The sequence below is a fragment of the Hylobates moloch genome, unplaced genomic scaffold (genome assembly GCF_009828535.3).
Source record: "Hylobates moloch isolate HMO894 unplaced genomic scaffold, HMol_V3 SCAFFOLD_4, whole genome shotgun sequence".
Classification (NCBI taxonomy): domain Eukaryota; kingdom Metazoa; phylum Chordata; class Mammalia; order Primates; family Hylobatidae; genus Hylobates; species Hylobates moloch.
This window is the reverse complement of record NW_026652279.1, coordinates 20,222,568-20,294,656: the sequence shown is the minus strand read 5'-3', so window position 1 is coordinate 20,294,656 and position 72,089 is coordinate 20,222,568. Positions and strand designations below refer to the sequence as shown.

General features: G+C 39.1%; 2 protein-coding genes across 9 annotated transcripts; one reads left to right on the top strand and one right to left on the bottom strand.

Annotated features, from left to right (window-relative positions):
• The first annotated feature begins 19,463 nt into the window (after positions 1-19,463).
• Positions 19,464-49,943, top strand: CRBN (cereblon). Of its 2 annotated transcripts, none has more exons than XM_032149534.2 (11): positions 19,464-19,560; positions 23,907-24,010; positions 25,550-25,752; positions 26,876-27,025; positions 31,998-32,157; positions 43,403-43,465; positions 44,864-44,948; positions 45,910-46,025; positions 46,486-46,550; positions 47,379-47,510; positions 48,909-49,943. In XM_032149534.2, exons 1-11 carry the CDS (start codon positions 19,494-19,496, stop codon positions 49,087-49,089), a joined length of 1,326 nt encoding a protein of 441 aa, XP_032005425.1. In that variant the 5' UTR covers positions 19,464-19,493; the 3' UTR covers positions 49,090-49,943. The 2 variants fall into 2 exon arrangements, with proteins under 2 accessions (XP_032005425.1, XP_032005424.1); XM_032149533.2 differs by having other exon boundaries at positions 19,481-19,560; positions 23,904-24,010.
• Positions 46,546-71,713, bottom strand: TRNT1 (tRNA nucleotidyl transferase 1). Of its 7 annotated transcripts, XR_004247625.2 has the most exons (10): positions 71,668-71,713; positions 69,473-69,647; positions 62,410-62,603; positions 59,367-59,505; positions 55,242-55,368; positions 53,335-53,528; positions 52,247-52,500; positions 51,761-52,042; positions 50,778-50,917; positions 46,546-47,553 (listed from the first exon to the last, which is right to left on the bottom strand). XR_004247625.2 is itself a non-coding variant. In XM_032149536.2 (9 exons), exons 2-8 carry the CDS (start codon positions 69,618-69,620, stop codon positions 51,794-51,796), a joined length of 1,305 nt encoding a protein of 434 aa, XP_032005427.1. In that variant the 5' UTR covers positions 69,621-69,647; positions 71,668-71,713; the 3' UTR covers positions 50,776-50,917; positions 51,761-51,793. The 7 variants fall into 7 exon arrangements, 4 of the variants coding, with proteins under 4 accessions (XP_058293161.1, XP_032005427.1, XP_032005426.1 ...); XM_032149536.2 differs by lacking the exon at positions 46,546-47,553 and having other exon boundaries at positions 50,776-50,917; XR_009213049.1 differs by lacking the exon at positions 71,668-71,713 and having other exon boundaries at positions 46,546-48,582; positions 50,778-52,042; positions 69,473-69,964.
• Between the last annotated feature and the right edge of the window lie 376 nt (positions 71,714-72,089).

The window sequence follows — 72,089 nt, the reverse complement described above, 5'->3', positions numbered from 1 at the left end:
GCAGATGTGATTAGGTTAAGAACCTTGAAATGGGGAGAGTAGCCTAGATCATACAGGTGGGCCCAATCTAGTCACAAGTGCTTAAAACGTGGATTATACAGATGGGCCCAATCTAAGCACAGCACCTTAAAATCAGAGAACCTTTACCAGCTGGGACCAGAGAGAGAAAGGGAGCTGTGAGGATGGAGGAAGGGTCACAGAGATGTGATATTGCTGCTTTGAAGACTGAGAAGAAGGCCATGAACCAAGGAATGTGGGCAGCCTCTAGACACTGGAAGGGCAAGGTAAGGGTTTCTTCCCTGGAATTTCCAGAAAGGAATGCAGACCTGCCGACACCTTGGTTATAGCCCAGTGAGACATGAGCTGGACTTCTGTCTTACAGAACCATGAGACTTTTGCATTGTTTAAACTTCCAAGTTTGTGGTCACTTATGATAACAGCAATAGAAAACTTATAAATACATTCTAAGGATACAGGAAATATTCAGGAGTCTAGCACTTTGTACAAGCCGACCCACCGTGCAAACCAGGGCTTCCTCTACAGTGGTCCACAAGGGTCATTTAACCTGGACCTTATCACGGTCCTCAAATTTAGATTTTGACACTTATCTCCAAACAATTCCTTTGAAAACTATGTGTGTGTATAAAATGCATGTGTGCATACATAGATATGTGTGTGCATATATAAGCATACATACACATATATTCAGTCAGATATAGTCAGTGAGATTATTTCTTCAGCATCCCTGGAAACCCATAAAATGATCTGAAAACACAATTGATAACTTGTAACAAATGCCACTCAAGTGAAGCCAGTTGCGGTGGGTAAGCCCAGTATAAATAGTAAAAGGACACTCCGAGGCAAGTAGTCTTTATCATGCAGCTCTGGATCAGAAAGCTAATTAGCCTGGGTTTAATGAACTCAGAGGCTGAAAGGAGCACCTGGATACATGTCAAATTATAATGCAGAAGGGAACCGTGGAAATTTCCCAGGCCTCCTCCTCCATGCCACAGACTGAGACGCAGAGGGTCAAAAACTATTCCAAAATCACACCCGAAGTATTCTTTTGGCTACAGTGGAAGTTCCTATAATCAAAAGGAAAATAGAATTGGAAAATGAACTGATATAACTATATCCTAGAACCTGTACTGCATGAGCCTATCTCAAAAGCCAACTGATGTGTCATGTTTTGATGGCTTGCTAAAGAAACTGGGAAGATGAGCGTGGTTTAAGGAGGCAGCAGGTGGAAGAGGGGCAGCTAGGATACAAGAACTGATTCTCATCTAAGCAATCAACGCACCCCGGCTAGCAATAGGCACACACAGCTCAAAGTCGTAAGCATAACCTCTACTTTAAAGTGGTATACAATCCACATTGGCCTAAATTATCTGGATAATTTCCACATCATCAAACATTAATTGAGCACCATCTAGAATATTAGAGCTGGAAGAAACCTTAGGAGCATCTAGTTTATCCCAGTTATACAAATGCAAACAGGCCCAATAGGTTAAGGGTTCCTCCTAGTGGCAGAGCCAGGATTTCAGCCCCATTGATTAATTTCCAGACACTTGCTCTTTGTCCTCTGCTCACTAGAACTTGGATGCTCCCTTTTTATGAAGATCCTCAAAGCATCATGAAATGAGTTTTCAGTCTCAGTTCCATGTACTAGCATTGCCTAAATGTTAGTCTAAAAGTGTGCCCCCTGGAGTCAGAGTTCATGTCCTCTGGTAGAAGGGAAAATGGACTCATAATGTAATCCCAACTCTTTGGTGAATAAATAAAAAACATTCCACTTCTAGGCTGAGGACACAACTTCTTTAAGGAGATTTGAATGAAAAGCACTAATTATTTGCCAGCAGTCTGATATTTGAATCACCCACAGTGTTTGCAATGCTACAGACTTCTCACTTTTCTTTCATCCGTCAAGAAATGCTACCTTAAAAGGCTGTCAGTGATCAGCACAATATATTTTAACATTAGATTAAAAAGTCCATCCAGAGCCATTAGAATAAACTCAAATTTGCTGTTAAACCTAATATGAAGATATTATTCAAATACTTCCAACCTCAGACCTTTGCTGAGGCAATTTCTTAGATTTTTGCTCCTGATTTTTCTAAATTCACTCCCCGAATGAAGAGACCCACTAAATGTCTCCATGTCAAATGCTACAGTTTTAGGAAAATTCATTTTACTGTTAATACTTAAGGGACAGAGGGATTTCAGATTTGAGACATCTGCATTCTGTAGGGATACTTGATGTGTGTCCCTGTGCTAATTTTAAATCTCATCATAGAAATGAAACACATAGATAAGAAAAGTTGTGTTAAATGAGCACCGTACATGGATTATCCATTTGCAAAGACTGATAATGCAATAGAGTACTCTTAACATTGAAAATGTGAGTAATGAAATGTAATCTTTCTTTGATTCTGAATGCACTTTAAGATTGTGCAGTGTCTTGGACTTATCACAGGGAATATTACTTTTTATGGATCATAGGACCATAGAACTTTGGAATTGAAAGGAACATTTTGGATCATCCAGTTAGGGGTTGACAACTAGATTTTGCCTAGTTATGAACAACAATTGATTGTTATGGTTCTAGTGTGCTATGCTGAGAATTCTGAGGTTATGTTTGGACTGAGTGGAAAAGTATAATGAGATTGATTAGCAATGTCTGCGTAGGGTGGGAGGAAGAAATAGTGGCTGGTTTGGCACTTATTTGGTGTCCTTAACGAGTCCAACTTCTTCATTTAACAATGAGTAGCCTAATGTCAAACATAGTAAAAGGATTTGCCAGAGTCAACCAGCTGGCGAAGTTGTGGTCAAGTAGAACTAACCACCACTATTGCTACCACAGGATGTTAGCTGTACAATTTCAACTGGCAACTTCTAGAAAATAGAAAATAAAATAATAATTTCTTGGATGTCTAAAAACTTTGGCAGAAAAAAAACCAACTAAGCAGAAAATATATTTGGATGGTGATATAGTTTACCTAGGAAATCGATGACAATTCATTGAATAGTTTAAAAGAATTTGAAGTCAAATTTTTTGTGAGGCACTGTGTAGTTTAAACTATAATTATGCTTTTAGAATTCATTTTTATACTCTGGAATATGTTTGTTTTCTCCATGCAAGTTACTGTATTAGAGTTGTGAGAATAGCAATGAAATATTTTAGGCAAAAATCCCCTAGCATTTAACAGATACTTATTGAGCACTTGCTGGATTCAGACAATGTACTCAGTCCTGGAAATTCAATACCAAATGGAACCCCACGTTAAAGGAGTTGTCAGCCTGGTTGGCAATATCTGGCACCATAACCAATGGTTAAAGCAACTTTGTTTTGTTTTGTGTTTTAAATCTGTAGAGAAATCCAAGAAATGAGATAGAAGTCATGTCCTGAAGAAAGTTAAAAAATAGTAAATGTGGCTGGGCACTGTGGCTCACACCTGTAATCCCAGCACTCTGGGAGGCTGACATGGGAGGATTGCTTGAGGTCAGGAGTTCAAGACCAGCGTGGCCAACACGGTGAAACCCCGTCTCTACTAAAAATACAAAAATTAGCCAGGCATGGTGACAGGCACCCATAGTCCCAGCTACTCAGGAGGCTGAAGCAGGAGAGTCACTTGAACCCAAGAGGCAGAGGTTGCAGTGAGCTGAGATCACATCACTGCACTCCAGCCTGGGCACTAGAGCAAGACTCCATCTCAAAAAAAAAAAGGAATAGTAAGGGAGAAGCTGACAAGCTGACCATTTTTTTCAAATAAATGCTCAATGATGATTTGAAACATCAAGATTTTAAGTATTTTAAGTATTTTTAGTAAAATACAGCACATGTACAATAAATCAAAATACATAGCTCAGTGAATTATCACACAATGAACAGAGTGATCACAACCATGAAACCATCATTCAGAGCAAGAAATAGAACATCACCAACTCAGAAACCCCTTTCATCCTCCTCCCAGTCTTTACCCCTTACATTAGCCCAAGCGTAATTGCCATCCTGACTTCTAACACCAGATTCGTTTCTCCAATTTTTTACCTTCATGTTGATGAATCGCATTATATTTATTATTTTATATCTGGCTTCTTTTGCTTAACAGTATTTTGTCACAGTTATCCATGTTCTGAGGAGCTATAATTTATTTTTATTACTATATAATATCACACTGTATAAATATATTTTAGTTTGTTTATCCATTCTGTTGTTGGAGGATATATATCTACGTTACTTCCAAACTGGAATTACTACAGATGATGTTTGTTTTTCTCTCTCTTTTTTTTTTTTTTTTTTTGTGAAAGCAAGTTCATTAGGAAAGTAAAGGAATAAAGAATGGCTACTCCACAGGTAGAGCAGCTTACAAATGATGTTTCTGCAAACACCCTTGTACATGCATTGAAATGCATGCATTTCAACTAGGGATATACTTAGGATTATAATTGCTGGGTCATTGGTATAGATATGACAAACAAAAATATTTCCAAGCAGTTTTCCAAAGTGGATGTAACCAATTTATACTCATATTTGTAGCATAGGAGAGTTTGCATTGTTGTACATCCTTGTTAACTTTGGTTATTTTCAATATTTTTAATATTAGTTGGTCTAGTAGGTATTTCATTAGAGTTTAAATTTGCATTTTCCTAATTACGAAGAAAGTTGAACATATTCTCATGTTTGGGCATTTGGAGACCCTTTTATGAAATACATGTTAAAGCCTCTTGCTCAATTTTCTTTCAGATTGTCCGTTTTTTTAATTTATAGATTTTTTTAAGACATTGGACAATATTCAAAGTAAGAACTACAGTTCATCGAAAAACACTACAAGAATGTGCATCGGTCAGGGATAAGTCAGGTTTCATAAACCACCCCAGTTATATGAAAAGACAGCTTAATACAAAGAATTGCTAACTAGATACAGAATAGTAACCAGGTAACTGAAAAGGCAGAAAGAGAACATTAAGGTAACACGGAGGTAACAATTGCAGGTCTAGAGTACAAAGGGAAAGGTTGGCATTATTAAACTCAGAAGCTGGAAGCAGGGGCCTACTGAGCTGAAATTCAGTCCTCTGAGAAGGTGCTGGTCAGCTACAGCCAGGGTCTCTCGACAGGTTGAAAGGCTGGTTCTGCAAATGTTGGAAAAACTGCATACTGGATGTGATTGCTGCTACGGGATCACACTGACATTGGAGAAGTGGGACGAGCATGATGCCCACAGGAGCAAGAAGCAGACAGGAAGGAGTAAGTCCCTTCTTTCTCCAGCCTTGTGGTTTCCCTCTAGTAGCTCCTAGGGGAGCACAAAGCCAAATAGCTCCCAGATAGGTTGGAGCTAAGAGACAGTAGGTTAATTACTGGCAAGAGAACAAAAAGGCAAACCAATGAGTGGGAGAAGATACACAACAAACAATGGACTTGGCTCTAGATTTGAGTGACATATAACAGGTAACAATAGTGTAACCAAAATGTGGGTTAGTTGTTCATCACTAGCAGGGTTCAATTAACAAGAGTGAGGTCTGGTATAAAGAAAGTGATTTATTTCCAAAGCTATCTTAGAGGACGAAGCATAGGCATCCCACCTTTAAATGTACCGCTTCCCTTTTGGAGCAGAAAGTGAGCACTTTTAAAAGACAGGGGAGAAAGTGAGCAAGGGCAAAGGTCCTCATACTAGCTTATCTACCACGCAGTAGAGCTGGTGACTGCTGACGTTTTCCTGGGCAAGCTATTATCTCTCTAGGCAACTTCCTGGAGGGTGAGAGTTCCCTAGCAAACATGCTGTGGTTTGTAAATTAACTGTTAAGAGTTCTGTCTTAGAGCACACAGTTACATGAACTTACCCAGTAAGAAATGTCTGAAGGGAAGGTAAAAGTCTATATAGTTCCATTTCTGAAGGGCTAAATAGGATATTGGGAACCAGGAGAACAATAAGAGAGAAAAACCACCTCTTAGGAAAATGGGGGTACTGGGTTACAACTGCTAGGCTTTGAGATGGTGCTTACCAGGTGCCAGCTCTGTTCTAAAGCTTCACCATGTTATTATAATTCATCTCACAAAGGCCCTTTAAGACGTAAATTATCATCATTCCCACTTGAAAGATGAGGAAACAGAGGCAAGAGAGTTTAAGTAACCTGCCCAAGATCATACAGCCAGGAAGTGCCAGAGAGAATAAAATTCAGATAGATTTAATTCATTTTTATCTTCATACTCAAATTCAAAAATAGGATTTACTGTTAAAACAGCTATAAAAAATTATAGTAAATGAGACATGAAAAGTAATAGCAGGTCTCCTGACTTAAGGGAACTCTTACAGTAATCAATAATTTCTAGTCATAAAGATATGGCTCATAAAACTGTGGCCTATGGCATCAATATCTTTTATCTTTTACCTTCTAGAAAATTCTTACCTGCTTTTAGTTGGTCTTTCAAGAATTCTTGTCACTATAGTGAAAAAACACAGATTTTATTGATGTGGGTTGTTTAAAATTTTGTTTACTGACTGTTGATCTGCTTTCTGCACTTTGTTCTTGCAGATGATAATTGTCTGGGTGAGAATAGTTCCTCTTTGCCTTCTCTGGATTCAAAACTTAGGCTCAAACTGCTCCCAAAGCAGTAACTCATAGGAAAACTCTAGATTATTCATTGCCTGTGCATGATTGTATGAATGTCAACTGAACTGCCTATAGGCCCAGCAATTTCACTTTTCTCACCTGTGGATGCAGCCTACACATGCTGATCAGTCAGAGATTTGGAGAAAATAGAATTCATTGATTTATGCTTGCTCTGAAGTGTAGGGTAAGCTGAAAACCTGACTTTCTTTAAAAGACAAGTCAGTGTTGGCAGTCTTCTAGAATTAGAGTGGGGAACTAAGGCTTATTGGGCCCCCTCTGTGTCTCAAGCACTGTGTGGCAAGTAATGCCACTGCCTCCTTATTGGTATCTCCCAGTCCACACTTGTCCCGATTCTTCCGTTCCTCCACCTTGCAGCCAAATGCTGATTTCCAAATGCAAACCTAATCATAAGATTCTGCTTTGGGGAGGGTGAAAATTCTTAATATGGTCAACAGGAGCTAATTTTCTTGTAATCTGCAACCTCAACCTCCTGGGCTCAAGCAATCCTCCTGCCTCAGCCTCCCAAGTAGCTGGTACTACGGGTGCATGCCACCATACCTGACTAATTTTTTTTAACAGAGACAAGGTCTCACTGTGTTGCCTAAGCTGGACTCAAACCCCCAAACTCGAGTGATTTTCCTGCCTCAGTCTCCCAAAGTGGAGGGATTGCAGATGTGAGCCTCAGCCACTTTTACCTTTTCTCCCTGAGCTCTGGCCTCAATGAGTGTCTCCAGCCTTAGGGTTCTTGCATATGCTGTTCCTGCTATGCTCTCCCTCCAGGACCCACACCCACTTCCCTACTTACCTCTTGTTAATGTTTCAGACATTACTTCCCAAGGGAAGGTCCTGTGCCTTTCTTCCCCAGACAGGTCAGGTCCTCCAATTAGAAGCTCACAGAACCATGGATTTTCTCTTTATAACATTTATGTTATATACTGGCACGTTTATGTAATCAGTGTCTGCTTTCCCCATTAGAACTGTAGGCTCTGGGAGAGGGTGGGGCACATCTGTTTTGTTCACCATTCTCTGTCCTCCACACCTAATGCTGCACTTCAATATGGCAACATTTGAAAAAGATGCGATGAAGGGTAAATTAACCTACATTACATCTCCATGATCACAGCTGGTAGGGAGAAGTGAGCAGCCTATCTGTTCAAGGTCTGGTCTAAATTTTTCCATCAACAAGGGCCAGTGCAAATCAATATTCTGATGTCAGCTTTTGATTTCTTCGTCTATCTGGAGAGGCTACAACTTCATCACTGTCCTCACAGCAGTGCACACACAGTCATGAGGGTCACTGTAGGAGCAGTCTGATTGGAAAGTTCTAAGGTAGGGCCCAGGGGTCTATCTGCATTTAAACAGGCACTCAGATGTCCTGGGCCCACTTTGAAGAACAATGCCCTAGTGCTCACCCTATTCCATCCTCACCCCAAAACAAATTCTGGCTGCAAAAACATTTTCTGCCCTTCAAGATCTCTGTATAGTCACATTCTGCCCTGCATTCATTTTCTTGTGCCACCATAACAACCATAAGCTTGGTGGCTTAACACAAAACAAGTTTGTCTTTATAGTTCTGGAGATCAGAAGTCTAAATTTAGTCTCAGCAAAAATCAAGGTGTTGGCAAGGCTGCAACTCTTCTGGAGGCTCTTGAGAGAATCCTTTCCTTGCCTTTCTCAGCTTCTGGAGGCTGGTGCATTCCTTGGCTCATGGTGGTCGCACATGACTGGACCTCTGCTCCTGCTGGCACATCTCTGTCTCTGACCCTCCTGCATCCTTTTTTTTTTTTTTTTTTCTGAAACGGAGTCTCACTCTGTCACCGAGGCTGGAGTGCAGTGGTGCAATCATGGCTCACTGCAACCTCAACCTCCTGGGCTCAAGCAATCCTCCTGCCTCAGCCTCCCAAGTAGCTGGTACTATGGGTGCGTGCCACCATATCTGGCTAATTTTTTTTAATAGAGATAAAGTCTCACTGTGTTGCCTAAGCTGGTCCCAAACCCCCAAACTAAAGCGATTTTCCTGCCTCGGTCTCCCGAAGTGCTGGGATTGCAGATGTGAGCCACTGTGCCCAGCCCTGCATCCTTCTAATAGGGACCCCTGAGATTAGATTGAACCCACCTAGATATTTCAGGAAAAATTCTCCATCTCAAAATCCTCAACTTAACACATCTGCAAAGCCTCTTTTGCCATGTAAGGTGATGTATTCACAGGGACGTAGATTTCTTCGGGGGACCATTATTCAGGTTGCCCAAACCCTACCCGTCATTCATTCTTCCCTTTTATTTCTAGGGAAGAAATGCCTCTTAAATTTGCCAAGGCTTACATCACAACTTTCCCATGTTCTGTCCTTCACCTCCTCCCACACGGTGTGCTCCTCCTCTCAGCAACTAATTCCCCTCATTGTCTTCAAATGGAGTTACCAAGTTCTCTGAGTTTGCATTCCCACCTCTGCTATTTTGATGCTGTTAAGTAGTCACAGAGCTTTGACTCTCTAGTTCCCTTTAAGTTGCCTTACAGATAACAACCTTTGGGACTATCTGGAGGATTAACTCAAATAATGAATGAAAATCTCTCTCCCAGAGCGTGGCTTGTGGAAAGCATTCCACACGTGTAGGTGGTTGTATTCATTACCTTCGATATCTCCCTCTTTCTTCTGTCCTATCCTGGGGACTGGAGGTCTATACTACTTTTAATGATGACTGGTTTCTCACTCTAAGCCATCATTTGAACAGCACGTATCATGACTGTGTAGACATAAGCTGGACTTTCTCCTGAGTTAAATTCAGTCCAAAAATTGTTTATCAACATTTCACTCTGTGCTATCCCTGGCGTCTAAAGATGAGTGAGGCATGGTTTCTAACCTCAACCAACATTCTGCAGAGCTGTGGAACTGGATGTGGAAAAATAAAACTTCAAAATAAAGTGGTAAGTGCCTGGAAGAAAAGAAATTTGAGCTGAGTGAGACAGGAAATACTTTTGCCGGAAAAATTAAATTATAAGCATTATTGCTGGTTGTATTCATTGATTTATACCTCTGCCCGAGGCATTGGGCCAATCTCTGTCATCAGAAAGATTGATGCTCAAGTGTTTCAGAATAATGAGAGCTTCACCACTCTCATTTCCTGCCCAAACCTGGTAAAGAGAGCTTGTTGGAGGGGCCTGGATAATCCCCAGATTCCCTACTTTTTCAGCAACAGGCATGATATAAATTTAAAGCAGCAGAGTCAATTTGCTTTATCAGAATATGGTGGCTGCCCAAGGGTCATCAGCCAGCACAGATACTCCTGCCAACAGGAAAATGGCCATGTGATGAAGCTCAAAAGACATCCAGCTGGGCTGTAAATCAGCACTGCTCTGACTTTCTAGATGCTGACTCATTACAGCAGAGCAGAAGACCTAATCCTCCCCATCCTGTACATTCCTGCTTTGCAGAGCAAAAGACTTCTGTGAAGACCAAGAATTGGAGTAGGCACAGTAACAATAAAATCTCTAAAAATGCATCAGTCAACCAACATAATGAACAACAAAAGCAAGTTCCAATACTTTTCTCAACTCAATTAATGCAATAAGAGCAACAACCCAAACCCAAACCAACTTAAGACAGTGCTGACACTGTGTAAGTAATACAGTACCCTTCCAGAAAGTTGTGGGAACTCCTTGATCTATGCCTGTACAGTCTCAGTAGAAGCTTTGCAATATTGTCAAACCATTGGTTGGCTGCCAGACTTCTTGATAGAATATAAAATGAAAGTGTATAGCAAACTCTAATAATACCCTAATTTTTGTTTATGAAAACCAAGTTTTAGTTATTCATATTTTAAATTTGTATTAATAAAAAAATCTTTAGTTGCACATCAAAATGAAAGTCCACAGGCTTGTCTTCAGTCCCCAAAGAAAAGACTTCATGTTCAGGGGTACATTTTTATCTATCAAGGAGGACCCCTTGTAGAGTACAGTGGCCTCATAGCCCTACCCTGAGAAACACTGAGACCAACTTCCACTCCCTATCTCCCAGACCCCTTGATGTCTCGTCCCTGGCGTCTGTCTTGGGGGAAGCTGAGCAGTGTCACATAGGACTGAAAGAAGCAAGAATCGGACCACAAATCTAAAGCAAGAGGAAGAATCTGGAGGTTGACCCAGGCAATGGTGGAAGAAGGACCAAGTGAATAGGACAAAAGTTAAGGAACACACAGTGAGTTAAGATATGAAGAGGGTGGAATTCACAAAGCTGTAGAAAAAATGAAAGCTGATTGAGACCTAGAAAATCATTTATCCTGAATCTGTGTTTTTCAAATGGAGAAAGTGACTTGTGATCACAAAACAATAGGGATAATAGCACCAACCTCTCAAGATGGCTGTAAAGTTCAATGAAGGAACACATGCAAAACACAGATGTTGATTTTGGATCAGATTAAGTGTTTAACAAGTATTTGTTCATTCGTGAGTGACAGAATCTGAACTAAGTCTTGTAATTTAGAAGCAAGTACTCTGTCAGGCTACCAGAAATCCCAAGTATGTAGGAGATTCACAATAAAGCAATGGTAACCTTTAGAGCCTGATACTGGGCCCAAGCTATGGTCTATTCACAGGATCCTGTTCAGACAGGAATGGATCTCAGGTCCAGGATGCGACTCCATCCAGTAAAGTTAAAGTCATTTGCTATGAGGTAAAGTCTTACAAAGTTCTTATAGACAGCACTTGCCACATGGGGGTATATACTATTATTTGCATATGTGTGTCTTAGCTACTAGTGTGACCCCTTTGGAAGAAAACATACCTCCTTTTTTTATAATGAAAGTAATTACTTATAATTATGTTTATGTATAATTTCTTATAATTATGACGTCTTAGAAAAATAGAAAGCTTTTAGAAGCCAGTACAGAAAAAACTCCCAGTATCCAGAAGTACCCACTGTTTCAAAGTATTTATTTTGGTGTGCATTATTTTGTCTGTGCATTTCTTTTTACTTACACACATGCAAGAAGCATACAACTTGCTGAGAAAAAACAGCTTTTGTCTAAAAAAACAGCTTTTGTCTAAGCATGCACCTCTGTGGACTAAATTGGATCTAAGCCCCAGTAACAAGTGGACGGGGAAGACATGTGGGGTGTGTGTGTGTGTGTGTGTGTGTGTGTGTGTCTGCATGTCAGGGTTTTCAGTAATGAACAACAGAAACTGTGGCTTACCAAAGCAGAGAAATCATTTACTGGAAAGATATCAGATAACTCACAAGTAATGTTATCATTTAGCTCATTTCTGTCTTGCATGTTTCAAATAATGCTGACATGAACATCTTTGTGGATCAATTTTGTCTGCTTTTTGCATTATTTCCATGGGATAGATTTCTAGAAGTAAAGAATAAAGGCTAATCCTTTTAGATCATGAGATTCCCTATTTTGGATCCTTAATTTTGATTAATATCTGAGATGGCTAGTTAAAGTCTACAGGTAATTTTTATGAAGGAAAATGAGTGATAAATCCTTTCAGTGTGTATATATCTAAGATGCATACACTATAAGGCCTACCAACTGCTCATTGCTCCGATTGTAGCTGTTGCTATGGGTACACGCAGAGAATTGATGACATCCCTGAAATTTAGTTGGTAGAGAAGCCTCATGTGCTGCTGCTGCTGCCACCACACTAACTAACCTGGTGTTCATACTGAATCCAGCAGTTGAAACAGTGTGGCTGCAATAAACCTTGTACTTAATCTTTCTTGTCTGAGATGGTCCCTGCACTCCTTCTCCAGCAACCATCATGGTTCATACTGTTTCTTTGGAGAAAAAATATATAATAATGTATCCTACTTAACTAGATACCTGTTATTCTGTTTGTATGTCTGCTTCCCAACCTCTACCCTCAAACCATAATCCAGCCCAGGGCAGAAGTTACATTTTACTCATCTTTCTTCTCTGCTAGCTTATTAGCCTCATTCACCCAGGGTAATGGACTCTTCTATCTGTTTTCTTTTCTGCTGTACCCCTTGTTCCTGTAAAAAATACCTGATGCATAGGAGACATATATAGTGACTATGTTTATTTATTTGAGTTGAAGAATAGACAATTAATTCAGAGTCTAGAGTATTAGCATGGTTTTTGTCTCTGAACACACTGGGGTTCTGTTCTCATCTTGGTCTTGCAGGTCACTTTAGCCTTTTTCTGTCTTATGGCTTTTCAGTTAGCTCCTCTACTGAAACACATTATTAGACTCTTATATCCATGTTTCTATTTTTCATTAATAGTCACATTACTCATGCATCCATTAATAACTTCATATGCAATATCTTCCCCAAATAATACCTAGGATCTCAATTTTTCTGTTTCCTCATATACAAATGGTAAGCTAATGTCAGTTGCAGCAAAGGGTATATTTACTAGGATTTGGGGACCCAAATCCTCTTCATGCTATTGGGAATGATATTTATTCAGACTGTGATTTGACCTGTTTCTTGTCTCTCTTCTCAGTTTCTTTGTGAGTTGGCTAACTTTTTCATCCAGTATAGGTCTTCTCAGTTACATGATTCTACTTACATCTGATTTTAGTAATTGTGCTGGTCTGTTATTTTTAAGTGAGTTTCTTAAGAAGTTATTCTGTTTCTGACCATTGAATAGCATCATAGCATTTTACAACTGTCCAGGGATTGTGAAACGTTGATCTTCCTCAAGTATAGAAGGGTGATGAAAGCCAAGAACATCATCCTCAGTAGTTCTACTTTCATTTGTTATACTTACGTTTCCATGTAAGATTTCCTCTGAGCAAATAATTTTGAAGTTTATATTTGTGAATATATATGTGTGTGCATGTATACATTTGTATGCATATATGCATATATCAACATATGTACACAGATATGAAAATCACAAAGTTAGTACCACCCTGTGGCAGAGATTACAAATGTAACCAAGTTCCACTTCCTCTACACAGAGTATTAGACTACTCTGCTCCCTTGAAGTTAGACTGAGCCCTGTGATTCAGCTTGGCCAGTGAAATGCGAGTGAAGGTGATATGTTTCACTTCCAGGCAGAAACATTTAAGAGACAGTGTTCAATTCTCCAAGCTTTTTCCTTCAGCCATGGGCAATCTGTGATTATAGAAGCACATACTGATGTGAAGTTTCCACAAGACCAAAGCAGCCTTCGCTGGTGATCTGTCAACAGAGAACATGGTGCCCTGGAGAGTCACCAAATCCATAGAACATTTGATTTGAGCAAAAAAATACACTTCTGTTGGTTAAGCTGCTGTAATTTTTGTTACTATAGCAAAACTTCACATATCCTGGCCTTTGTAAACCCTTATGTGAAAGACCAAGAATACAAGCCCAGGGAGGAAGACACTGAAATACCGCAACCAAAGTTACAGGTAGAAACAAGGCAATGACTAGAATTGAGGTCTCCTCTCTCCCTGATTTGTGGTCATCCCTCTGCAATATTCTGTACGCCTTTGCTTCCAGTGGAAACAGCATGTAGTGTCAGGACAAGCTGTTGGGTGAGTCATGAACACAGTTTTGCACACAAGTTGAAAAACCATAAATTGCCCAACATTTCACTATCTTGCAAAAATCTTCCCTACTTTACCTGTCAAATCAGAGATGGATGTAGTGGAAGGAAGTCTCAGTAAATTGCAACATTAATTATCATCACAAATAATCATTTTTGGCAAATAATCCAACATGCCTGGGACTTGTATAGGCTCTGGTGTACCTGAAAATATTACTGTAGCAGGGAAAGTTGCATATAAAGGTATTTTTTTCAAATCCCAAATTATTCACCATATTACTGAAATATGAAACTGAGTCATTAATGAAATTGTCAACATTTTGAAGGGGCTATGAAATACCCTTACTACCTCTGGTTTTCTGCCTGCTAACAGAGCAAGCTTCCCTGTTTTTCTTCTTTCTAGGTCTGCATAAAGCTGACAAGAACCATCTTTCATTCCCTCGTAACTTTGGGTTTTACAGGATAAGATGCTGCCATACACATTCCACAGCCATGGCTTCCAGCCCCTGCACTTGATGGTAAGAAGTAGACTTTTAAAAAAAAAAAAAAATGCATTCCTGGATACGTTACTATTTTTCCTGATATATATGTTGCCGAAAAAGTGTAAAAGATTTTTCCACTGGGACAAGTTTAGGAAACTGTTTGTAGCCTCTATAGACTGGGAACTTGACAATTACCCTGATTTAATTCTAAAGACTTTTTATTTTAAGTTAGTGACAGCACAACTCACATAGTTCAAAGAAAATTGATGAACATGATTCTCTATGACTGAATCAGAGAGCTACAAAGGATTTAAAGACGCATAGTTATGATCCTTCATTGTCAAGGGAGGCTGAATATGACTGGGACTCCCCAGGCAGATAACGATGTCCACATAGCCCCATCACAGTGCTGCAAGCACCTCTGCTGCTCTATGTGTAGGACAATTTATTGTACAAATTGGCACACTTTGAAGAGTGGAATGGGGCAAGGGGTGGGGCTGGTCTGGTGGTTATGCTGATACACCAAACACATACCAGGGCTGTCCTGGGCGATTCCCAATGTGGGGTTGCTCTATCAATTGCTACACACTCATGCAAGTGGTTGCACACACAAATGCAGGCCAGATCAAGGCAGGTAGCATACACACACACACACTGGCTGGTTGGCTTCTGTGACCACCAGGGGCTGCCCCATCTAAACCAGGCATTGTTATTTAGTTGGAGATAATTGTTCCCATGCATGAATCTGACTCATGGTTGCCAAATCTTCCCGGTTTTAAAAAGAAGCAGGAAATCAATATTGGTATACGTATTCTTCAATGGCCAAATGCTGGCTGGCAATCACATAATTCAAATACTCAAAATACCACACAGGGCAAGAAAGCCTCTAGCTTGGGAGGTCACCTCTTTGGGACCCGTGTCTCACAGAGTGGCAGAGGGAACTGTGGCACTGAGAGGAACATGCCCATGGAGCTGCTGACGTCTCACCTGTGCTTTTGCCCCAAGGGAGAAAGCATTGGAAGATTTATGCACTTCTAAAATTAACGAATTCATCTATTCAAAAGATGATAACCAAGTATGCCTACAAGTTAATCTAGCTTTGCTTTTTCTAAAATCCACAATTTCCTTTAAAAACAATTTTGGATCTTTGGACTAGGTTGGCTGGTTTATCCATCAAACAAATATGGGTCTTAATCTTCATCCCAGACGGAAGTGGGGAGAAATGACATCTTTGCCTTTCATCATGGAGGAAAATCTCTTCTAAAAATTGTCTTCCCTCTTCATCATTCTCAGAGGCTACCAAGCTGACTTTCTCTAGGTGTCATTAGCCAGGACCAGGTCAGGTGATACTATCAGCCATAGAGGAGCTTGGGGGAACAGAGTGGGCTCCTTATTATAGGCTTACAGCAAACATGACCCCATAGCAGAGTACAGTATTGCCCCAAACAAAATCAGAGTTCTTGGCAAGGAAGGAAAGAGGAATTGCTGTTGAGTAGGTAGGAAATCAGTGTCTGCCAGAACTGTGCAATTCATCTTTCATTTAATGAACATTTTTTGAGCAGCTTTTAAATGCCAGAACCTGTTCTTGGGAGCAGAAATCCCCCATTCAGACCTTATACCTTTGAGGGGGGAGAAATGAGACTGTTTGTAAAAGTAAGCCTCACAGTATTTTATTATTCTATTATTATTATTTTGGAGACAGGGTCTCATTATGTTATCCAGGCCTCATAGTGTTTTAAAAGTTGAGAAATGCTTTGACGAAGGCAAATGAAGCAGAGAAGAAGGGTAGAAAATGGTGGGAAGTCTGGGAAAAGGGTCACAATCTGACACTGGGTGGTGTGGGAAGGACTCCCCAGGGAAGGGGTATTTGACCCAAGACCTGGAAGGTACAAGGGAAAAAGTCAAGCATCTATGCGGGAGGAGAGCATTCCAGCCATAGGAAAAGGCAATTGCAAAGGCCCTGTGGTGGCCATGGGTCCATGTGGTTGTTGAAGAAGAAGATCGATGTTGATGGAGGGGAGGGAGAGCCCACAGAGCAGTAGTGAAGTGACATCAGGGCAGGATACAGGGGGCCCGCTGTGCATTATAAGGGCCACTGCAAGGGAGATGGGGAGCCAAGGAAGGGTGCTGAGCAGGGGAGTCACGTAATCTGAGTTGCGTCTTAACAGGATTGCTCGACTGCTTTGTTGAGAAAGCACTGTAAGAGCTAAGGGTACAAGCCGAGAAACCAGTGTTGGTGCTATTGCCATACTCCAGGCAAGAGATAATCAACTGCTTAGACCAGAGTAGTAGCATTCTTCAACACATTAAAAAATATGTAGAGGCTGGGCATGGTGGCTCATCCTTAATCCCTTAATCCCAGCACTTTGGGAGGTGGAGGTGGGCAGATTATTTAAGCTCAGCAGTTCAAGATCAGCCTGGGAAACATGACAAAACCCCATCTCTATAAAAAATACAAAAATTAGCTGGCCGTGGTAGCTGGTGCCTACGGTCCCAGCTACTCAGCAGGCTGAGGCGGGAAGATCACTTGAGCCCAGGAGGTGGCAGTTGCAGTGAGCCAAGATTGCACCACTGCACTACAGCCTGGGACAGAGCAAGACCCTGTCTCAAGAAAAAGAAAATTATATATATATATATATATAGAGAGAGAGAGAGAGAGAGAGAAAATACAAAATAAAGGGAGGCAGAAATGTCTTCTCCCAGTATACGTATCCCTTGCTGCTAATAATTGTGTAGAAGCCAGAAATTGAAAGAGCGATGGTCTTTTTCATTTACGTTTTCTCCCATCTTCTACTACCCTTAATTCTGTACTATTAAAGTTAATTATTGAGCTGTAAGACAGTGATCTATGAACATATATATTTCTTTTCCGTGTGGTTTGCAGAGCGTCTTATCCATTGATATTTCATGCAAGCAAGAGGAAATGTGAGGAACAACTCAGTATGATATCTTCTTTCAGGATAAAGTTACCAAATTAAACATAAATGGTAAATGATTATGCTTTCATTTTGGTTTTAATAACCAGTTCTTAATCCAAGAAACCTGCTTGCTTAGATATTTTTGTTCAATGATTATCTGTTATCCCTACTGAAAGGTGTAGCTATGGATAACTAGGTAGACTCTGGAGGGATAAAATGGAGGGAGCAGGTGGTGAATGTGAAGAGAGGGGAGGAGAGGAGGAGAATGGGGGAGTAAAAGATACACAGATGTGAGCTCTGGTGATATGTAGCAATGCACAAAAGAACGAAGAAAGAGCCAGTGCTTCTACAGCCACATCTGTGGACTCCACCAGGCTTGCAGCTGTGCTTTCTTGTCCGGAGAATTCTTGATTGACCCAGGGTTCAGACAATTCTGGTATCACCTCTGGGGAGAACGACTGGAAAGTCAGAGCTTACTTGTTTAGAAGCCAGATGCTTGTGTAAAGAAAATTCTGCTGCAGGTAAGCACAGATTGTTGAAATTCTACAAGCTATAGTGAGACTGATAATGCTACAGCATCAAACACACACACATATTACTTAGTGCATGCTCCCTGCTTGCTTGCGTTCTCTCTCTCTTTCACGTGTGCACACACACACGCACACCAATACATCGGCCATTCCCTCATCGTTCTGTGCTGGCATTCTGGCATAGAATCATCCTTCAATTGACTAGAGTGATCACCTTAACTCCGTTAAATTATTACCTAGTATATGTAATTGTTATTAACCTCATCGTAAAAGGTGATGCTATGATTAATATTGCAGACATTATTAACTGGAACAAATAGGCAACACTATTTGGTTCGTTCTTATTTTGCAAATGGGCGAATTGAGGCCTGCGGCCATAAGTGATTTGACCAAGACCACAGACTGATTCGGAGACAGGAGGCAAAATGACACAGGAATGATTCACAAGCCTCTGTCACAAGGGAGTTTTCCGCTTGTAACTTATCAGGGAGGCAAGTTTTCTGAAATCATTTTTTCAAATCTCAGATCCATGACTTTTCTGTTGAGCAATGCTGCTGCTTCCTCTCAGCCTCCGCCCACCACCACCATTACCATGTTTAGATGTTGTATTTCATTTAAGGATTTTTCAGTTTTCCCTCCTCGCTGAAAAAATGATACTGAAAATACACTACGAAAACTTTTGTCCACCCTCCAAAAATATCTTACCAATCACAACTCCACCATTATAACAGAATTATCTTCATTTTTTACAGTCTTTATTTCTTTTTTGCCACATAGTGACTTGTTTTTACATAGCTGAAGTCATAATGAGTAGGCTAGTTTATATTCAGACAATTTTATTTACCAATTATAAGGAGTTTTCCATTCTGTGCAATCATCATTTCAAGTATGTTTCTGATTAATACTTGTTAATTTTGGAATGTAATGTACATATATGGAAACTAAAGTTATTGAAGTTATATGTACATATATTGAAACTACTAAAGAAAATCAGCAATTCAACCACCCTCGGAATAACTGATGGATTTCCCCAGCCTTCACATATATGCTTCTTATTTTAAGAATTGAAACTAATGCTGCATGAGCAGGTCCCTGCCCCCTTCGTTTAAAAACAAGTTGGAGACTAAAGGCTGTCAGCCTCAGTTTCTCCATATGCAAAATATCAAGATTAAATAAGTCATGCTAAGGGCTGGAACAAGGTGAGGGCTCTGCCGTGTGTACGCCGGGCACTCAGCCGTGGTCGGCAGGGGACGGCGTTCTGTCCCCGGGACGGAGCGCAGGCCTGTAATTGTCGCTCCCGCCTAGGTCATCACTTCCAGGCTTAGGTACGCGCCGCCGTCTGCTCCTCTGGGGTCGCCAGGGGGCGCTGTGGCCCCGGTGCGCGGCAGCGGCGCGACACGGACCCTCCCTCGGAGTCTTCGGCACCGCCCTGTCCCAGCCTCCTTTGCGGGTAAACAGACATGGCCGGCGAAGGAGATCAGCAGGACGCTGCGCACAACATGGGCAACCACCTGCCGCTCCTGCCTGGTAACCGCCTGGAGTAGTTCCGTGTAGTCGGGAGTGGGGCGAGGCCCGGAGCCGCTAGCCGTGCAGCTGGGCTTGGGAGGCGGGCGTGGGGGCGCCGAGACTGGCCAGCCAGCCCAGCAGGGCCGCACCGGAAAGCTGCTTCACGTCGGCCCTCGGCCCGCGATGGAGTCGCGGCGCTTTCTTCGATGCTCTGTTGTCCCGAGCCGTGAGCCAGGGTGTCGGGGGGCATTTGCTCTTAAGAACAGGAAACTCATCCTCTCCAACCTCCCTGTATCCTTAGTTTAGCTCCAAGGAAATGCTCTGAAACTAGAGGACCGGGTCAGATTCACAGCTGTTACTTTTGCTGGTCTCCTTCCTTTTAATAAGAGTGACAGCTAACATGTACTAAGCACTTACCATTTTACGAGCCTTGCAGTTAACGCTTTGCATGCATTTCGCCTTTTAATCCTTCCCACATCAGTTTTCAGTTTCCGATTTGATAAGCGAGTATTGGATTTGCAGATTAGTTCAATGACTTGCCCAAGGTCACACAGCAGAGTCAGGATTCCAACCCGGGTGTGTCTGTCATTATATCTCTAAACCACTTCTCTATTTTGTTTGTCTTACTATTGGTCTTTCTCAGGCATGTACGATTGTGCTTAATCAGAGATACTTAGTTTTTCTTTTTCCTGTATGTTGTGTGAAGTGTTTGGACTTTGGCCTTGTGTTGAAATACTGAACAGAAAAAAAAAGGCATGGAATATTGTATAAACTTTTCATGGAATGCCTTTCAAGAGATGCTTTCCAAAAGGCGTATCATCCAAACTTGAAAGTATTACTTGAGTCCCTTCGTTATATGACAAGTATGTTAGGTGTTGTAGAGATGAAACGAGAGATAATACACAATCTGATAATTGAGGTTTACTGTCTAGACGGGGCTGCTGAGAATATAACTAAACATAAATCAACCGCAGAGGCGGTTGATTTAGGGCCAGATAAATGAATGCTGTTGTGGCTCTTCAGAAGCAGAGGTTGTTTAAGGGTCAGAGGATTTGGGAAAAAGCCTTTCAAGGTACATCAGGAGACATCCAAAAGCACATGTTTAGGACATGGTTGTGGGACACAAGGCCTAGGAGGTAGATTGGGTCTAAGTTGCTGGGAAACTGGCATCTCTTGCCAGTGGGTTTGGGGTTTTTCCTGTGGATTGCCAAGAAACAGTTTTAGGTTTCAGGTAATTGCCTAAGGAAATCTATGCTTGGAAGATTAATTTGTCCACTGGTAGCAGCATGGATTAAAAGAGGAAGAGACTGAGTGCATGCCCACCATATAGGAGAGAACTTTTCTATAAAAATAAACCATAGTTATTGGTTGTTCTTGAAGCCATTCTAGCTGAATTGACACAAGGGTAAGTGTGCCTGCCTTTGATGGAAAGCTGAGCTGTTTTTTCAGAGACATTAGCCCTACTCTCTGTGCCAAATCCGGTGTTTCAGGGAGAATGGTAAATAGAAGGGGGAGGATACTGATGTTCTGTCGGCATTCACATGGTGCCTCTGCATGAGATGAGTCATCAGACTTCACTGATAGCTCTGAACAGTCAGCGTGGTTTTTTTTGTTTTGTTTTTTTGTTTGTTTGTTTTGTTTTTCAGAAAAACGTTGGGAGAGGCAGAGATGATGTAGATATAGCAATAATGCCCTTCCAAATTACGCAAATTTTATTTGTAGAGAAACATTGGACTTTCCATAATTCCATGTAGTACGAGTTGTTCTGAAGAGTAAATCCTCTAAGTTCCAATAAAAAGCTTTATATTTGAGATGTGAAGAATTTATCTTACGCAAATGAAACATTAATAAACATAACTGAGTAGGGGAAAGTGGTTTTTAGCCCTATTTATGAAAAAAAGTTACTAATTAAGAGACTAGGAGTCAGAACAGTTAAAATGTAAATTTTTAACAATATTAATTCCAGCCTTTGAGCCAATAGTTTATCTCTTAAACTTTCTGTAGTAGAGCAATAAAGTGGGTCCTGCTGCATGCCGAGTGATAGTCATGCTGCCAGAGTTGGAAATGCAAAGAATTTGATGCAGAATATTTTTCTCATCCATTTAGATAGCTCTTTTTTATCTCTTGGTGAAATTTACATGTTCCAAGGAAAATTTGTATGAAGTGTTAGACCGTTGACTATTTACATATAAGTTGAAGTAATACTGTTTTTGACAAAGTTTTATATCTAGGAAATTGTAACAATAAATACAAAGTCCAAGGCAGTTACCATATTGGAAAACATTTTTATTTTCTGTCAGGGGCCTGGCTAGAGGTGGTTTGACTTAAATAATGATATGCAAAGGAATAAAATGATTATTTTGTAATGACATTTTATCGATTTAGAAGTTTATTTGGGGCATTTAAAAATACATGAACTGGGAGGTGAGAAATGAGATTCAGTAATTCTTTGTTGTTAGTCTAGGCCAGGGTTTCCCAGCCTCAGCACTTGACTTTTGGGCTGGAGAATTCTTTGGGTGGGATTGTCTTGTGCCTTGTAGGATATTTAGCTGCATCTCTGGCCTCTACCCACTAGATGTCAGTCGGACTCCCTTAGTTATTACAACCAATATCCCCTGAGGGGCAAAATCACCTGTGGTTGAGAGTCACTGGTCTAGGATAGGAAATTTACTCATAGTTTGTATGAAAAGGACAGACTCACAGTTAGTAGAATAGCATCTGTATTGTGTAGTGTTTTCTAATTTCCTTTGCTGTCATTGGTAACATCTGGTTTTCTAAGACATTCTTTTAAAATGTTTTATGCTTCATGCCAACTTTATTTTTAAATTTAAAATTAAGCAAAATGGTATGAAAATGATTGCAAAATTTTCTTTGTTTCTTTCTTTTGAGATGGAGTCTTGCTCTGTCGCCCAGGCTGGAGTGCAGTAGCACGATCTCAGCTCACTGCAACCTCCGCCTCCCGGGTTCAAGTGATTCTCCTGCCTCAGCCTTCCCAGTAGCTGGGATTACAGGCACCTGTGACCACACCCGGCTAATTTTTGTGTTTTTAGTAGAGATGGGGTTTCAACATGTTGGCCAGGCTGGTCTTGACCTCCTGACCTCAAGTGATCTACCTGCCTCATCCTCCCAAAGTGCTGGGATTACAGTTGTGAGCCACCACACCTGGCCTTCTTTTTAAAATAATATAGCGACAGCCAGGGAAATGTCACTAGAAAAATGCTGTGAAATTCTTCCTGCCAGGTTATCTTTCTCTCAGTTTTAATTAACAGATCTTGCCTGCTTTGTTTCTTTTCGTACTTATGTAGGAACTCTTTGAAGTTGAGAGTTTGAGAGAACGTTAGAGGTTGACTTGTTCAAGCCTATCATTTTGCAGATGAGGAAACTAAAATTTAATTGGGCAGAATGAGTTGTCTAAGGTGTTAAAATTAGTTACTGGTGAGGGAGAAGAGAAAAATCTCCCATATAGAAGGATTTTAAATAACTTATATAGATATTTCCCCTTCAAGGGAGTGGAGCATAACTCATCACCCCTGAAGTGGAGGCTACACCTAGTGATTTGCTTCCAAAGAGTACAATGTGAAAAGGAGGGGGAAAGGAACTTTACAGTGGAAAAACCTGACACACACTGCTTTAGCCAGGTGATCAAGGTTAACAGCAGGAATAGTTCATAATATGTAGGCTTGATATGTAATAAAAACAGCACATTGGCAACAGACCCCATTTCTAAAAAGGAAAAGAATAACAACACTTCACTTCTGTGGTCTTCCTCCCTAAAACACGTATCCTCAGTCTAATCATGGGAATTACATCAAACAAAACCCAGTTGAGGGATACTCTACAAAATACCTGGCCAGTACTCCTCAAAACTCAGAAACAAGCAAAGTCTGAAAACCACTGTAGCCCAGAGGAGGGTAGGGAGACATGATAACTAAATGTAATGTGGGATCCTGGAACACAAAAAGATTAGATAAAAACTAAGGGGATCCAAATAAAATATGAAGTTTAGTTAGAGTAATGTACCAAGACTGATTCCTTCGTTGTGGCAGATGTACCATACTAATATAAATTAACTATAGGGGAAAAGGATGTGTGACATACGGGAGCATTCTGTACTATCTCTGCACTTCTCTGTAAATGTTAAACTCTTCTAAAATTCACAATTGACTTAAAAAGAAAAAAAAAAAAACATAGCTACTGACAGAGCCCAGCATAGACCCCAGCCCTCTGGCTGCCTCTTCACAGTACTGTAGAGCTTACCAAATGCATGTGGTTTTAGAAGTACCCCTTTTTTGAAGAAGGAATTATGTGTTTGAAAGGTTTTCATTCATCTTTTTTTTTTTTCTTACAATATTCTACTCTTACAGCAGAGAGTGAGGAAGAAGATGAAATGGAAGTTGAAGACCAGGATAGTAAAGAAGCCAAAAAACCAAACATCATAAATTTTGACACCAGTCTGCCGACATCACATACAGTATGTAATTTAGTGACAGATCTAATATGATATACATTTAAATGTAGATAAAAGTTCATAAAAACAAGTGACTGATATTTGTATTACTAGATATCAGAAATTATGGATGAGAACATGGGCTATTTGCCAGTAGATAAACATTTAACTGTAATTTTTTTTTTTTTTTTTTTGAGACGGAGTCTCGCTCTGTCACCCAGGCACCCAGACTGGAGTGCAGTGGCGTGATCTCGGCTCACTGCAAGCTCCGCCTCCCGGGTTCACGCCATTCTCCTGCCTCAGCCTCTCCGAGTAGCTGGGACTACAGGCGCCCGCCACCACGCCCGGCTAATTTTTTGTATTTTTAGTAGAGACGGGGTTTCACTGTGGTCTCGATCTCCTGACCTCGTGATCCACCCGCCTCGGCCTCCCAAAGTGCTGGGATTACAAGCGTGAGCCACCGTGCCCGGCCAACTGTAATTTTTAAGAAGCTTAATACTATGTTGTGGTAGAATTGTTTGAGGAATTGTTGCTCTTTATAGTCTTTCTAGTAATTGAGCTATTAAATACTTCTCTGTACTTCTAGGTACTAGAGTGTTATTGAACATACTTACGTTTTATACTTGCTGTTTGTGATATTTGGACATAGAGATATTTCTTATCTTGGTAAAAATAAAATACTTTGTACTAAAAAAATTCTTGAATTTCTGTGTTTGTGAGAATTCTTCATAAAAGATTAGAAATTCTTCTAAGAGTTAAAATTAGATTAAAAATTATATTTTCACGTGGGATGCTTATATACCACATTTATTGTTTGTAACCCCATTTGTATTTCTTTTCTTTTCTTCTTCTTTTTCGAGACAGAGTCTCACTGTTGCCCAGGCTGGAGTGCAGTGGCGCAATCTCGGCTCACTGCAGGCTCCATCCCCAGGGGTTCACACCATTCTCCTGCCTCAGCCTCCTGAGTAGCTGGGACTACAGGCATCCGCCATCTCGCCTGGCTAATTTTTTGTATTTTTAGTAGAGACGGGGTTTCACTGTGTTACCCAGGATGGTCTCAATCTCCTGACTTCGTGATCCACCCGCCTCGGCCTCCCAAAGTGCTGGGATTACAGGCGTGAGCCACCGTGCCTGGCCTGTATTTCTTTTTTTTTTCCCCCCTTTTTTTTTTTTTTTTTTTGAGACAGACTGTTGCTCTGTCACCCAAGCTCTAGTGAGTGCAGTGGCACAATCTCAGCTCACTGCAGCCTCCACCTCCCAGGTTCAAGTGATTCTCCTGCCTCAGCCTCCCGATTAGCTGGGATTACAGGCATCCACCACCACAACCGGCTAATTTTTGTATTTTTAGTAGCAACCGGGTTTCACCATGTTGGTCAGGTTGGTCTTGAACTCCTGACCTCAGATGATCTGCCCACCTCGGCCTCCCAAAGTGCTGGGATTACAGGTGTGAGCCACTGTGCCCGGCCTGTATTTCTTTTAATGTGATTTGCTCTTTAGTCTCTTGAGCTTATATTTTTATTACATATCGATCTTGACACTGTCCCTATATATGTTCTTAAATAGTACCTAGGCGCTGATATGGAAGAATTTCATGGCAGGACTTTGCACGATGATGACAGCTGTCAGGTGATTCCAGTTCTGCCGCAGGTGATGATGATCCTGATTCCCGGACAGACATTACCTCTTCAGCTTTTTCACCCTCAAGAAGTCAGTATGGTGCGGAATTTAATTCAGAAAGATAGAACCTTTGCTGTTCTTGCATACAGGTAAAATATTAGAGTCCATTTGCTTAATACATTTCGTCTCATGGGTAATTGCAGTGGTCAGTGTTGAAGCCAAAGCAGGCTGTTATTTTGCATGTACAGGAGAGGTTGGGTAAGAATGTGAGGTTAGGAATTTGGTTAAGTAGAAGTTTGATAGTGCAAGTTGGGAGTATTTTTGTTCATTACCATCTAACTCAGCTGTTCACCTTCATACACAATTTAACTTTCTGGTGTTTGAAAATTTTTTAATCATTTATATTTGATGAAAAACATTTCTGGAATCTTAGTTTCAATAACTGTCTGTATTAAAGAGAAATAGTGCTTTTTTATTTTAACGTAAAGGATTACTTTTCCAAAAGAGTGGTCTTTTTTTTCCCTCTCTTTCAAAATTCATAGGTTGTACCACTTTAAATTGAAGCTGAATTTTAAGTATCCCGTGGCAAATAAAGGAAATCTGCGGTAGAGGCAGGAAACACATACAGGAAGCTCCCACCCCAGTACAGTGCTGTCAGTAAGCAGCAGAAATGATAAGTCATTTGTCTGACAGAGTGAAAGAATGTTTGGTTTGGGAAATGAGTTTAAACCCCTGTAAGTTCTAAGTTATTTTCAGTGACTAGAAATCTATTCTTTTCCTAAAGTTCTCTAATTGTACTTCCTGAATCCTCCTTCTATATCCCCTATGTGATTTAAAAATAAATAAAATTGGCCAGGCACGGTAGCTCACGCCTATACGCCCAGCACTTTGGGAGGCCGAGGCGGGTGGATCACCTGAGGTCGGGAGTTTGAGACCAGCCTGACCAACATGGTGAAACCCCGTCTCTGCTAAAAACACAAAAATTAGCCAGGGTGGTGGTATGTGCCTGTAATCCTAGCTACTCAGGCAGCAGGGGCAGGAGAATCACTTGAACCTGGGAAGCAGAGGCTGCAGCAAGCCGGGATCATGCCACTGCACTCTAGTCTGGGCAACTCAGCGAGACTCATCTCAAACAATAAATAAAATTATACTAGCTTTGTAGTAAGGGTTGATTCTATAAATTGTTTACCCGTATGTATTGCTTTTGCCAACTTTGCGTATATTTAAAACTCAAATGTTCAAAATTATTTCCTTTTAAAATTTTCTTGGAAGCAATATACAGGAAAGGGAAGCACAGTTTGGAACAACAGCAGAGATATATGCCTATCGAGAAGAACAGGATTTTGGAATTGAGATCGTGAAAGTGAAAGCAATTGGAAGACAAAGGTTCAAAGTCCTTGAGCTAAGAACACAGTCAGATGGGTAAGAAATAACATATACCTTAACGCTGTTTGAATGTTTTATAATGAAATAGTTTTCTTGTACTTTTTCTATTCTACTGACCTTTCATATTTTGTAACTTTTAACTAGTTGTTCTCTTTCCCTTCTAAGGTATAGCCCAGTGGTTTCCAACCTTGCTATGCATCAGAATCACCTGGGAAGCTTTTAAAACTGTAGAAGTTTGAGTTCCAACCTCATCTCCCATCTCCAGAGAGTGATGAGGCTGCAGCATCTTTTAAAAATGATTTTCAGGTGATTCTAATGTCTCTCCAGGTTTGAGAACAGTCATGTAAATCCAAAGGGAAGGGCTGTTTGGGACTTGGCTTCTTTAGGATTGAAGGCCTCTCAGAGCGTGAGAGGATAGGGAGACCAGAGGCTTGTGAGCCGTTTGTGTGCTCACCAGGACAGCTGTGGTTTTTGTAGCATTGCTGTGATGTTTGAAAGCCACACTAGTTATATCTGCCAACTGCTCCAGCTGAGCTATAAAAGCCATTTATATTTAGTGTCCATCTCCAGTGTGAATTTTATGTCACCCAGAAATGCTATTTACATAATAAGTGATCAATAAATACTTGTATTCTCTGTGCCTTGTGACATTTAGAAATTCCCTGAGTGTACTGTTTTAGCAGTTATTCATTCTGACATAGCTCTCATGGCTGGGTTTTGCACAAATTCAAGAGATACACATTAAAACAGACACAAAGTCCAGTTTATCTTATTTTATCCTCTTCTAAAAAGGAAACAAAGCATTTGCCTTGATCATTGGATATTATCTTTTAAGGGAGTGCTTCTCAACTGTGGCACATGACCTGTGAGGTCTTACAGATACACAGTCCTGGTACACAATACAAGCACTAGTGAATTGGTTTCCAATTTATACCCGCAGTTGAAAATCTCATCAGACCTCTCTGTTGCCCAGGTAGTATCTTCTGAACACAGGCAAGTTCTGAGTATTTTGGGGTTTTTTTGGGCGGGGTGGGGGATTAAGACTGAAAAAACAATGTGGGCAGCATGAGGGCAGGAACGTTTTGTCTGTTTTATTCACATGGTGGGCATTCCTATATATTTTTGAATTATGAAAATATTGACATGTCAGGCAGCTCCTTGGAGCTAAAGAGAGCATAGAGGAATGTGAGATGGGATTGCCAGAGCTCTTAGGGTGTTTAGTTCTCCCCAGGTACTTCCCCAGAACATTCATTGTGCAAACTTTGATAGCCTGACCACATTGCACTGTCCTGACAGGATTATATGTCCGTCTTCCTCAGTAGATAAGCTGCTTGAGAACAATGACCAAGACTTACTTACGTTTTACATTTAGGACCATAAATTTTATATAAACGAATGAAAGAATGATCTCCCGGGGGATGGGGGTCTGTATTATGATAATTAGCAAATTGTTTTGTTACTGTGGATTTTGCTAACAGTTCCATTTTTAAAGTACTTCTTATCTTCATACAATTTTGATTATTTGTGAATACTATAGAAATCATAAAGGAAAATTGACTTGGGGAAAAGTATATTTCTCAGACCGTCTTGACATTAGTGACTTTTGAATGTGGAAAAACTATTGAACACAAGATGGCAGTATATCATTAACTCTGAAAACAAGACAAGGAATGGATGTTTGACTCTAGTAAAGGTTAACATCAGGCCGCGCACAGTGGCTCATGCCTGTAATCCCAGCATTTTGGCAGGCCAAGAGGCAGGACGATCACCTGAGCTCAGGAGTTCGAGATCAGCCTGACCAACTTGGAGAAACCACATCTCTACGAAAAATGCAAAGTTAGCCGGGCGTGGTGGCGCATGCCTGTAATGCCAGCTACTTGGGAGGCTGAGGCAGGGGAATCGCTTGAACCTGGGAGGCAGAGGTTGCGGTGAGCCAAGATCGCACCACTGCACTCCAGCCTGGGCAACAAGAGGAAAACTCCATCTCAAAGGAAAAAAAAGATTAACATCAAACTGATACAGGTGGACAAGACTTGGAAAGGGCACATTCTCTCTAGTATTCTGTAGACCCATTATTAAGGCCTCTCATAAAGGGTATGTCTGTCTTTATTTAAAAGGCCTCTGTGGAATGAGATTTCTCTTGGCTCCACTAACTCTCTGGCCCTGTAACCACCTTCACTGGAAATGGTGAAATGAAAGAAATTCTGGAGATGATTTAGTTCAGTCTCCTCTTTTTCTATATCGGAATGCCAAGTACTAGAGAGGTTAAGTAATTTGCATAAACAGCAAATAAGCAACAGACCTGATTGGTTCTAGGTCCCCTGACTTCCAAACTGGTACTCCTTCCATTATATCAGAATTTCTGTATAACACATTTGAAACTCAAGCCAGCTTCCCTTTCTCCAGTAAAATATTTAATATTCATTTGTTTTTCTTAGAGAAATAAGCATATAGAAAAATAAAAAAAATTAATAAAAATATCCATTTGTCTTTTACCTAAATAACACTTCATTTATTAAAAGTATACTACAGAGGCCAGGTGTGGTGACTTATTCCTGTAATCTCAGCACTCTAGAAGGCCAAGGTATGTGAATTATTTAAGGCCAGGAGTTCAAGACCAGCCTGGCCAACATGGTGAAGCCCCATCACTACTAAAAATACAAGAAATTAGCTGGGCATGGTGGCATATGCCTGTAATTCCAGCTACTCGGGAGGCTGAGGCATGAGAATCACTTGAACCTGGGAGGCAGAGGTTGCATTGAGCAGAGATTATACTACTGCACTCAAGCCTCGCCAACAGAGATTCCATTTCAAAAAAAAAAAAAAGTATACAACAACCGAAGTCGTGTGTGTGTGGCGGGGTGGGGGGTGGAGCAGAGCTGGGGGGCACCTTCTGAACACATAGAAATTTTTTTTTTAATAAAAAACACAGGTCTCATTGACATAGGACTCTTCAGAAGTTCCTACTTCTTAGCATGTAGAGAGGAGGAGGGGATTGATACCCTATTGGCATCACAAGAGAAGATCTCTTACCTGTCTTGACTGAGACCAGTAATTGTTTGTCAAAAAGTTAGTTGAAGCTGGAAACCACAAAATGTTACACATATATAGCTTAAACATTTTATTTTAACTTTATAAATTCATTAATTTTTCATTTGGAGAGACCAAGGTCTTTCAATTGAAGCAGGTCTGCAGATTGGAGATGACTGTAGACTTTCTGGCACTTTCATTATACATTATCCACAGTTTATACTGCTAGTTTTTCTTTAAAGAGGGATTCTAAAGATAGTCACAAGGCAATTTGAGTGCAGAATTTTTCCAGATTTTTGTGGTTTTTTTCCTACTATTAGAGTTATCTGTACCTAAGTTGAAAGCAGTTTTTTTATGTCTCAACTTAAGGTTCCTTGAAGCAATTTTATTGTTGTACTCATATTTCACTGGTTTTTATAACATTTATATAAATTATGTTGCTATAATCACAAAACAACCGTGATAAACAAGTTGGAAAGAAAAAAAAAACTAGCTTATGTTAAAAACAAAACTCAGCTGCTGGGAGAAGAACCAGCCACTGCATATGCAGTGGACCCTGGCCATGTATAACCAGGTAAAGGAGAGCATTTATTAATCCTTCAAGGCAGTTCAGACAGCTTGCACTGCAGACTAATTATTAACATGATCTATAAGCCAGGGGATCAATAATGTTACTGTTTTTATCATAATCAAATCGTATACAATAGTTGGGTAAAGCATAATTCTTCAGTTACCTATAACCTTGAAGAATCAGATTTCTAAAAATTTCTATAGGATGGTATATGCTTTTACCTTCATAATAAGTTATTTGTGTTCATGAATCAGGTGAAGAAAATTGAGATTTTGTTTCTAATGAGCTCTAATAATAATACAAGAACACTTGATCATAGTTTGACTATAGTAAAAATTTTTAACATTTTCCCAAGTCATGTAGACAAATTTTCTGAGTATTTCTAATGAGTTTGCAGGAAGGAAATAAAGTTAGCAGAGTGAGTCTACTATTATCATTAAATTAAACCTAGATACTTTCTAACGCACTCAGTTATTTTTCCTTTTAATAAATAAAATGTCAGAATTTCATCCATAATATTTTGTGGTCAAACAGTGGTTATTATGAAAGACTACTTTAGAAGTCTTAAGTATAACTAATAAAGCAGAGACTTTTAATATATTTGACTTTGTCAGTCTGACAGTGTTATGTACTAGCATTTGAATACAGTTACATATTCTACATTTCAGAAGCTACACTCTGAGAGAATGCCTCACAGGAAGATAGCTCATAGATACAACCTTCCTGTTTGCACTAGTTCATGATGTTTGCAATTATGATATTCTCAAGTAGCATTTTGGAAATGACTTTATTATGACATTTTAAATAACTTTTAAGAAAAAACCTAATATATAGTTTGATTCTTTGTACAGTTAAACTCTTAAGAACGTGAAAAGGAATGCACGCAGAAAGGTTGCATGTAATTCTCTAGTGTTATTTTAATTCGTCCATGTAAATACATTCTTGATGTTTCTCTTCCTTTCTCTACTTAGATTAGATGGCTTATGAGAAAGGATAGATGTTAAGAGTTAAGCAGCATAAGAAGTGGGATAGAAGAGTTTGGGTATCTTAAGAATGTTTAAGAAATTAGAAGTATCAAGCAGTAGTTGGTTGTATGTTGGTTTTTTAAAAACTTTGTTTCATTTATAGACTCTGTGTTTATCTGAAATGTGTCGATCTCTCTTTCCATTCCACAGTTACATTGAAAATCCATACTTTAGGTTATCTTTGGTTTTAACTTTGGTATGATTTATGAAATAAAATTATTTTCTGAAACTTTCTGTATCTTAACATCAGTATTTGATGAATATGTTTAAAAGATAAAACTTGGAAAATCTTGGTATTTAAAATGATCACTGTTTAGAAACTTACAGTTTTGAGTTAGTCAATCTTAGAAATGAATACCATGCTTGGTTCTCTTTATTTTAGAATCCAGCAAGCTAAAGTGCAAATTCTTCCCGAATGTGTGTTGCCTTCAACCATGTCTGCAGTTCAGTTAGAATCCCTCAATAAGTGCCAGATATTTCCTTCAAAACCTGTCTCAAGGGAAGACCAATGCTCATATAAATGGTGGCAGAAATACCAGAAGGTGAGAAACTAATTTTTTATGCATCTTCAAAAAATGAAGACAGGTTGTTTTTTTTCCTGTTTTAAGAAAGAAACACAACTCTCATGATTCATTACCCAGACACCTTGTGTGGCAATATTCCAGGTACATTTGATCCTCTAAAAATTGCACAGGCAGCTATTTTATGTAAAAGCCGTTTACAAAAGCAATAAAATGTCACACAGCTGTAAGGTATCCTTGTTATTATGCTTATCAGTTATATTAATCACTTATGATTTTTAATTCCATGGGAAATGCTTTATTAAACTATGATCAAGTTAGATGTTTGGCTCTTGGATCATAAACATCCATTATCTTAAAGAAGGGAGGATTCTTTTGGGGTAGAGTAGTAGTAGAGAAGTAGAGTCTGTTTTCCTTCAGATCAGAGAGAAAGGTTTCTTTTGCTACGTGTTTTAATGAAATACAGTTGACATTGCAAAAATTGACTTGAGACTAGGCGCTCTTTAAAAGTGTTGCTTGTTTGGGCACTAATTCCTATGTTATATCCTTTGACTAAATCATAATTGTCATAGGGAAAAAAAATTAAGGGAGCCTGTTTCTACTCATTTGTGAGATGTGCAATTTTAAGTATAGTTAATATTTATAATTGCTACCTAAAGAAAAAGATTACTAGTTTCTAAATTTAGAATAATTGGGCTTTTTGAGTTTTTTTTTTTAATATGGAAAGACAGTTTCCATTGTAACCTTAAAATTTCTGTATTAATCATCCCTTCGTTGAGTGGTGAGGATTTAATATTTTAATGTAAATATAGAATCCTGATTTAACGTAAATTATTATGGATAATTAATGAAGGGGACTTACATACTAGTTATTGTACCAAACTTTTATTGTTCTTGCAGTAGAATTCCTCCAGTTTTCAGCAAAAACTTGTGCAAAATGGGCACTTGATGGGCATCAGGGTTGTAACCAGGTATCTATAAGACTTCCTGGTCTTATCTTTATTTCAGTTAACTGATCTGTTTCATGGTACAGTGTGTTTTGACTAGTGTTTCTAAGGAAGATTCTAATAAGGAAGATATAATTAGACTGCTTTAAGATTCCCAAACAACCTTGAAACTAGTATTTTTTTAATGTTTAATAATATTGATACTGCCTTTAGTTAACAGGCAGCTTTTGTGTAGCTGTGTGTATTAGTCCATTTTCACGCTGCCGATAAAGGCATGACCAAGACTGAGCAAATTATGAAAAAAGAGATTTATTGGACTTAAAGTTCCACATGGCTGGGGAGGCCTCACAACCATGGCAGAAGGTGAAAGTCAAGGAAGAGCAAGTCACGTCTTACATAGATGGCGACAGGGAAAAAGAACTTGTACAGGAAAACTCCCATTTTTAAAACCATCAGATCTCATGAGACTCATTCACTATCACAAGAACAGCACAGGAAAGACCCGCCCCCATAATTCAGTCACCTCCTACTGAGTTCCTCCCATGACATGTGGAAATTGTGGGAGTTACAATTTAAGATGAGATTTGAGTGGGGACACAGCCAGATCATATCACCGAGCAGTGCTTTCTTCCCCAGACCAGATACAGACACTTTAAATACGCGTTTACCCTTGTTTCTTTTAACTGAACGGTGGGAAATTTTGTTCCCATAGTTATTTTAAATGTTACTGTTGAAATAAGTATGTCAGTGATCACTGTCAGTATGTGGCTCCCAAGGAGTAGATTTGGAATATTTTAAGTCATTTAGTGCCTAAAAGTATGTTTGGTACTGGTTTGCTACTGAAATATGTGGCAAGGTAACTGCATCAAGTTGTTCCCTGTATGTCATCTCAGTATTCACATAGTTGTGTATTTCACACTAGATACTTTTTTTCAGGGGGTACAGGCATACCACAAAGATATTGCAGGTTCAGTTTCAAACTGCTGCAATAAAACGAGTATCACAATAAAGTGAGTCTCGTGAGTTTTTTGGTTTCCCAGTGCATATAAAGGTTTTATTCACACAATACTGTAGTTTATCATGTGTACAATAAGATTGTATCTAAAAAACAGTGTACATACCTTAAATAAAAAAATACTTTATTGCTAAAGAATACAATCATCTGAGCCTTCAGTGAATCATAATCTTTTGCTGGTGGATAGTCTCGTTTTGCTGTTGATGGCTGCTGACTAATCATAGTGGTTGCTGAAGGTTGGGGTGACTACAGCAATTTCTTAAGACAGCAATGAAGTCTGCCCCACAGATTGACTCTTTCTTTCACAAAAGATCCCTCTTTAGCATGCAGCGCTTTTTGACAGCATTTAAGCCACAATAGAACTTTCAAAATTGGAGTCAATCCTGTCAGAACTTCTTGCTGCTTTATCAACTAAGTATAAGTAATATTCTGAATTCTTTGTGTCATTTCAACATTCACAACATCTCAGCAGTAGATTTCTTCTCAAGAAACCACTTTATTTGCTCATCCATGAGAAGCAACTCCTAATCCATGTTTGATCATGAAATTACAGCAATTCAGTCCTATCTGCGGGTTCCACTTCTAACTTTAGTTTTCTTTTTATTTCTGTCACATCTGCAGTTGCTTTCTTCACTGAAGGCTTGAAACCCTCAAAATCGTCATCCGTGAGGGTTGGAGTAAACTTCTTCTAAATTCCTGTTAATGTTGATATTTTCACCACCTCCCATGAATCATGATTATTCTTAATGGCACCTAGAATGATGACTCTTTTTCAAAAGGTTTTCAATTTACTTTTTCCAGATCCATCAGAGGAATCACTCTGTGGCAGCTGTAGCCTTACCAAAAATGTATTTCTTAAATAATAAGATTTGAAAGTTTAAAGTACTCCTTGATCCATGGGTCACAGAATGGAAATTTTGTTACCAAGCATGAAAACAGCATTAATCTCCTTGTATGTCTCCATCAAAACTTCTGGGTGACCATGTACGTTGTCAATGAGCAGTAATATTTATGAAGAGTCTTTTTTCTGAGCAGTAGGTCTCAACAGCGGGCTTAAAATATTCAGTAAAGCATGCTCTAAACAGATGTTCTGTCATCCAGACTTTGTTCCATTTACAGAGCACAGGCAGAGTAGATTTAGCATCATTCTTAAGGGCCCTAGGATTTTTGGAATGGCCAGTGAGCATTGGTTTTAACTTAAAGTCACCAGCTATTAGCCCCTGAAAGGAGATTTAGGGACTTTCTCTGGTTTAGACTTTGGCTTAACAGAAATTTGTGGCTGATTTGATCTTCTATCCAGACCCTTAAAACTTTCTCCATATCAGTAATAAGGCTTTTTGGCTTTCACCAGAGTAGCATTTCATATTCACAGCTTTGCTATTTGCCCTAGGAGGCCTAGCCTTCAGCCTCTTTCAGCTTCGACATGCCTTTCTAACTAAGCTTTATCATTTTTAGCTTTTGATGTAAAGTGAGAGATGTGTGACTACTCTTCTTTTCACTTGAACACTTAGAAGCCATTGTAGAGTTATTAATTAGCCTAGTTTCAATATTGTTATGTCTCAAAGAAATAGGGAAGCCTGAGGAGAGGGAGAGAGATGGAGGGGCTGGTCAGTGGAGCAATCAAAACACATTTGTTAAGTTTACTGTCTTAAATGGGTGCAGTTTGTGGTGCCCCAAAACAGTCACAGTAATAACATCAAAGTTCACTAATCACAAATCATCATGACAGATACAACAGTGAAAAAGTGTGAAATATTGTGAAAATTACCAAAATATGGCACAGACAGGTAGTTAGCACATGCTTTTGGAAAAATGGCTTGATAGACTTGCTTGAAACAGGGTTGCCAGAAATCTTCAATTTTGGTTTTTTTTTTTTTAAAGGCAGTATTTGTGAATCTCAGTATGCCTATATTAAGTATTTGGGTATATAGAATAGTTTTTCCATACCAAGATGGGTTAAAAATTCTTAACCATTAAAAATCCTAAATTAACTCTTCTTTGCAAAGTTCTAAGTATAGGGTGAGAGCAGTGGTAGTTAATTCCTGACTCAAGTGTTCTGTACAGCTAGTTCTGTGACCTGCCTGTAGGATCCTGCAGTCTTAAACCTAAACTTGGGCTAAGCAAGTAAGCCTGCTTTTTAAATTTATTTTTTATGTGAGTTACTACTTAAATTCTTCCTGTTCTATGGTTAAAGCATCTTGTTTACATTACATTCCGAATTTGGCCCATGCAACTGGATTGCCACTGGCTTAATAAGACAAGAAAAGATAGAGCTGGGAAGACCAAAGCAGCACGTATTTGTGTGGGTTCAGATCCTCCGAACTTTTCCTCGTCTTAATTAGCCCTTGGTTATTTTCATATTCAGAGTTGCCAAGGGCTAAAGAGAAGATGCTAAGGAATGAGAAGGCCTAAAAGGTTTTAGGTGATACAAATAACTCCATCCCATATATGTCAGGTTATCTACAGGGTTCCCTTGTTTAAACGTTGATAGAGTTTCTTAGGTTCTGAAATTTGGAATCTAGATCACTAGGCCAAGAGAAACCGCTAGCTGATCTGTTTTGGACTCCAAGTGACCTACAAACTCTGTTCTGCTTTAGAGAGACCACTTAGAGCCATTCTGTGCGCATCAAAAAGGAATCTAACAGGGAAAGGGGACGGCAGATATCTTTGGTAGGAACTCCATATGCAGTGGGACCATCTGAGTGGTTTGGCATGCTGCACCTTTAGTGGGATGCTAGCTTACCATGGGGGCTGGATTATGTAACAGTGCTTGTCTTTAGACAGATACAAGGTTCAATTCATTCCTCTCTTCATAGAGGTTGCTTGTATCTGACTTGTCCATCCCACCATAATCTGAAGTACTGCATATGTGTGTTCTGTCTCCGTGTCTGAGTAGTAGTTAAAATGGTCAGAGTTGAGAGATGCTTATATAACTAAGCTAACTCAAGCTAATAAGGTTGCCACACACTTTTCCTGCAGAAAAGGAACTTAAAGTATCCAGGTTGTAGTCTTCCTGAGATGTATTCAGTTAACCTTGCAACTGCACACAGCATTTGCCATGGAAACGTAAACATCCCAAATGACATGAAATAAAATTTAAGCTTCTGGAAGTGTTCTGTGGTATTTACCATTCTGACAAGGAAGCATTAGAGAAGATTCAGCACGTGTCTCTCATGATTAAGGAGTTAGGCCAGTGTAATTAGGGAACACTTTCAAAACCCACTCCATCTAGAGACCTTCCTCCTTCTGGAATTCGAGCTCTGAAACTGTTTAATTCTTTTCCCATCACAGTGCCTTTCTCTATTCACTGGTTTACTGCAGGGGGATTCTCAAATCCCCCTACAGTAAAAATCCTCCTCAAAAAAAAAAAAAAAAAGGAAATTTTGTTTAAACCTGTTGGGAATATGACCTAAATTTTTCTAAGTGTATTCCCTGCTTGCCCAGACCATCTGCTTATCCATATATCAAGGTTTACTATGTTAATCAGAAAAGAGTTGATTATGAAATGTAAAGATAAGCCAAATGGGAAACTAATAGATATTAAGGAAGTAATGAGTGCTCATCTTTCTGGCCTCTGTTGAACTTAGCCATGGTTGTTCCTGTTTATTGCATAGAGCAGAGAGGAACTGAGCATGAATTTGGAAAGGTAGGGGCATCACACATGATCTCCCAGATTAGTGTGTAAGTCTCCTCCTAATTTTATCTAGATACAAATGTTCTTGTTTCTTTCTTATACAGAAGGATACATACCTTTTTCTTAACAGTGTATCTTATAGGAGATTCTTTTGTATTTGTTTATAGAGCATTGCTCATTCTTAAAGCTGCATGGAATTCTTTTGTATGGATACACTGTATAACCAGTCCCATACTGATGATAGATCTGTACTAAATAACATGTACAGATGGCCTTTTATATAGGTAAATATTTATGAGAACTTTTAAAGAGTGAGGTTATTGGCTTACAGGGTAAATGCACTTATAGTTGTCAGTTTTAAAAATAATTTTGAGGCCAGGCGTGGTGGCTTATGCCTGTAATCCCAGCACTTTGGGAGGCCGAGGCGGGTAGATCACAAGGTCAGGAGTTCAACACCAGCCTGGCCAAAATGGTGAAACCCCGTCTCTACTGAATATACAAAAATTAGCTGGGCATGGTGGCGGGCGCCTGTAATCCCAGCTACTTGGGAGGCTCAGGCAGGACAATCACTGGAACCCGGGAGGCGAGTCATTTTCGAAATACGTAAGGTGTTTGTACTTACTTTTATTATTGTTTCATCATGGCCTCACAGGCAATGTAGTATCAAACCTGATGTTTGCTGATCTGATAAGTGAAATATATTACATTAAAGGTTCAATGTGAATTTCTCTGAGAGCAAGGGTAAGCATTTTGTTGTAAGAGCAGTTTGTGCTTCCTTTCTATAAAGTATTTGCCCGTTTTTTACGGCTTGTTGATTTCTTGGAGTTCCTTGTAAGCTTTATAGTCTCTGTAATTAATGAGTTCCAAACATTTTTCCTAGTTTGTCTTTTGCTTTTGGTGTGCTCTGTCATACAGAACTATTTTTTTGTTGTTCTTAGTTTGATTTTTAATGCTTCTGTATTCTAAATCATAGCCAAAAATGACGTTCCCATGCAAAGGAATGTCTCATGTTTTCTTTGTATACTTACTATGGTTTCATTACTTTTCTGTGGAAAGCTGTGATCCTTGTGCAGTTGATCCAGATATAAATTCCACTTTACTTTTTTCCATATGGCTCCCTATTGTCCTACTACCACTTTTTGAATAGTCCATATTTTCCCCCATTGATTTGAGATCCCACCGTTGTCACAGACCAAATTCATATGTTTATTTTACTTTTCTTGTCTTCTGGTCTCCTAGTGTGCCATCATCATATTGTTGTAAATGTTGGCACTTTATAATTTGTGTAAATAAAAATAGGGCTGGTAAGCCCCTCACTGCTCTTTTGTCAAGCTTTTCAGTGACTACCATTGATTAACATTTCTTGTGAACTTGAGAATCTGTTTCACCTTGTTCCAGGATAATAAGAGTAAGAACAGTAACATTTATTGACTATTTTTATATAAAGAAGAAAAGTCTTGAAATCTTAGGCTATGTATAGTCAGGTGCTTCCTCAGAAAGACTGGTCATTTCCCAGGCATACATCTTGTATGTGCACTTGTGTATCTGCCATTAGCGTACAAGCCTCAGGAGTAGGAAAGAGCTTATCATTCCATTCCAGTTCTTATTACCATGTAGGAATTTGGTTCATGAGAGAAGGAAACAAAAACTGGTAACTTTAATTATTTATATAAATTATTTCTGTCATTTACATTGCTGATTGTAATAGGATTTAACACAATAAGTGACCACTTCTAGTCACTATGTAAAGGGAGTCAGTGGTAGTGATTTACTATTTATGTTTAGCTTTTCACATTACTCTTTCCATTTTCATTGCACTTCATTAAGACTCACTTAAATGGAGTTTCACAGGTTTTGAACATTCTGCATTGTTGGGAGGCAAAGATGCAGCCATAGTTTTGAGGCTTAAAAATGGAGGACTGTGATAGATTACCTCCAGGTAACAGATTCATTTTAAGGGCTTTTATGCCTGCTTTTAGTAGTAAATCCTGTTCCCAGAGTGAATACTACTCTGCTGGAGAATCAGTCATTGGTCACTTTTAAGTGCCTAAACTTTTTGGCTAGTATTAAAATTTTCTTGAGGTATAACCATTTTATGACATCAATCATGGTGTTGATATATTTAAAGAATGCCTATAAATTGCTAGAACTTATCACCCATTTTACCCAGATATAAGACAGGAGCCTTTCCTATTGTGCCAGAAAGCTAAATGGGACTCTTAAATTTGAGGATATTGAAATGTATTAAATTTTGGCAGTTGCTCTGTAAAAGCTAGCTAGCTAATCTTTTCTGGTATACGTCTCTTCAGTGTGTCTGACTAACACACATCACAAATATTAAGGATGTATTATGCATATGTGAATCTGTCAGGATGCTCCAGATAAAGAATTTTAGAGGTCTTCTGACTCTGAAAAGAAGCTACCTGAAAGTGTAGCTTGCTCATGGGCATGGTGGCAGAGTGAATGCCTGATCCAGTACATTGCCCTTAATATGCTAATGTGCCACATTTTATTCTCTTTATGCTTGAAATTTATATGTTATTTCAGATTATTTTTCTTGACATGGGTGCCAAATGAAATTACACTTTTGTACTACACTTTTTTACATTTTTTTGTGTTACAAAAGTGACCATTCTGATATGTGAAGTATATTTTAATAACTGAATAAGAAGTGTGTCAGTCAGCAAACCAAAACTTTCAGTTGGGTCTTTGTCATTTTGTAATTCTAAGAATATATAACTTAGTAAGCTTCTTCTCTCTAAAATATAAGCTCCACAGGGCAGTGAATTTTGTTGGTTTTTCTTTCATTCATTGGCATAGCCTAAATGTATAAAAATAGCCTGACAAATGTAGGCACTGTATTAGTCTGGTCTCACGCTGCTAAGACATACCCAAGACTGGGTAATTTATAAAGAAAAGAGTTTTGACTCACAGTTCAGCATGGCTAGGGAAGCCTTAGGAAACTTACCATCATGGCAGAAGAGGAAGCAAACGTTCTTCTTCACATGATGGCAGGAAGAAGTGCCAAGCAAAAGGGGAAAAACCCTCTTAATAAGACCATCAGATATCATGAGAACTCACTATCATGAGAAAAACATGGCAGTAACTGTCCCCATGATTCAAGTACCTCCCACCAGATCCCTCCCAGGACACATGGGGATTATGGGAACTACAATTCAAGATGAGATTTGGGTGGGGACACTGCCAAACCCTGTCAGGCACTCAAAATATTTGTTGAATGAATGATGATTAGAGTCAGACTCCCTATATACAAATCCTAGCTCCTTCCTATTTACTGACTCTGTGACCTTGGGCAAGTCATACCATCCTTGTGTGCCTCGTTTCCTTACTTTAGAATGCAGATAATAAATTACTAACCTTAAGAGTATTCTTATAAGAAATGTGAAATTCTTGGCACAATACTAATGGTTGCCATTGCTGTTCCTGAAGATTCAGAGCTACTTGATGTGCTCTTGGTAATAGTTTCTTAAATTCTGCAACTGGACTGTGACAATAATCTTACCATTAGATGTTTAGTTTTAAAAGTGAGGGACAGCTTATTGGAGAGTACATGAAGGATCTCATGGTCTGACTCCTCAGGCTTTAACCACTACAAGAGCACATAGGAGGCCATCTCAGATCACTTTTGGCAGGGGTCCCCAAATCCTGGCCCACGGACCAGCACTGGTCTGTTGCCTGTTAGGGACCGGGACACACAGCAGGTGGTGAGTGGTGAACGAGCAAGTGAAGCTGAGCTCCACCTCTTATCAGATCAGTGGCAGCATAGATTCTTACAGGAGCGCAAACCCTATTGTGAACTGCACATGTGAGGGATCTAGATTGCGTGCTTACGAGACTCTAATGATAAATGCAATGCACTTGAATCATTCCAAAACCATCCTCCACCCCATCTTTGGAAAAATTGTTTTCCATGAGACTGGTCCCTGGTTGTCAAAAAGGTTGGGGACAGCTGATCTTAGCATAGTCTCAAATATAAGGATTATATTAAGCCAGAAATGTTTCTCATTAAGGAATCCTTTGTTTTGAGCTGTAGGTCGTGTTTTAGAACAAGTCTGTCGTCTTCCATGTTGCAACTCCTAAAACATTTGAAAACAAGTATGTCCACTTGAGAGACAGCTCTAAACTGAACATCCCTGGTAACAAGACATTCCCTTTGATAATAAAAGTTCCCATATTTGAACAGCATGGAATAGAGTAACATTGTCTCTTAGATTCTAGGCTATTAAAACCACAGTTACTTTTGCACCAAACAAACATAGCTAGAATAGGATTGGAGTGGTGGGGAAGTAGCGGGTGGGAGTGGTGTAGCACATCGTACAGCTGCGTAGCACAATTCCAGCTATCAGCTCAGTCCCAAGTCCCTTTTATGTGTGCTGTGTTCCCACGTTTCCTGCAGATCTTACTCCACTTGCAAGATCAAATGACTAGGTATGGAACATACCTAGGGTAAGTATCATTCAGCATAGGAAACATACCTAGTCATTTGATCTTGCAGGTGCAGGAGTAGGGTCTTCCTCTTGTTTTGTTAAATGTTACCTTGTTTTTCTTGTTCTGGTCTGTTAAAAGTGCCTTTTGATCTACCTTATTCCTTTTCTCTCACTTTCATGTGTCATGTCACATGTCAATTAACATTTTATTTACAGCGAAATTACAAAGATTTGTACATACGTAGGTTTTGAGAAAAATGTGATAATTCTTTATATTCTGCTATACCTTGTTCTTTGATCACTTGCAGAGCATTCCTTGATATAAACATATTCTAATGTCGTTCACTCTATTTTTGATTGATGTTTAGGTTGTTTGCAATTTGTTGCTATTAGCACTGCTGCAGTGCATCCCTTCAGTAGTATTTTTGTGTCCTATAGACCATTCGCTTCTCTTTCAAAAATTTTGTGGTTACTTTTGCAGTTATTTTTCCAAACAAACTTTAAATTATACTTATAAATTCCATTCTCACTGGTATTGCACTGAATATGTAATTTGAGGACTGACATCTTAACAGTATTGAGTCTCCCTCAAATACTCAAATTCTACAGGAATTAAGTACATTTCACATTTTTATATGGACTTAGGCATGCTTCTGTTTGGATTTCAGTTACAATTGGAGGTGATATATAATCGGTTTCCCCTTTCCTTGAGTTTTATGAAATGAGGAACTTCATCATAAAGTCTCAAGTAAATGAACATTTTATCCTTCTTGGGATTCTATCACTTCTTAATGTTTGCCCTTATAGTGATTCAGCTGATTCTCATTTAAAGTTTTTACACAAAAACAGTTTGGATTATATTTTGAGGTTTTCACTTCAGATACTGGACAAGTAATTATTTTAAAGGCAACTAACATGGTCGTAATAGAAGTATGGCGTTTACTCTCAACATTTATCTTCCCAAAGTTGTCTTCAGCATTGAAATTTTAATGTTTGACCTTTTTAAATAGGAATAAAGATTCTAGTTACAATATATATTTGAAGGATATAGAAGCATGATTTCACACTTCATAGATAGTCACGTTATGGGATTCTCTACAAAATTTTTTATCTTTTTAAAATTAGATGTTTTCCTAGGCCCAAATCATTTTTCAGCTGTTGCTCATTCCAGCATTAGAATCTTTATTCTGTGGGGTTAAGTGCCTTTTTGTTTTGTTTTCAGAGAAAGTTTCATTGTGCAAATCTAACCTCATGGCCTCGCTGGCTGTATTCCTTATATGATGCTGTAAGTAACTTACCTTAAATTTACTTTATATACGGTAGGCCATGTCATAATTAAGGGTCATTAAAAAACAAAGGTTTAGTTTTTCCAGTTTCTAGTGCCTTATCACTTAAGAACAAGATATTGTAAGAGTGGTGGCTCACACCTGTAATCCTAGCACTTTGGGAGGCCAAGGCAGGTAGATTGCTAGAAGCCAGGCATTCAAGACCAGCCTGGGCAACATGGTGAAACCCCATCTCTACAAATACAAAAATTAGCCAGGTTTGGTGCCATGCAGCCGTAGTCCCAGCTGCTTGGGAGGCTAAGGTGGAAGGATTGATTGAGCCTGGGAGGTCAAGGCTGCAGTGAGCTGAGATTGTGTCACTGTACTCCAGCCTGGACAACAGAGCAAGACTGTCTCAAAAGAAAAAAAGGTATCACAAGACTCTTTAGAGTTTTATTAAGCATGTGAAATTTTGTTGGGTTGGGTGATAGTTACATTTAGAACATTAAAGCATCCATATTTAACAGTTTTGGTTTTTCTCTAAACAAGTATATTAACTTACATCTCTTGATCATTAGTCTATTAATTAATGCATCCATGAGGGTTTTTGCTCCTTAAAGTTTAACACTAGGCATTGCCACATTTTGCAAAACTAAATAAGGGACAGTGCTGAAATGGTTTAAAGAATCTGGATTTCAGATCAGCGACTGACTTCAGTCTGATTTCTGTCACTTACTCTGTGGGCCTGGAGCAAATTACTTCTCCAAGGACCTATAAAATGGATATAATGATAGCTATTGTACTTGGTGTGCATAGCGGGCATTCAATAAATGCTAGCCATTTCCCTTAATGAATCACTGCCCACAAATCTGGAGTCCTGGGAAAACTCAACAACATGCATGACACTAAAGGAAACTGCAGTTGATCTCTGCTCTTTAGGAGCTTTTAAGCAATTACAAAGACACAGTATATGAGTTTTTGCATGTTTTGCATATGCTTGTGAAAATCATGTAGTAAACAGGTGCCAAGTAAGGTATGTAGATAGCAAGTGCTAGTGCAATTTATAGGTGCCATAATCCCTATGGACTCAGTCAGAAATGGCCTAATAGAAGGCAGAAGAGAGGCCAGTTCCAAGCAGGGGCATAGAACAGAGCAATCTGCAAGGGAGTTGGGAGCACAGACCGCTGGGATAAGACAGTGAGTAAGAAAAGGCTGGAAGGCAGACTTAGTGCTGGGCAAAGGAGCTGGAGCTTGATCATTGCTGCATAAGAAAATGGAGGCATTTAAATTGGGACTGAGATGGGACTGAGCGATTACTTAAATTGCTACCAATATGTTAGTTTTAAGAGTTGAAAAGCTTAATAGTAAATTTTAATAAGTCCATGAACTTGATTATGGCTACCTTTATTTTAAACAAGGAAACCTTAATGGACAGAATCAAGAAACAGCTACGTGAATGGGATGAAAATCTAAAAGATGATTCTCTTCCTTCAAATCCAATAGGTATGAAAAGTTAGTTTCCTGCCTGGGGCCTGGGATGTCCTGCCGTAAAAAACAGCTTTCTAATGGATGCAATCATATATTTTAGGTTTTAAGACTGATTAAAACATTTTAATTCTGAAAAGCATAATGTCCCTTGAGCAGTTAAAAAAATGAGTATTTGAAAATTAATTGTAATAAAATCCTTATATTCTGTGAGCACTCCAATTTTAGACAAGTTTTCCAGAAAAAGTTCAAATTGCAGGAAGTGGCTGTCATCCAAAAACACTTCCTGAGTGTAAGGACTCCTTTCCCTGTTCTTTAAGGTGCCTTTAAAAGAAGTGACTCTAGTTCCAGGAATTACCTTAATTATAGATTCTTTATCTGTTTATAAGATATAGTTTAGTTATTTTTCTAGTCTCTTGGCAAATAACTTCTAACATGGATTTGAGTTCATGTTTAACATAAAAGGATTTTACCAAAAAAAGTATAAGAAAAGAAACTAAATTTAGAGCTTCTGAAAAGTGTATCTTTGATAGCTGGTATATTTTTGTATTGTTTATACTTGTATAAAATGTGTAACCTTATAGAGAAGGGTTTATTTCAAAAGGACAGTATCCGGGCCGGGCACGGTGGCTCATGCTTGTAATCCCAGCACTTTGGGAGGCTGAGGCGGGCGGATCACGAGGTCAGGAGATCGAGACCACGGTCTCTACTAAAAATACAAAAAAAAAAAAAAAGCCGGGCGTGGTGGCAGGCGCCTGTAGTCCCAGCTACTCGAAGAGGCTGAGGCAGGAGAATGGCGTGAACCCGGGAGGCGGAGCTTGCAGTGAGCCAAGATTGCGCCACTGCACTCCAGCCTGGGCAACAGAGCGAGACTCCGTCTAAAAAAAAAAAAAAAAAAGGACATTATCCGATTTGTAAGTAAGTTATCTGATGCTTATCTGACTCCTAAGTTTAAAACTTGAAAAACCATGTCTTGAAGATTTTTCTTACAGAGTAGCTGCTTGTCTTCCTATTGATGATGTATTGAGAATTCAGCTCCTTAAAATTGGTAGTGCTATCCAACGACTTCGCTGTGAATTAGACATTATGAATAAAGTGAGTAAAGTGGATATGTTTTTGATGCCTATGTTTTATTCAGGCTGGAGAACTAGGATGCTCTGTTGGGGCCAGTGGAGCTCTGTATCAGTAATGTAGTCACGTAATTCAGATTTCAATTAGGATCTTACAGATAAACTCATTGTTTTGTGTTTGTCAAATATGAATACCTTTATCAACTTAGTGAAAAATACTTGATTTCTGCATGGAAATATCCAAGGTTATATATCACTATTCCTTTACCCTAGAGAAGGTCATTTAGTTTTATGTAAATATGTGGCAGATCTCAGTTTCAGTGATTTTCTTGCTCCACCTTTAAAAGTGTTTTTGAATGCTTGGAAGGAAAATACGATATTCAGAGAGAGCAATATCTTTATAAGTTTCTTGATGATCTATGTGATTACATGATAAAATGACTGCCAGTTTTTCCTACCAATAATTTTTCTCTCAAATTTTTTAGTGTACTTCCCTTTGCTGTAAACAATGTCAAGAAACAGAAATAACAACCAAAAATGAAATATTCAGGTAAGGTCTTTATTACATTTTTAATATACTTGTCTTATCAGAATTATCATCAGGACTATTTCTGTTTTCTATATACTTTCCTCCAATACCTAAAAGTTACAAAGACTCAGCAAATGAAATATAGGGAATTAGCTCACTTTTGCTAAGACCATCTTCCAGATTGGGTACTCGGAGCAACAATGCATGTCAGGGATTATTGACAGGTAATGAGCATGGTAAAGTAAAACAACTGAGAAATTCTTTTCCCCCTAATTCTTGTTGACAATCTATATATTAGACTGTCTTCAATTAGGTCCTAACATAGATGCCTCAGAAATTACATTTCAGTCATCAGTTTTGCCATATAGGGCCAAAGTAGGACATGCTTCTGAACACATACTGATGCTCTGATGTAACAGTGTTTGAAAGTGACAAATTCATCAGACTGACTTACTTAAAAATCAAGAAGGTAAGGAAACTGCTTCCTGCAAAATAATCAACTGCCCCAAAATGACCACACAGGACCTTGTCATTGCACTTACACTCTCAGACTCCTTTAGAAGCATTTGAGTTTTATATTCTTTACAATGTCTGTCTTGAGAAGGGTTTTAAAAACAAGTACTATTTTCTTTGGGTCATCACAGAAAACATTTAGACAAAACAGGCCTGTCTGCCAGCTACACCCCCACCCCATTTTCATACTAAGATCCTGGTATTATGTAAAACTGAAAGATTAAAAACTATATAGCTCATACCTCATTTCTTGGTGAACTTCAATAAAATTCTAAGCATTTAATAGAATTAGACTTCTCATGTTGACTTGTTCTCCATGTTGATTCTTTGTTTTAGTTTATCCTTATGTGGGCCGATGGCAGCTTATGTGAATCCTCATGGATATGTGCATGAGACACTTACTGTGTATAAGGCTTGCAACTTGAATCTGATAGGCCGGCCTTCTACGGAACACAGCTGGTTTCCTGGGTAATATTATGATGGTGGTTGCTTTTTTTTTTTCTTTTTTTACCTTAATTGGGCAGAAAAATCCAGAGTCCTAAGTAGAGTTGCCACAATCTTTATAATAAAAAGTAGACAAATGAGTAATTTGATACAAAAATTAGCCAGGTGTGGGGGCAGGGGCCTGTACTCCCAGCTACTCGGGACGCTGAGGCACAAGAATCTCTTGAACCCGGGAGGCAGAGTGTTGCAGTGAGCCAAGATTGTGTCACTGCGCTCCAGCCTGGGTGACAGAGTGAGAATCTGTCTCGAAAAAACAAAAAAGAAGTAATTTTACTTAAATGTCCTTCATTCCACAAATAGCTAGAAACATCTGTTGCACTTTTTGTATCTTTTATATAGCATCATTGAATGAAAGGAAGGTTGACAACTGCAGTTGTCCTCAGATTACTGTATCCAGTTAAATCCAAAATTGTTTTTTTTCTGTCAGTCACAGAATTCTGAAAATCATCAGCTGTCTTATGACCCAGTAAAACTTTGTATCTGGACTGTATTCTGTAGTAATGTAAAACCAGAGAATGTTTGTTTACAAAGCAATGATAGACTAAGAAGGTGCAGAACCCAGTGAATCCTGCTTTTCTTCTAGTCTTGCTTTCTTTTTGTTTGCTTCAGTTTAATGATTCTCTATGATCTTGGGAACCTGTTCAGTTCCCTCAGCTGTACTATCTTCAGTTTTCAAAGAGGGATGCTAAGAAGGGATTACATGCTACCCTGGAGTTAGGACCATGTCACTTGGATTGCCCTATCTGTCTTACTTGGCACCCTATGTGAGGACTAAAACTAGAATACATTTGTTACTATAAATAAATGTGGCATGGTATACCTAGGCGAAAAAAATAAGGCAGCAGTTGCAATTACATGGTTTATCTTAAGAACAAAATGCCGTGGTTTGTATTTCTGGTTGCATTATCTGACAATCATTCTTATTTTAGAATAGTAGTTTTTAAATATTTTTTGAGATGTGTCCTTCCTGGCCCATCCAGTTTAACTCCGACAGAAGTGCATTATTTCTGCAGGTGATTGCTGTTTTCTAACTTGACTGCAATACAACAAAGGAAAAGCCAGTACAAGTTAGAATTGGTCTTGGCAACCAGCAATTTCTATAAAGAAATTCGTAAGATTACTCTTTATTTCTATGCAGTAGAAGAAAAATGTAAACATGGCTTAAGAGCATAAAAGTCATACATATTACAAAATTAGAAAATGTTTTTAGGTTTCAGGGAACCGTACGGATCAAATCTCAACTTAGAATATGTCCTTAATCCTTAGAATTTGCCTCTAAGGTCTATCTTTGTGATAGGTTTATATGATAGGCTTGGAGTACAGAAGTGTTTCCTTAGCTGATATCTTTCCTTAATTTCTTAGGTATGCCTGGACTGTTGCCCAGTGTAAGATCTGTGCAAGCCATATTGGATGGAAGTTTACAGCCACCAAAAAAGACATGTCACCTCAAAAATTTTGGGGCTTAACGCGATCTGCTCTGTTGCCCACGATCCCAGACACTGAAGATGAAATAAGTCCAGACAAAGTAATACTTTGCTTGTAAACAGATGAGGTAGAGATAAAGTTAGTTATCTAACAAATTGGTTATATTCTAAAATCAGATCTGCTTTGGAACTTATTGCCTCTGATACATACCTAAGTAAACACAACATTACTTGGAGGGTTGCAGTTTCTAAGTGCAACTGTATTTGAAACTTTTAAGTATACTTTTGGAGAGCATGAATGGCAGTCTAGAATACCAGAAACATCTACTTGGGTAGTTTGGTGCCATTATCCTGTGGAATCTGATATGTCTGGTAGCATGTCATTGATGGGACATGAAGACATCTTTGGGAATGATGAGATTACTTCCTGTTTTTTAAAAAAAAAAACTTAAATTCCTACAATGTGAAACTAATCATTTGATCCTGATGTATGGGACAGCATATCTGTACCAGTGCTCTAAAATAACAAAAGCTAGGGTGACAAGTACGTGTTCCTTTTTGAAAGAAGCAAGGCAATGTATATTATTCTAAAAGGGCTTTGTTCCTTTCCATTTTCTTTAGCTTCTCTGAGATACTGATTTGTAAATTTTGAAAATTACTTAAAATATGCAGTTTTAATATGCAGTTTTTTGAGCCCACGAATAGTTGTCATTTCCTTTATGTGCCTGTTTGTTAGTATAAAGTAGTATTGTGTATTTGCTCAGTATTTGAACTTATAAGCCCATTTATACTGTTCCATACAAAAACTATTTTTCAAAAATTAATTTGAACCAAAAACCACTACTATAGGGAAAAGATGCCAAAACATGTCCCCTCACCCAGGCTAAATGTGATACTGTATTTTGTTCAATGTAAATTGAAGAAAATCTGTAAGTAAGTCTGTAAGTAAGTAAACCTTAAGCGTGAAACTAAACATGTTCTTTGTTCAAATACTGTAAAATATCTACTCATAATTTTAAAGTTCTAAAAAGACTGCTTTGCCACCTACCTCTTTGCTTATATTCAAGGGTTTAGTGGGTCCTTCCACATTTGTGTGATAACTTTGGTTTTATTGATATTCCTTTGCTACTTTAAACCTAATCAATCAATGAGGTTAAATGTTTACTCAAACTATAGTAATAGTATGAGGCCAAAATACATGCCTTGAGTGGAGTGAAATCAGTTGAGTATCACATTGCATGTTTATGGATATTTAGGTAAATAGAGCAAATGAAAATTCAAGAATGCTTCTATTCAGGATATGCCCCTGCCTTATTTTTTCTAAGCTCTACTTCACTACTTTAATAATTTTGGGTTTATATGACTTCACTGGTTGTTCATACAGTTCTTTCTTACACTGCACTAAAACTTACTTACTTACTCTATAGTGGATCCCAGGAAGTTCTTTTCAGCAGCATACTACATGTCTGTAGGCTGAAATCTAAACAAGTTACAATGAGTTACCTTTTCCCCTCTGAAATGTTATAATTTCAGTATGTCCCATACTGTGTACTAGCAAATAAAATTTTCTGATCTGTAAAAACGCACACATACTACTACTGAAAATGGTTTTACACATGACAAAACCAGACCTGATAGCTAAATCTGCATACTTTCTATACAGAAATAGTATGTATTATAACCAGACCTGATTGATAGCTAAATCTGCATACTTTCTATACAGAAATAGTATGTATTATACGATGTTGGGTCTAAATCTGTATTTTGGCAGTACGTCAAAGTATTTATAATGCAGCTAATTACTGACCTGTGTGCAGTCATTTCTGAGGCTTTCTTGCATCATAGCCCCTGTGACACTTCCTCTTAGAAATATTACACTCTACAAAATTGTTTTATCAAGGTCCAAAATTACTATTTGCTCATAGAGTACAAAGATGTTATGACTGGCTACATAGAAAGGAAATAAATTATGAAATGTCAGTATAGCAGCTGAAATAAACAGTTTGTGTTATACATTTTATTTACCTAATGAAAGCATTTAGGACTCAAATCTTTAGAGAACAAATATATAATAATGTAAGCCATATCCTCTTAATTAATAAAATAACATTTACTTTGAAGAGAGGCATATTACCATTGTATATGACACCTGATATACATTGTCAGATACCACATAAACACATTTATCTTCCAATACCAATATCTTATTAAAATAATAGGCTCAAGAGTGACCCTCAAGCTAATCCCATGACTTTCCCAGACTCTGCATGCATAAACAAATCATTGTGACAGAAAAGTATCAACCACATACTAAAGCATAGCTTGCTCTAGAACAAATCCTGTACGTGTGAATGCCAGCAACTGGGGACACATTTAGTATTCATATTTTATGCAAACTTGGTCAATTATTTCCTTTTTAAGCAAAAGTTTATTTTGGAATTCAGATAAGAACTGACACATCATAGATAGTCATTGTTCAAGGTAACCCAGTTACTTCAATTGCAAACTAAACATTTTGTCTTCAAGACAGTTACCACTTCAATTTTTTTTAAAAGCCTGAACAGGTTAAGATAATAGCCAACTATGTTTTCTCAGGTGAAACTATTCCAAAAGAACTGTACATTTCGGTGATATAAATCTGATCAAGAAAGGTAGATCTCAGTTTAGTTCTTGAAATATAATTCACAAAATACGACCCTTCTTGTTGTACAGAGGTCCCCTAAACTGTCTTTTATTCTGGTGTAGTTTCTAAAACCTCATTAAGAGGGAATGGAGAAAATTTAGTCTTACCAGAAATGCTCTGCTTTTTAGTAGCCATCAGTTTTAGGTCTTCTTTATGTAACTCAGAAGTTCATCTTTTTCCATTTGGTAACCACTTTTTTTCCACTGTTCTCGCAACTGTTGTAATAGAGCCCCAATTTCTTTTCCTGAAGAAATGCCCACTTTTCTGATGTCATGGCCACTTACAGGAAATGGAGGAATGGACCACTGCTGCATTTCCTTTAGGAGACAGTGCTCTCCTTGGTACTTCAGTAGTTCACATACACGAGTAGTTGCATCAGGTTCCCTAGACTACGTGTCAAAATCAAACATTTAGTTTCGTCACACATGAAAACATACACTTATACGATCTTATCCTAAAATTTAAATACTCAACATAAATTTTTTCATTTAAAATAAGTAAAATTCACGGAATTGTAGATCTTAGTTTTAATAAATTAATTCTAAATTAGTGACGATACTTCATATTTCTGACCAAGCCTAGTATATACTTACATCTATAATGAAGTCTTGATAGGGTTTCAATGGGTCTGAACTATCTGTTGCTTTAATTAAATCTTTCCTATTTTTAACTATAAATAAGCCAAGGTTTTTCTCTTCTTTTGCGATCTTCAACCTCAAATCCAATTTTGTGACATCATCTTGTACTTTGAATAATGAGGCCAAAAGAGTCATTGGCTTTGGTGAAAAACCTTCAACATTTTTACTGACTTTATCAAATTCTTCTAAACTTGCATTAGCAGGTAAACCTGTAGGGACAAAAGCATTTTTCACCTGTTTTTAGTGGGGATAAAAAACCACTCATATCCTAAACCTTGCCACTGTTTTAGTCTCCAGAAATGCTTTGTCACTAGGATACGTTATATAAGTTCAGTCTGATGTTCCAACTTACAGGCGAACCTATATAATGTATATTGTTATTCTCTCCTGTCACCTTCAAAACCTCTAAAATGTTCTTGTTTCCATTAAAGCTACATCAAGAAGTCCAGGGGTAGTGGTGATCGTGGTGTCAGACTCACAAGGCATATTCTTTCTAATCACAAATTCCTGACTTCCCACTGATACAACATCCACCCCCCATTCAGTAATGTTACTGAAATTTGAAATAATATGCCCAAGCTTCCAGAAGTGTGATAAACCATATAATCCCACTGTTCTTTGTGAAAATGAATTACAATGTTTACTGAACAATTTCTGTGTACAAGTCACTCTTCTAAAAGAGCTTTACATGTATTAACTCACTGAATCCTTTTAGCTTTTCTATTAGATAGAGGCTACATTACTTTTAAACCCCTTTTTTGGGTTAGAAACTAACCCAAGTGGCAAAGACTAGATAAGGGGCTGAGCTTCCTTCAAACGCAGATCTGACTCGAGACTACTCTGCAAGCACCATAGACTGTCTTTGAGCTGTTCCCTACTCACGACAAAGCTTACCCCATAACCCAAACTTTGTCTTATTTTAAAATACTCCATTTCTCCATCAAGAATTCTTCAACCAAATGAGTCAAACATTTTTTCCTTATGAAATTTGAAACCAGATATTTCACTGCCAAAAATTCAAACACTTTATAACTTGCTCTTACCTATATAAGGAGCCACATCAAGATCATAGATAAGGTGAATCAAATGATTTACATGGTTACCAACAAGAATTTTTTTCAGTTCCACCCAAATCCTCTCTCCTGATATTCCAGCCAAGCCTTTTGCATTTTCTGCAATTGCTTCCAAAGTCTCAGGATCATGGTCACCAGGTTTGTCTACAATTCTCCCATAAAACCTACAAGACAAAATCTTCACAGGGTATTACCTCTATATTGGCATGTCACAAGCAAAATGTTTTTCATTTTTATTGGTACTATCCCATACATCTGCTTAATGAAAACATAGAATTAGTTAGGTCTAAAAGGGACCTTAGAAAGCAACTGGTCATTTCTCCACCTCCTCTTTCTTTTCCCAGATAAGAAAACCCAGGGTCGAATAAAATATACGTAGCCTTTTTGAGGTTAGCAACAACTAGAACTTCAAGGTCTCCACCCCACTTCCAAATTACTGACTCAAGACATTCAGAATGGTCATCAAATGCAATTCCTGAATTGGCACTTACAGTAGATGAAAAAAAAAATAGCATTCTTGTAAAGGCAGCAAACCAAAACAAGACTGCAGTGCCTTAACAGAGTAGTCTTAATTCCTCAAAGCTTGCCTGTCTGTACACATTAGTACTTTCAATGAAAACCTTCAAATATGACTAATCTAGTTGCACACCCTGGAGTATATTTCACGGAATCTTAGAACTGGAAGCCCTAATGTACATGTGTTTTCCCTCTCATACCCTTAAAATTCTAATGAATACCCTCTATTCATCAGCGGTCCAAAGTAATGCTAAATAAGTAAATTAATGCTAAATTTGGATTAGTGATCCAAATACAGCTAAGTCTTCATCTATGTTCTATTATTTATATAAAAGACTACAAATATTCAAGTTTAGAGAAACTACATTTATTGACAAAATATCCATGATCTGTTACAGAATATTCTGAGCGCAATCCCAACCAGTGAAAAATGAATATTACTTGACATAAACTAGCCAAATCGGATAGTTTTTTAAAAAGGTTAGTGTGTGACCTTTAAACATCATTGCTACCCACAGAACTAGTCATGCATTTCGTATTTACCAGGTTTATCCTAGTTGTTTTTTTTTTTTTTGAGATGGAGTCTCATTCAGGCTGGACTGCAGTGGCGTGATCTCGGCTCACTGCAAGCTCTGCCTCCCGGGTTCAGGACATTCTCCTGCCTCAGCCTCCCAAGTAGCTGGGACTACAGGTGCCTGCCACCACGCCCGGCTAATTTTTTGTATTTTTAGTGGAGATGGGGTTTCACCATGTTAGCCAGGATGGTCTCAATCTCCTGACCTTGTGATCCACCTGCCTCAGCCTCCCAAAGTGCTAGGATTACAGGCGTGAGCCACCATACCCAGCCCATCCAAGTTTTGAGTATGTCTTTATACTTTGATTTTTAAAATCATATAACAGGTATTTCTTTTCACCGAAATCATTTTGTACTGAACCATCACTGATTTCCACAACCACCTAAAACCGTAAGCTGTATGAAGGCGAACACTTTCACTCATTCATTACCATGTTTAATGCAGCTAACACAGGGATTGACCTGTGGTAAGCATTCAAACGTCTGTGCAATTAATCAATCAATGGAGGAAATATCAATCAAAAAGAAAAATAGGCATTTAAAAAAATGACTTAAATCAAAATTGTAGGAAAGATCACATAAAGTATATGTGCATTCTGGGAATGAAAATACAATATGAAGTAGCTAAGTAATTTTCACTCATAAGTCATAGGGTGCTAGGTCTCCACTGGAGACAGACATTTGGGATGTCACCATTTTGTACACTGACCTGCTGTGGGTTTCATATGACCAGTGTTATGCTCTAGTGATATTAAAACTATCATTTTTTATTTTTAAAAATTCTTACCTGAAGTATCTTAAAATTCTAAGATAATCTTCTTGTATTCTCTGTTTAGCATGTCCAACAAACCTAACTTTCTTATTTTTTAAATCTTCATAACCATTAAAGTAGTCAAATAAAGTGCCATCAAAACCTATTCATTAGAAAAGGAGGGAGAAAAATCACTATTGGCAAATAAGAATTTGAAAACACAAGAAAATCAGCTAAACACTATCACAAACAGTAAAAATTCAGCAGAGTGAAGTTGTTAAAACAAATGGGTATTCACACATATCAGCTATCAAATGGAAGACAATAAAAGACTGTCTTAAAAGCTGTTTAGGTGCATTTACAATTGCAACTAAAAAGATAATCCAAGAATAAACTAAACAAGAAATATGCAAAACTTGTGTGAGGTGGAGTGGAGCCAACAAGACACCATACAAGCTAATTTTCACAATATGGGAAAATAAACAATAGCCAAAATAAAATGAAAAAAATACATAACAGGATTAACAGAAGAAACTAAAATATTTCATAATCTTGGAATCTTTATAATCTCGAAGATCTTTCAAACTCTACTTAGCAAGAAAACAGAAAACAAAACACAAAAAAACAGGATTTTTGAAGAAATAATTGAATGACATAAAAAATCAAATATGCCTGTATGGCAGAAACTACTATCACACAAAAAATCATAAGTGACATTTTTGGAAAAATATATGTAAGTCCATATAAAAAAACATGGCTAGTTTCCATAATACATAAAAGTTCTAATAAAAAGGCCACATAAGTAGAAAAATAGGCTACATATAAACAAAATATAGAAATCTCTTTAATAATGATTTTCAACCTTAGTCCTAAATCCTTTTTTTGTTCTTTGAGGCAGATTCTTACTTTGTCACCCTGGTTGGAGTGCAGTGGTGCAATCTCAGCTCACTGCAGCCTCCCAGGTTCAGGTGATTCTCCTGCTTCAGCCTCCCAAGTAGACCTGCCACTACACACAGCTAATTTTTGTATTTTTAGTAGAGACAGGGTTTCGGCAAGTGGGCCAGGCTGGTCTCGAACCCCTGACATCAAGTGATCTGCCCGCCTCAGCCTCCCAAAGTGCTAGGGTTACAGGTATAAGCCACCATGCCCGGCCAGTAAATACCCATTTTCGAGATAGCGTTTTTCAGATCAGCAACGATGCAAACATTTGGTAACAGTGTTAGCAAGGGTGTGGTTAAATGGGCAGTCCTGTTCATTATAGATCAGGAGACTTCACTATAGAGCCTTTAAAACTTTGTGAATTTTGAACATGTTAATCTATTAGCCATTCACAAAAATGGTAATAAACAAATATTCTCATATGTTGAACCAAAAAAGAAAAAGTGACATAAAACTAATTTTATATATATATATATCTACACACACACACATAAAACCTTAAGTATCAGTAGAGTGACCACTTCATACTGGTTTGCCTGAGACATTCCTAGTTTTTTAAAGTTGAAAATCACACATCCAAGGAAATATTTCAAGCTCAGGCAAACTAAGACGGTTACCATGGAGACTTAAAAAAAAAGAAAAAGGAATTTAGAGCCAAAACACAGACACCATTCAGCTAACCAAATGGGGAGGTCAGTGATCCTATGAGATATTTCACTCTGTAGCATTACAGAAAACAGGCACTGACAACTACTTATCAAAAACACCTCTTGGTTGTGTGTGAACTTGAATGCTCTTTGATTATCCCAAAAGCAACAGTATATTGGTAAGTTCACACTTAATGCTTAACTCTTCCCAAGCTGTTAATAGTTTTATATGCATAGTAACTTTTAAAAGGGAACCATCTTGACGTACGTGGCAAATTTCGAAGGCTCCAGATTCAAAAAGACATAAAAGAAAATGAAAATAAAAAGAAAATACGTAAACAGGCAAAAATATGATCACAAAGTAGCAAATAATATGGCATATTCATCTTGGTGTTATTTCTCCTAATGAAGAGACTTGTAACTGTCCCTGGGGAACCTAAAGGCAAGATCAAAATTTGGAGGAAAAAATCATAGGAATATGGTCAAAGCAAAAATAAAGGTTTGGGAAGCAAAGTAACCAACCATAAATGCCAGAACTATGAATGCTTGATCCAATAAGGCTTGGAAAAAGCCAGGATAGAAAACTACACAAAGCTTAGTAAGCATCATATTGGTGTGTATTTTGTTTTGCTCTGAATATCATCATTTTAAAATACAGTAAATAAAAATATGAAATATAGTTGAGTTGCAGGGAATAAAGTAGTGGTTAAGAATGTGACCTCTGGAGTCAGGCTGCCTGAGTTGGAATTCTGATCCTACACTTTACAAGCTGTGCAACTTTGGGCAAGTTACCATCGGTTAAATAGCAGTATCTGCTTCGCAGGGTTGTCAGGAGATTAAATTTATATAATGTGCTTAAACAGTGCCTGACACGTTATAAGGTTTAGTAAATATCAGAAAATGATAGTACCAATAAGAACAGCTTTTATTTTATAAACTAGGACACTGAAAAAGAGCATTAGTTTCTCTCTTTCAGTATGCTTATGAGAAGCCAGTTAGACAAGACTCTCTATATTGCACTATTTGGAGCAGTTTCCTCTATGAGTAAATATGAGAATAAATAAATACCTGGAGCTCTGACTACATTAACTGAGAGAAAATGCACCAATTGGGCTCTCTATGGTCATATACTGCCTAGGCTTTGGAAACAAGACAAAATCATGGTTCTCTGTGACTTAAACTAAGTTACTTAATATCTCTCAGTCTCAAGTTTCCTCTTCTATCAAGTGGGCTTAACACACTTTATGAAGTTTTTCTGAGAGTTTAATGAAATAAAGTATATGAGGTACCCAATGTTGTATCTAGAACCCAGTAGGTACCCTAGAAATTGTATCTGTCATTATTGTAATCAGCAAGAGATCCCACCATAGCTTATAAACTTCTTGCCCATCTATGCATGAAGCAAATCCTGTTACTTCATCCTTTTACCACTATTGTTGCTACAAACTAGGTTATGAATAGTGGATGTTTCATCCTTTTTTAATCCAAAATCTTAAACATAAAGGGCTTGTCTTTGAAGTACAACATATGATGCATCAGTAATGAATCAAAACACTAACCTAATTCATATCTACCCCCCATATAATTCCCAGTGCTTTCATTAAACAAAAAGTTAAGCTGAAATAAATAGGTTTCATCTTACATACCAACTCTGATTATTGATGATTCCTAGAATACAATGCTAAAAAAGAATCTGAGGTTGTGTGTCAGCTCAGCAGTAAAAAAGGTGCTGAAGTCATTCACCATTGTTTGCCAGGGAAGCAGAAGAGAGCAAAGAGTGAATAAACGTGCATGAAAGATAGCGCAAAGGAAAAAGAATGATCCTGGGTGTATGTGTGGATGTATGTGGAGTGTGTACATGTACTGTGTGTGTGCACTTTTCTTCCCTGAAATGTTAATGTTATTTATATGCAGTTAAGAAGTTAGCACTGACTGAATGTGTACATATGTCAGGCACTGTTCTAAGCATTTACAATTAACTCTCTTAAACCTCACAACAGCTGTACAAAGGAAGCCAATATTAATTAATGTTTTTGTTTCGTGGCTAGTGAGTGACGGAGTCAGAATTTGACCCCAGGGATTTTGGCTCCAGAGTCTATTCTTTTTTTCTGAGACCGAGTCTCGCTCTGTTGCCCAGGCTGGAGTGCAGTGGTGCAATCTCAGCTCACTGCAAGCTCCGCCTCCTGGGTTCATGCTATTCTCCTGCCTCAGCCTCCCAGGTTCATGCTATTCTCCTGCCTCAGCCTCCCAAGTAGCTGGGACTACAGGCACCGACCACCACGCCCAGCTAATTTTTTGTATTTTTAGTAGAGATGGGGTTTCACCGTGTTAGCAAGGATGGTCTCGATATCCTGACCTCATGATCCGCCTGCGTCGGCCTCCCAAAGTGCTGGGATTACAGGTATGAACCACCATGCCCAGCCCAGAGACTATTCTTTTAAGCAATCTGCTAAACCATCTCTTAGAAGAAATTAATGCAACTTCTCAAGTTGAAGAACATTTCCAGAATGTAGGTTTTACTTGAAAAGAAGGCATTCTGATAGACTCAAAACATGGTTTTATCTGCAAATATTACCTAAAAACATAGAATTTATAGTGAGATCTCTGCGTTCCGCATCTTTCTGCCAGTCAGTTGTAAATTCTACCTCAGCATGTCTTCCATCGGTGGTGACATCAATCCGTAGTGTAGTAATCTCAAAATTTTCTTCATGAAGCTGCAATTAAATACATGGGGTTTTTGTTGTCATTTAAATTAGGTTTTCATACTACTGAATTGAAAAAAAATAAGTTTTTGTCTTTATAAAGGGATGGTACTATAAGCCCTGACAGTTATAGACTTTTTAACGTCAACTACCATACCTAAACATCGAAACAGAAAGATATCCACGTTACTCAAAAACAGATCAAGACTGATTTTTTTTTTAAATACCCATCATGGTTAAAAAAGATGAGTTTAACACAAAACATGTCACCTCTGCCAGGTGATGTGGAGAAACCCTCAAAACTGTTCTTCAATTTCAAATCAAGCTATTATCAGAAATATTTTTAATAGCTCCAGTTTGCAAAAAGGTGAATGTCAATTTATGGAACATATGCCATTGAGCAAAAGACTGATAAAGAACAAGTACAGTTAACAGATCTTGCAACTCCCTTACTGGTAATCCCCAGTGAAATTAAAATAAAGACTGGGGGTGGTGGCTCATGCCTGTAATCCCAGCATTTTGGGTGGCCAAGGCAAGCGGATGACTTGAGCTCAGGAGTTCAAGACAAGCCTGGGCAAGATGGTAAAACCCTGTCTCTACCAAACATACAAAAAAACCAGCCAGGTGTGGTGGTGCATGCCTGTGGTCCTAGCTACCTGGGAGGCTGAGGTGGGAGGATCGTTAGACCCCAGGAGGCAGAGGCTGCAGTGAGTCGAGATCACACTGTGCACTCCAGCCTAGGCAACAGAGTGAGACCCTGTCTCAAAAGAGAAAGAAAGAAATTAGAGTTACCTCTATCTTAGGAAGACAGACTACCTCCAGCTGGGGAAGCTGAGTAACTTCGTGATAGGGTGGCATCTGTGCCAAGCCTTGAAAAAGCAGCAGGGTTTGTACATGCAGGTGTGGTAGGAAAACTTCAAATGAAAAGAAGAGATGACCAAAGGCACGGTGGAGAAATAGGAATATATGTAAAAGAGAAAGCCTATCTGACAGACAGCATATTAGCATTTGGGAGTAGAGAATAAAGTGTTTTATGTGCCAACAGTTAGGAATGTCTTTATTTAGGAAGTGAAAGCCATTAATGATCACCAGAAGTCTGTTGTAGGATTTCTCTCAATTTGATACATACTCTTCTCTAGATACAAGCTATATCTATCTCTCACTATGGAATTCCAGAACTCAAGAATTTGAGGCACAAGTATCTCTGAAGGCAAAGAATAAGGTAAGGTTTGAAATAGGAAAACTGTTTGAAACTCATTTTAAGAAATAATCAGACCCACCTAGAATGACTCCCTTAACGAGGCAGAAAACCAGGGATTGATTCTCTAGAAAGGTTGAACCAAAAATAATCAGAACTTGTTGCACCAGGCACAGATGCTCATGCGAATGAAGCATCATAATGAAAACAAGATTAAAGTGAAAATTAACATGACCCTCATCCCTTTCCCTACTTGGTTTCAAGATGCTAACAATCAGGCTCATTCCCTGGCATAATACTGGAGTATTCTTCTCTGATTTCTCCTAATGAAAACTCCTACTGAGACTTAGATTGGGAGTCCCAATTGACTGACACTTCCCATGCAAAACTACAATAAAGCCCTCAAGTATAGAGCATCACCTAAATTTAAGGAAAGCCAACATGAAAGAAAAAACTCAGAGGAAACAAAGACATTGTCAAAATAACTATAGTAGATATCCTAAGAGAAATAAAAGATCTTGCATCTGAAACATGAACAGGAAGCTTTCCAAAGAAATATACTAAGAAAGACCTCTTGAAATTCTACAAGACCACAGAGGTTGTCAGTATTATACAATGATTGAGAGATGAAGTTAAGGCACTCTCATAGAAAGTAAGACAGAAGAATATAAAATAAAGACAAAAGATAAAACTAGGTCACTCCCAGCAATCCAGTATCCAAATAATAAGAGTTTCCAAAGGAAAAAACATTTAACAAAAGGGATGAAATTATGAAAGAAACATAAGAGGGCCCACTAAGTGCCCTGCACAATAAGTAAAAAATCCAAAACAAGTTATATCATCTTGAAATTAAAAACATTAGACATAAAAAGATCAGAAAGACTTCCAAAAGGAAATAATGGCAATCAGGTTTTTACACAAAAGAGAAATCTAAATGGAACTAGACTTATTGGCAGTACTGGAAGCTAGAAAACAATGCCTTTAAATTTCTGAGTAAAAATTATTCCCTGCCTAGAATTCTATAACCATAACTATCAAACCAGTGTGGAGGTAAAATAAAAACATTTTCAGACGTGTAAGGCTTCCTCAGGTTTTGGATTATTAAAATGAGGGCTTAAGCCAAGAGAGAACAGCACATGGGACCCAGGAAACAGGAGGCCTAACAAAAAAGAGAGGCCAAGGAAATTCCTAAAAGTCCATACTGGAGCAGGAAGACAGCACCAGGTAAGATGTTTCCCAAAAACACAACTGAAACTTGATGTAATGTGTTTAAATCTTTTGAGAGGAACTCTATAGCTCTGGCACAGAGTGCAGGAATAAATTGGTGGTACATGGAAAGCTATGTAAAAGAAAAATGCCATTAACTGCAGGAAAATTAAAAAATATGCCAATAGAAGAAATGTCATCACAATATACTCCACAATCTGGCTGTAAACAATACAGAGTCATAAATGTGAATCCTGAATATTGACTTAACCAAAAATTATGACATAAATATACTAGAAGATAGAAGAAGGAGAATTTTATGTGCTTCTTGTTGAGAAGGGTGTGGTAAGAAAGCTAAATCATCTTCCCTTATGGAAAGTCAATACATAACACATCTTAAAACTGGGAGAGTAAAAACCGAAAAGTAAATACCATAGCATACAAAGGATTTTTAGAAATGGAGAGGTAACACCAAAAAAGCAATGTAATTAACTGTCAAACTTTTGACTCACCCTGGCAGTAATTGTTCCGTGCTTTTCTCCTCTGTTGTTTATCATCCGAATCCCAGCCGACTGAAACATCTCCTTCATTTGAGTAGGGGTAGCAGTGGTGGCAAAATCTACATCCTGAGGCTTTACTCCATTTAATAAATCCCTCACTGCTCCTCCTGCTATTCTTAATTCGTGATTCTCTCTGACAAATAATTCTGAGATGAGAGAAAACAAGATTTTTATTCCCAAGTTCTTTATTTCAATGTGTTTATTTTAACCACAAAAGTACAAGGCTTTTCCATCTAGTTGGAACAGCAGAGATTCATTTACTGAGGCTTTTCATATGAAAAATAAGAACAAGGCCCAAAGAAGTAAAAAGACTTGTCTACAGGAGAGTGCCTCTGAGGACCAACGGGAAACAGAGAACTTGCAGAATTTTTCTTTGCTTATTCAGAAGATAATTCAGAATTCCACAATGCCTCAAAGTGATCAATATAAATTTGAAGTATTACTAAAGACTAAAGCAGGTCAAGCGCAGTGGCTCACACCTGTAATCCTGATACTTTGGGAGGCTGAGGCGAAAAAAAATCACTTGAGCCCACGAGTTCAAGACCAGTCTGGGCAAAGAGCAAGACTCTCTATACAAAAAATAAAAATAGCCAGGTTCAATGGCGCACACCTGTCGTCCCAGCTACTTGGGAGGCTGAGGTGGGAGGATGGCTTGAGCCCAGGAGTTCAAGGCTGTGGTGAGCTATGATCGTGCCACTGCACTCCAGCCTGGGTGACAGAGCAAGACCCTATCTCAAAAAAAAAAAAAAAGAAAGAAAGTAAATCAAACAATTCTGCTTTCTTTTCCCCATTTATGTGCATACGTTAGAGATGGTAACATGTTCTTGTATTTCTCTGTGTTGACAGATAGATGTTAAGGCAGGATGTTCATGCATGAAACTATCAGACAACATTAGTCTATACCACTTATTATTAATGTTTATAGCTAAAAATCCTTCAAGAAATGATCTGTATATAATTCTAAAATCAACTCCTATCTGAGCTCTAGGTAGAACCATTTGAACACTGAACAACTATAAGCAACTACACAGCTGACTCCTCTATATGTACAGGATAAGGCAAAATCCACTATAACTATATCCATATGCCCACATGGAACCTAGTGAGAATGGCATCCAGGAGCTAGCCTGCCACTGTATTAGGCCCCGGGGTCTGTGGAACAGAAACAATTTCACAAAACATCAGTATCCGACAAGCCCATTCTGTGACCACGATGGATCGATCAAGACAACTCTGTAATCACCTAAACATACACAAAACATGAACACTGTCCATGATACACCCTACAATAGCTGGTAACAGTGACTGTGCCTTACCAATTAGGTTTAGTCTCACAACTGTACTCAACTTCTAGGAAAGCATTATTAAGACACCCAATCACAGAATTACTTCTGCTTCCTGAGAGCATCTAACCCGCTGCAAAGCTCTACTACCTTAAATGCTCTCCAAAATGACCCAATACAAGCCCAACTCCTATAAGAAGTCATTTCTAAAGCCCTCTTACTGAGTATACCTCCAGGTTCTCCAATGTCAGCATGCTACTCCTCACTCAGCATGTTGCTCTTCACTGCCAGGAGTAACAACCCAACTTGTGCCCCTACTGGTCTTTGGCTAGCGGACAGTGACAGGAGCATTCAACTAAACTCATCATACATCAAAGTTCCAGCACCTGTAATCACAACTCAAAACATAATCCTCTGTCCCTACCTCAACATCTTCTGTTCTCTGTCCTGCCCACACTCCTCTTCCACCTACTCTTCCCACATCTTTTCGGCCCCATTCTCTGTAGTCTCCTTAAAATGATGTACTTAAAAATAACAAATGCTCCCTACCCTTGACTTAATTAAGGATATCTTTTCCACAAGCTCTCCCCAAGGGGAAGTATTCATATTCCCCTAATGCCACATTTCCCATCAAGGCCCACTTCCAGAACCACATCACCTCCCTTAAATCCAGCCTCCACCATCTAGACTTAGGGATTTAAAACACTAGGTTAATTACACTATGCATTAACTCCTCCTCCTAACTACTCACAACACGGTACCCAGAACACCAGGTTAATTACACTACGCATTAACTGCTCCTCCTAACTACTCACAACACAGTACCCAAATTCCTCAGTGCTATATCCAAAGGCTTCCATGACCTATTTGTCTCATCTCTTGCTAAACTCTGCATCACACTTTGTCTGTACCAGCTGTCTGCACCAAACTCTCCCCATAGTTTTCCTCCATAATTTTGCTTGTGTGAGTCACTTCACTGAAACACCTCCCCAACTTACTCCAGCTCAGTGGCTGGCTGTCACACTTCTTGGCCCATAACCCACACTAAGACATTCACATAGCAGTCACCAAAATTTGTATGTCTACATGGCAAACAAAAGTACCATAAAAGAAAACCTGCCCTTCATACCATGCAATCTATTCTATTCTTTTTTTTAAATACTTGTCATGACCACTAAATCTGGTCATGACCACTAAATTGACTTCACGGCCCACTAAGAGGTAACTACCCAGTTGGAAAACACTGATCTAGCTCACTCTTACTTATCTGTTGTGAATTCACTTTAGGAAGCCTCACCTGAAGGTGAGGTTAGGTGCATTTCTTCTAAGCGACTAGTACAGTGTATCTTTATACATACCAATTATATTAAAATTACCTGTTTTATGTCTTTGTCTCCCCATTTCTCAGGGTAGAAAACCTATCTTATTCATCTTTATACCAATTTGGCTCATAATTAAACTGAATTATGATATTCTAGCTATTAAAAAAAAGAATGACTTCACTGGAAACTATTGGGTTTTTTTAAGTTTTCTTAAAACAGTATCAAGCAGCTGTTCTGAAATTCAAGCAAATAAAGGACAAGTTTTACGTTCACTTGAACCTACTATAAACAGTGGGATGAAGAAGGTCAAGGCTTAATTTATATAGATAACTACTGTTTTAAGATTCTCATGCTGGCTTTACTAAAATAAAACGGTAAGTCCAAATTTACTCAGTAAGCTAACTGCATTACAAAGAGATCCAGAACTCAAAGTAATATATTCACCATTTTGATTAGCCCTATGTTATTAAACCATTCCAAAAAACTTGCCATTCAGGATTTTTAAAATAACATTTAAGACAACTGAGAAAGACATATCGAGGCATATTTGTCTATATGAAAGAGCAGTCATAAAAATTATAAGAAAAGCATAATTTCACATTGGCCTAAAACAGCAGGGACTATCAAGCTTAAAGATTTATTTATTCCTGTTACTGATATCTTCAATCTTACAGAAACAGAGATGCAGTCAACATTTCAAGACTTTGCAAGCTACATTCAATGAACTAATTCAGTGAAAATAACACCTAATGCAACTAAATTTAACTGTAAACTTAAGCCTAAAAGTCAAGAAATGCAGAATGTCATCATCCCCAAACTACATTTATTTGCTCCAAATGCCACCTCTGATAGTAAGCAATTGTTAATTATTCTTATTAGCAATTCAAAAGACCACACATTAATGTGTCAGAAAACTTTTATAATTGTCACCTCTTTTTAATGTTAACTTTTAATTAAATTTTCATGAACATCTTCCCTTTACAGCTTTGAATTTTGACGATTGGAGGCTGGGGTGGGGTAAGGGGCAGTGAGTGGGAGCTATGAGTGGGAAGACATGGTGTGAGCATTACTACAGGAAAACAGACCATCTGTTCTAAGAGCTCCGGACTTCAAGAGAGTGATCAGTTGTTCCTATTGTGCTAAATTTTAATATGATGGCCTTCTGACATCACATAACACTGAGCGCTATCACCCCCTATGGACAACAGCCAAGGGACCAAACAAGTCCTTGCTCATCCATTAATGCTGTTAGCTCAGGCAAAAATCATCTGCATTGGGAACTTCAGCCTCATCTCTAGGACAGAAAAATAATCTTTTTTTTTTTTTCTTTTTTTGAGAGAGGGTCTCACTGTTATCCAGGCTGGAGTGCAGTGGCACCATCACAGTTCACTGTGCAGCCTTGACCCCAAGTTCAAGGAACCCCCTGCCTCAGCCGCCTGAGTAGCTGGGACTACAGGTGTGCATCACCATAACTGGCTGAATTTATTATTATTATTTTTGTACAGATGGGATTTCACTATGTTGCTCAGGCTGGTCTCTAACTCCTGGGCTCAAGCAATTCTCCCACCTCGGCCTCCCAAAGTGCTGAGAGATTATAGGCATGAGCTACTGCAGCCAGCTAAGAAATAATCTTATATGCCACTAGCATATGATTGTACTGAAGCAAAAAGATACATAAAATAACCTGACAAATTATAAAACCCTTATGATATGACAATAATACACTATTCTAGTCTCTCATATTCTTGCACACTGAAAACTAATTTTACACATGGCAAAGCAGCTATTAAGATTTGAAAATTGGTACAGGATTTAAACTCCAAGTATCACTATATAGCAGCCATCACAAAGGCTGTGTGTTTTTGTACATTCTGTTTTTATACAGAACATTACATTTTACCAGGGCACCCAAGTCTTTGACTAACTTGTTGATTGTTGCACTAAAAGATTCCATTCTTGCCACTTCTCCAGTAGCCTAGAAAAAGTCAACTTTAGAATATACCCATGTTCTCATTTGCCAGTCCTTCAAGGACAGGACTCTGGAAGCAATCACCGCCTCTACCTTACCATACCATTTAGGCTCTAACTTCCTTAGGACCTCATTTCTCAGGGTGCAGAAAATCCAGTTCTTAATGTCAGGTTTAGAAAGTTAAACACAATTGTTAAAATGATGTTCAAGAAACTACAGTAATCAATATTTAGAACCTCATTTCCAAAAAATGCAGAATGACCTGAGTTAGGCCATCAAGAGTTAATTACTACTCCTTCTTCCAAGAGGCCTCTTGCAACTGAAGTTGAAAAATTGGTGGCTGTGAAGGGCATACACAGAAAAGAAAAAAGCTTCAACTCAACCCAAAATCAGAGCTTCAAAATCTGCACTATTCAAACAGTAGCCACTTGTACTTACTGAGCACTTAAAATGTGGTGAGTCTGAATTCAGATGTGCTGTATTAAATGCATGACAGATTTCAAAGACTTCCAAGTAAGAATATAAAATATCTTTTTTTTTTTTTTTGAGAGACGGTCTGTGTCACCCAGGCTGCAGTGTAGTGGCACAATCTCGGCCTACCGCAACCCACACCTCCCAGGCTTCAGTGATCCTCCCACCTCAGCCTCCCAAGTAGCAGGGACTACAGACACATATCACTATGCTTGCCTATTTTTCGTATTTTTAGTAGAGATGGGGTTTCACCGTGTTGCCCAGGCTGGTCTCAAACTCCTGGGCTCAAGTGATCCACCCACCTCAGCCACTCAAAAGTCCTGGGATTACAGGTATGAGCCACTACGTCCAGCCTCCCAAAGTGCTAGGATTACAGGTGGGAGCCACTGTGCCCGGCCTCATTAACAATTTTTATATAAAATTATACTGATAGTATCTAAGATATATTGGATTAGATGAACTAAAAATAATTATTAAAATTTATTTCACCATTTCTATCTTTTTAATGTGGTTACTAGAAAAGTTTATATTACATATAGGCTCATACATTTCTATTGGACAGCAATTTTTAGCAACTTTCACTCTCTCCAATTAAAAAAGATAGTGAAGCATCGGCATAACCAAACACACATTTAAGCCCTCTACTTAAAGTCTGCCTAAAAGAATCTAAAAGAATCAACATATTCTGGGCCATTTATCTCTGGCACGTACCTAAAAAGCCATCATCTAATTTCAAGAACGGGAAAGTAGCTTTGAGAATGAGCTAATACAAGGTGAGTCATATTAAAGTAATGGTTCATCTATCTTCTGTGCATCAGAATTAACTTGTGGAGCTTTTATTAAAAATATAGATGGTCATCCCGCCCAGAGATTCTAATTCAGTAGACTGCAGGTAGAACCCGTGCATGTGTGTTTTAAAAGCTCCCCAGGTGAATCTAATAGATAGCCAGTGCTGTTTAGGTCACATTTCTAGATATACTACTAAATATATTTATGAGGGTGCTATTAAAATTCCCACAGGCTCTGTAATGCTACGGTGTGGCTGCTTTAGCAACAACAGTAGATGACATTAAGAACCAATACTAATAAAACTGTGGCAACAGCAAGAAGCTACTGGAGTCAGGCACTTAGCTAAAGCCATTTCCTATGCTCCTTCCAGACAGGTTTTGCAACATGCACAACGGAGGCAACTCCTATTTCCTTCTTCCTTCAGTTCTCATGGAAAGCATTTATACCTAGGAAGGAAACAGAGCTTAGTAGTTACAAGCTGGGCTCTCAAATCAGACTGCATAAGTTCAAAACCCAGCTCTCTAGTTAGTAGTTACAGAAACACAGGCAAAGCACTTCACATGCCCAACAATCTGTTTCCTTTTCCACATAACAAGTCAAAATGTACGTACTCATTAAGTTAGTAGGACCAGTCCTGTAATGTAGGGAAAGCACTTAGCACAGCATACAGAAAAGCCATGCTTTTTATTCCAGTCAACTTCTTGCCTTTTCCAGTGATTTAGCTATATTTTTGGATCAGCCATATGTAAGCCTTTTTCTTTTAACACTCCTTTCTTTTTTTTTTTGAGACAGGGTCTCACTCTGTTGCCCAGGCTAGAGTGGCATAATCATAGCTCACTGCAGCCTCAAACTCCTGGGCTCAAACAATCCTCCTACCTTGGCCTCCCCAAGAGATTACAGGCTGGGTACACCCAGCTAAGCCTTTCTTCCAACAATGAAAACGTGCATACTGGGCACCGTGCTCACACCTGTAATCCCAGCATTTTGGGAGGCCAAGGAGTGAGCCCAGGAGTTTGAGACGAGCCCGGGCAACACAAAGAGACCCTCTACTTATTTTTTTTAATAAAAATAATTAAAACAGCAATGAAAATATCCGAATGTTGGCTTAAAAAGTTAAAAAGTTAACCCTCTACTTCTCCATTTATACAGGTTTCCCATCAAGAAAAGGTATCATCTCTCACCTGTCAGACTCTTCAATCCTTCTGTGAAAAGTGACTGGAATTCGGGAGACTGCAACTTCATTGTAAATAGATACTGCTTCAGAAGACACAGCCTACTCCACCTACAGTTCAGTACTGGCCTCTGCCAATGATACAGGCACCTCAGCATCTGGAGAGGCGGTCACCAACTACACATCTACAAGGCAAATACACAGGCATACCAATGAAATTAAAAGTGAAGGTAAGTGAAGGAAAATAAAGGGACACGTTGCAAGTTTATCAACTCAGAAATTCATCCCTTGTTCAGATGAAAAAACTGAAAAAGGTGTCAGTTTGAGGGATTAAGACTAGATCTATGTATCTACCTGGTTTTGTTCTCCAGAAGCACTTACTGTGGCAGGCGGGGTCTCACTAACGCAGGCCTCCATAACAAGTGTTTCAGTACTGACTGAGTGGTTGAGTTACATATTAAAAGCTGAAAGAGCCAGCCAGTGCCCTTAAACAAGGCTGGAATGTAACAAAAGCCCACCAAGAGTTTTGCCTAGGCCTTTCCTGGACCTTGAAGCATGATAAAGTAACAAAGGAATTCTTTTTTTTTTTTTTTTTGAGATGGAGTCTTGCTCTGTCGCCCAGGCCAGAGTGCAGTGGCACAATCTCGGCTCACTGCCACCTCTGCCTCCTGGGTGCAAGCGATTCTCCTGCCTCAGCATCCCAAGTAGCAGGGATTACAGGCGCACACCACCACATCCGGCTAATTTTTTATACTTCTGGGTAGAGACGGGGTTTCACCATGTTGGCCAGACTGCTCTTGAACTCCTGACCTCTAGTGATCTCCCCGCCTCGGCCTCCCAAAGTGCTGGGATTACAGGCATGAGCCACTGCACCTGGCCACAAAGAAATTCTTAACAGGACCCGTTTAGAATTAAACAAGTTTTACTGGGGATCTGAGGAAACTCCCCAGGCCTCCACAAACAAGCTTATTGGGGGTCTGAGGGCATTCCCCAAACCTCCATGATTTAGCAGGAGAGAATATAAGGGTAATCACACCAGCACCTGGACCCATTTAGATTAAGTAAATTTACTCAGGCTCCCGAGGAAGGTCTTCAAGACTCAGATCTTACACCTAAGAAGTTAATCACTCGTATCTTTAGATGAATGCACACTTACACATAAACATATAACTTAGAAGGTATATAAGCTCTGGAAAACTTTGTAATTCTGAGTTGGTCTGGGATATTTTCCAGGCCTTCTCCCTGTACCTTGTTACAGAAATAAACTCCCTTCTTTCCTAGTTTATCTGCATCTCATTATTGGGCAGCGAGGATAAGCAGCCCAACCCTCGGTTTGGTGGTTTGGTCGGGGCGCATTAGCCACTACACTCGCATGCCACATGGTACTGTGATGACACTCTCCCCAGAGCAGGGCTTCAGTCGGTATGTGAGGGGTGCGGGATCCTAGAAACTCTATCCGAGTTTCTGGTCTCCAGAACTTGTCATGGTCACAGGTGGGTATCACCCTACTTCCCCACCTGCACTCGAGAATTCATGACCCTGGAATAGCTCCTAGAAATTGTATTTTCCCATGAATTAATTAGTTTTGCTGCCCCCGTTTTCCTTATTCTTTTCCGGCCATCTTACAGTCTCCTCTGATTTCTAGCACACCCTGCCTTCCCTTCTACATATCACACCCTCGTTCTCCCCATAGGGGGTCCTGCCCATAAGGAGGCAGCAGCAGCAGCTCTCGAGTGACCCCGGAGTAAACCTGCGGAGAAAAACCATTCCATTCCACCGAAGTGGGCTGGAGGAGCCGCGCTTCCCAGCAGGCCACGTGGGGCGGAAAGACCCAATCAGTCTCCTTGCACCTCCGCCTCAACTTAGGAAAACGCTCTGGGGACTCCGGCCCTGAAAAGGCGCGTCCCGCCCCCCACGCCGGGTGCTGGCGACAAGGCCCAGTGAAAAAGCGTCTCGGGGCCGTCCGCGCGGAGGGGAAAGTGCTGAGGGAAGCCAAGGAATCCGCGCCTGCGGTCGTCAGAAACGTGGCGGGGACACGACCTCCGCGTCGGGGCTCTTTGGCCCAGTGCTGAGGAGACCTCTCGCCACGTCCCGCTCCCATCTTTCTCGAGGACCCGGGGCGGCGGCTCCCCTGGCCCACAGCAGAAAGGAAGGGGCAGCAACTCACGCCACCAACTGTGCTCTGAGCGGCGCGCGCCCGCTTACCAGTCCCGCTGCGGCCGCCGCCACCGCCGCCACGCGCACTTCCGGGATGGTGAACGCGGTGACGTCGCCAACGCACATGGGTTGGCGGCGAATGGGAAGTCGCGGCAGGGCGGGGGCGGGGCCCGGACCGAAGGACTTCCGGCTCCCCTCGCCCCTCCCCACAGTGAGACGAAGCTCTGAGCTGGTTTCCCCACCCCTCCGAGGCCGGCCTGGGCGAAGCCGAGCCCCGGGGGGCCCTGAGGAAACCGGCGCGCGTTCGTTTAATTACGCGCCTCTCACCGCACGTCTGGCTGGCCCTGAGCTGCTCAGAAGCCCATCTGCGCGGCCTGCCTGTGCGATCTGGGACAACTGACAGATGTCTTCCATTGCAAAACGAGACTATTAATAAAACCTACCCCAGGGTAGGACGGATTGTTCGGTAA

Excerpts from the sequence above, each read along its gene's own strand:
- CRBN (XM_032149533.2), top strand. The coding sequence starts at position 19,494 with ATGGCCGGCGAAGGAGATCAGCAGGACGCTGCGCACAACATGGGCAAC. Across the intron at positions 24,011-25,549 it reads GTCTGCCGACATCACATACA|TACCTAGGCGCTGATATGGA; the intron begins GTATGTAATTTA and ends GTTCTTAAATAG. Across the intron at positions 46,026-46,485 it reads AATTAGACATTATGAATAAA|TGTACTTCCCTTTGCTGTAA; the intron begins GTGAGTAAAGTG and ends CAAATTTTTTAG.
- TRNT1 (XM_032149535.2), bottom strand. The coding sequence starts at position 69,620 with ATGCTGAGGTGCCTGTATCATTGGCAGAGGCCAGTACTGAACTGTAGG. Across the intron at positions 59,506-62,409 it reads ACGGAACAATTACTGCCAGG|CTTCATGAAGAAAATTTTGA; the intron begins GTGAGTCAAAAG and ends ATTTAATTGCAG. Across the intron at positions 53,529-55,241 it reads AGAATTTTAAGATACTTCAG|GTTTTATGGGAGAATTGTAG; the intron begins GTAAGAATTTTT and ends TTTGTCTTGTAG.